This window comes from Salvelinus fontinalis, chromosome 42 (assembly GCF_029448725.1).
Source record: "Salvelinus fontinalis isolate EN_2023a chromosome 42, ASM2944872v1, whole genome shotgun sequence".
Taxonomy (NCBI): Eukaryota; Metazoa; Chordata; class Actinopteri; order Salmoniformes; family Salmonidae; genus Salvelinus; species Salvelinus fontinalis.
In genome coordinates this window covers 2,549,975-2,622,063 of record NC_074706.1, presented here as the reverse complement: position 1 = coordinate 2,622,063, position 72,089 = coordinate 2,549,975, and the positions used below count along the sequence as shown (strand labels likewise).

General features: G+C 42.7%; 2 protein-coding genes and 2 pseudogenes across 2 annotated transcripts; 2 read left to right on the top strand and 2 right to left on the bottom strand.

The window, feature by feature from the left end:
- LOC129841050 (uncharacterized) overlaps positions 1–3,298 on the top strand; it is a 6,398-nt pseudogene extending 3,100 nt beyond the window's left edge.
- Positions 3,299–5,054: 1,756 nt separating this feature from the next.
- LOC129841560 (GTPase IMAP family member 9-like) lies at positions 5,055–7,436 on the bottom strand. The gene is made up of 2 exons (XM_055909894.1): positions 7,311–7,436; positions 5,055–6,337 (listed from the first exon to the last, which is right to left on the bottom strand). Exons 1-2 carry the CDS (start codon positions 7,333–7,335, stop codon positions 5,250–5,252), a joined length of 1,113 nt encoding a protein of 370 aa, XP_055765869.1. The 5' UTR covers positions 7,336–7,436; the 3' UTR covers positions 5,055–5,249.
- Positions 7,437–23,143: 15,707 nt separating this feature from the next.
- Positions 23,144–51,816, top strand: LOC129841049 (uncharacterized; annotated as a pseudogene).
- Positions 51,817–53,761: 1,945 nt separating this feature from the next.
- LOC129841563 (GTPase IMAP family member 9-like) lies at positions 53,762–56,523 on the bottom strand. The gene is made up of 2 exons (XM_055909898.1): positions 56,421–56,523; positions 53,762–55,038 (listed from the first exon to the last, which is right to left on the bottom strand). Exons 1-2 carry the CDS (start codon positions 56,443–56,445, stop codon positions 53,957–53,959), a joined length of 1,107 nt encoding a protein of 368 aa, XP_055765873.1. The 5' UTR covers positions 56,446–56,523; the 3' UTR covers positions 53,762–53,956.
- Between the last annotated feature and the right edge of the window lie 15,566 nt (positions 56,524–72,089).

The window sequence follows — 72,089 nt, the reverse complement described above, 5'->3', positions numbered from 1 at the left end:
TGTGGAGGATGAAAGGAGGAAGGAGAAGGGAGGGATGGTGGAGGATGAAAGGAGGAAGGAGAAGGGAGGGATGGTGGAGGATGAAAGGAGGGAGGATAAAGGAGGGATGGTGGAGGATGAAATGAGGAAGGATAAAGGAGGGATGGTGGAGGATGAAAGGAGGAAGGATAAGGGAGGGATGGTGGAGGATGAAAGGAGGAAGGAAAAGGGAGGGATGGTGGAGGATGAAAGGAGGAAGGAGAAGGGAGGGATGGTGGAGGATGAAAGGAGGAAGGAGAAGTGAGGGATGGTGGAGGATGAAAGGAGGAAGGAGAAGGGAGGGATGGTGGAGGATGAAAGGAGGAAGGATAACGGAGGGATGGTGGAGGATGAAAGGAGGAAGGAGAAGGAGGGATAATGGAGGATGAAAGGAGGAAGGATAAAGGAGGGATGGTGGAGGATGAAAGGAGGAAGGAGAAGGGAGGGATGGTGAGGGATGAAAGGAGGAAGGTTAAAGGAGGGATGGTGGAGGATGAAAAGAAGAAGGATAAAGGAGGGATGGTGGAGGATGAAAGGAGGAAGGATAAGGGAGGGATGGTGGAGGATGAAAGGAGGAAGGAGAAGGAGAAGGGAGGGTGGAGGATGAAAGGAGGAAGGATAAAGGAGGGATGGTGGAGGATGAAAGGAGGAAGGATAAAGGAGGGATGGTGAGGATGAAAGGAGGAAGGTTAAAGGAGGGATGGTGGAGGATGAAAAGAAGAAGGATAAAGGAGGGATGGTGGAGGATGAAAGGAGGAAGGATAAGGGAGGGATGGTGGAGGATGAAAGGAGGAAGGAGAAGGAGAAGGGAGGGTGGAGGATGAAAGGAGGAAGGATAAAGGAGGGATGGTGGAGGATGAAATGAGGAAGGATAAAGGAGGGATGGTGGAGGATGAAAGGAGGAAGGAGAAGGGAGGGATGGTGGAAGATGAAATGAGTAAGGATAAAGGACGGATGGTGAAGGATCAAAGGAGGAAGGATAAAGGAGGGATGGTGGAGGATGAAAGGAGGAAGGATAAAGGAGGGAGGGATGGTGGAGGATGAAAGGAGGAAGGAGAAGGGAGGGATTGTGGAGGATGAAAGGAGGAAGGAGAAGGGAGGGATGGTGGAGGATGAAAGGAGGAAGGAGAAGGGAGGGATGGTGGAGGATGAAAGGAGGGAGGAGAAGGGAGGGATGGTGGAAGATGAAAGGAGTAAGGATAAAGGACGGATGGTGAAGGATCAAAGGAGGAAGGATAAAGGAGGGATGGTGGAGGATGAAAGGAGGAAGGATAAAGGAGGGATGGTGGAGGATGAAAGGAGGAAGGAGAAGGGAGGGATTGTGGAGGATGAAAGGAGGAAGGAGAAGGGAGGGATGGTGGAGGATGAAAGGAGGAAGGAGAAGGGAGGGATGGTGGAGGATGAAAGGAGGGAGGATAAAGGAGGGATGGTGGAGGATGAAATGAGGAAGGATAAAGGAGGGATGGTGGAGGATGAAAGGAGGAAGGATAAGGGAGGGATGGTGGAGGATGAAAGGAGGAAGGAAAAGGGAGGGATGGTGGAGGATGAAAGGAGGAAGGAGAAGGGAGGGATGGTGGAGGATGAAAGGAGGAAGGAGAAGTGAGGGATGGTGGAGGATGAAAGGAGGAAGGAGAAGGGAGGGATGGTGGAGGATGAAAGGAGGAAGGATAAAGGAGGGATGGTGGAGGATGAAAGGAGGAAGGAGAAGGAGGGATAATGGAGGATGAAAGGAGGAAGGATAAAGGAGGGATGGTGGAGGATGAAAGGAGGAAGGAGAAGGGAGGGATGGTGAGGGATGAAAGGAGGAAGGTTAAAGGAGGGATGGTGGAGGATGAAAAGAAGAAGGATAAAGGAGGGATGGTGGAGGATGAAAGGAGGAAGGATAAGGGAGGGATGGTGGAGGATGAAAGGAGGAAGGAGAAGGAGAAGGGAGGGTGGAGGATGAAAGGAGGAAGGATAAAGGAGGGATGGTGGAGGATGAAATGAGGAAGGATAAAGGAGGGATGGTGGAGGATGAAAGGAGGAAGGAGAAGGGAGGGATGGTGGAAGATGAAAGGAGTAAGGATAAAGGACGGATGGTGAAGGATCAAAGGAGGAAGGATAAAGGAGGGATGGTGGAGGATGAAAGGAGGAAGGATAAAGGAGGGATGGTGGAGGATGAAAGGAGGAAGGAGAAGGGAGGGATTGTGGAGGATGAAAGGAGGAAGGAGAAGGGAGGGATGGTGGAGGATGAAAGGAGGAAGGAGAAGGGAGGGATGGTGGAGGATGAAAGGAGGGAGGAGAAGGGAGGGATGGTGGAAGATGAAAGGAGTAAGGATAAAGGACGGATGGTGAAGGATCAAAGGAGGAAGGATAAAGGAGGGATGGTGGAGGATGAAAGGAGGAAGGATAAAGGAGGGATGGTGGAGGATGAAAGGAGGAAGGAGAAGGGAGGGATTGTGGAGGATGAAAGGAGGAAGGAGAAGGGAGGGATGGTGGAGGATGAAAGGAGGAAGGAGAAGGGAGGGATGGTGGAGGATGAAAGGAAGGAGGATAAAGGAGGGATGGTGGAGGATGAAATGAGGAAGGATAAAGGAGGGATGGTGGAGGATGAAAGGAGGAAGGATAAGGGAGGGATGGTGGAGGATGAAAGGAGGAAGGAAAAGGGAGGGATGGTGGAGGATGAAAGGAGGAAGGATAAAGGAGGGATGGTGGAGGATGAAAGGAGGAAGGAGAAGGGAGGGATGGTGAGGGATGAAAGGAGGAAGGATAAAGGAGGGATGGTGGAGGACATGTCAGATGATTCAGTGCTGCTTCTGGACCTGGACATGGTGTCTCTGGAAGAGGAAGAGGAAGAGGAGGAAGCTTTTTCTCTGGGGGAGCCTATGGACTGCAGCAGGTCTCCTGACACATTAGAGGGCGCTGTCCCAACACCAGGGAGACGTCTACTACACCCAGCCTCGTTCTCTTCCTCCTTGTTTCTGCAGCCTAACGGCTGGGGCTATCCAGTCTCCAACTCCCCTCCCCCTCCCTCCCTCATCTCCCCCATCTGGACAACAACAACGGCTCGGCGACGGCGGTCGTCGGACGTCCGATTGGCTGGAGGGATAGCAGCTTCCGCACTGCAATCCTGGACCCCCCTGCTGGCCCCGCCCCTGAGCAAGATGAGTTAATTTCCTGTCCGGGCTGCTGTCTTATTGGATTGAGCTTTCCTTCTTTGTGCCTGAAGGAGGCGAATGGTCTCGCTCCTCTGACCGCGCCTTGTGTGCCTTGGCTGCCTCTACCTGAGCGACAGACTTAAGTAGGGCTCCCCCTAGTGGGCTGACTGACAAAGTGTGTGTGTGTGTGCGCGTGTGCGCGTTTGTGCCTGTGTGTGTGTGTGTGTGTGCGTGTGTGTGTGTGTGTGTGTGTGTGTGTGTGTGTGTGTGTGTGTGCGTGTGTGTGTGTGTGAATTCATTATTTTCTTCTTTTTATTCTTTTGAGATCTTATATATTGGTTGTTGACCTGGAGCCATTTGATAACTGCAGTGTGTCGCTGGTTTGTTCACTCACTTTCTACACTCTGAATCTTTCTATTTGATTCCTACTAATGACTCTTCACTGGTCTGGGTGGTGCGTGAGATTTGAATTGAATTCAAACAGGTCCTTCTTCTTCCCTCAAAACTCAAAGTGTTCTTCCAATAACCCACTATGATCCAGGTATCCTCTCAGTGTTCTTCCCATAACCCTCTATGATCCAGGTATCATCAGCGTGTTTTAACAGCCTGTGTAACTTTGAAACATCATGAAAAGCAATTCTCCTCTTTGTACTGATTATTCCACCCAAGGTTCCGTGTTTGTGTGTTTGTGTGTGTGCGTGTGTGCGTGTGTGTGTGTGTGAGAGAGAGCTTGCGCCTGCTTGTGTGTCAGAGGGAGAGAGATAGTATGTGTGTGACTGAATGACTAAGGTTTGTCCCCTGATGTCTGTTTTGAAATGTTAAATGTTCGCTGGTCATTTCCCCCGTACCTGTGTGTGAGAGATTAGAGAACTGAGTGTAATAATTGTATATGAAGTGAGTGAGGTGTACATCATCTTTACTATAATTACTGATGAAAATCACTGCACTTTTGATTTCATAGGCCTGCTGGTTCCTTGTCTGTTTGGGATGAAATGGCACCCTATTCACTATATAGCGTACTACTTTGAACAAAGCCCCATGCATCCTGGTCAAAAGTAGTGCATTATATATGGAATAGGATGCCAATTTGTCAGTCGGTCCCAGAGTTTAGGATTTGTTTTTCTCCCTCTGCTGGCCTGGAGGACTCAGACAGACCAGGCCACCATGGCTCACATATGTGTCTCAATAACCGTCAATGGCTTCCATTCCTCATAACCTTTACCTCTAGGAGAAGCTATACAGGACCAGGAAAAGGTCCCGGCCATGTTTATATATCAACTAATATGAGGGAACTTAAAAAGATTCATGACTATTTGGCTATAGCTATTAACATTCATAACCAGTTCTAACCAGTTAATCTATCTAGTGATCTGTAGGAAAGGAGGAGGAGGAAAGATAAATAAGACTATTGGGACGTAGCCGCTCTCCCTTAACTGTGTTGGCCAGAGAGTCTCTTTATTACTTCACTGTTTAAACATCATGATTTACAGAGTCTAGACAACTGTGTGCATCCATCTAAAGAATTCCACTGTTCTGTCCCATATTGATGATGTCATAATGACAATGGTGTGAACACCGACCCATATGTCCATGGAACGACCGAGTCATGGAGTGTAATGCACTGAATGAAGACGTTTTTTATTTTTTGTTGTTGATTAAAACATATTTTATTTATAATGCCAATGCATGAAAACTACCCTGAAATCACGTATGTAGCTAATTACCAGCTTTAATAAACTGTCATGATGATTATTTGTGTTATTTTAAGAAAATGTCCTCATTGAATATAAATGAAAACATTGAATGTAATCTATTGTAGCTGGCATTTGTCTAAATTCTCATTACATAATGTTTACTATTGACATAAATGGAAACAATCACAGACACAGCAGAGGCAGGTTAAATGTCATAAAGCTTTATGTAAGCTATAGAATATACATCTATAGAAGTCAATGGGTCCACAGTTACAGACTATAACATTAGAATGGCAACAGAGTACACTGTCTGTAGATGCATTCAATGCAATGCAATACAATTGTATTTACATTCAATGTGACTAAGCTTGGGACTCTCGAACAGCATTGTTTCAGATTTTCATTGTATACCGCAAGCAGCTTGTACTGCTTTCACCACTGGTACAATAACACTTTTAATAAAACCATCTATAAAGCCATTTTCTCCTTCAGCTCTCTCTCTTGCCTCCCTTTCATGTTTTTCTCTCACCTCCTTTATTTCTTTATCTTTAGCCTCTTTTTCCAGTTTCAGTTTCTCCAGTTCCTCCTCCCTGAGTCTCTGCTCTTCCTTCTCTCTCTGGATTCTCTTCTTCTCCTCTTTAATCGCTTTCTCCTGAGCTTCTTGTTTCATTTTCTTCAGTTCCTCCTCATGTCTGCGTTTCTGCTCTTCGTTCTCTTTCAGGATCCTCTCATTCTCCTCTTTAAGCACTTTCTCCCGGGCCTCTTGTTTAATTTTGTCTTCCTTCAGTTTCTCCTCTTCTCTGCGTATCTTCTCTTCATTCTCTCTCAGGATCCTCTCTTTCTCTTCTTCAATCGCTCTCTCAGCCTTCTGGAACATCTCAGTGGTGTAGTAGCTTCCTCCATTCATCTTCACCATCTTGTTTATCTTCTCAAGCAGCTCAGTGACCTGGGAGGGATTCTTATCATTGTTGTTAAAGACATGATATCCCCCTTTGCATTGGGAAAGTAAACCTTTCAGATCTGGATTTTCATGCAGGGCCTTTTGAATTGTTGCACCAGCATTATCACCATCACCAAGAACTTCTCCGTGTGTGAAGAGAACCATGCTGTATTTTGATGCTTCGTCACCAAAGAACCTTTGAATTATCTCCACAGTTTCCTTTTCCTCTTTAGTGAATCTTGCCAGCTTGATCACAATCAGGAACACATTGGGACCAGGTGCAGAGAAAGAGATGCATTTAGCAATCCTTTTCAGTGACTCCTCATTGGACAATGTAGTATCAAACAAACCTGGGGTGTCAATAACAGCTACACTTTGCTCACCCACCTTCCCTCTTGTCTTTTTACAGTCTTTTGTCAGAGAAATCAAAGAAAACATTGATTTGAAAGTGTTTGTCCCCAGAATGGTGTTTCCCGTTGCACTTTTCCCACCTCCAGTCTTCCCGACCAGAACAATCCGGACCTCCTTTTGTATCTGCAGTTGGAATTCTGTTGGATTAAATGGACATGGCTGTTTACTTTTAAAGAGGTCTAGTCTTCACGTAACACATGTTGGCAAATTTTGAGGAACGGCTAATTTCTTAAGATTCACACTTCTTGACACAAAGCAGTACTTCATGGTCTGCACAAAATAATCTGTGAGCATCGCCTCTACAGATGTCGGATCTTAATTTGAGCCAGTTTGCTACAGCAGGAAAATAATCCTGCAGCAACAAGAAATGTGAATTATTTTATGGATTATAATTAATGGACATTTTCGTAGGGGTTGACATATTGTGCGTTAGGGAAAATCAAGTCTGAACTTGCAAAGTGGACATTAGAGTACTTAAAACGCAAATCCACTAAACTTTTGCATTTGCTGCTGTGCAGGAAAACCTTCAGCAACAAAACATTTATCAAATAAAGATCTTACATCTGTATGTGTTAAACTGTTTTATGCCATTATCATTTTTTTGCTAAATTGACTCCCATCAAATACCAAGCAATCTCTTGGTTTTAATATATAAATAATGGCCACAGCACAAAAATAAATGTAAAATCCATGTGTTCCTTTTTAGAATCATTACAGCAGGTGAGAAAGAGAATGAAAGATAGAGAAGGTAGTGCTCTAAAACAGTCATATACAATAAGCGCTTACAAGAATAAAAACAAAATGTTAGTTATGAATGTAAAAAAATAAAGACTTACCTAAAGTATTAATAAAACATGTTTCAATTATTATTATTTTTTAAAATATGAATTACTCCACTGACTTGTACATTATAATGTAACTAATAATGTTAACATTTTGTGTCAACTTGACCAGGAAATAAAAGCAGTGGAGTAATATAAAATAATGCTCCCCACTGCTATACATCAGTATATTTCTAGAGCACATGAAGTTCAAAGGAAAAAGCACATAAAAAAACAAATCAATACCATTGACTTGAGTTCCCATCTTTATAAACTAAAGGCTACTCACCAGACTGAGACTCTTTGCTGTTCATGTTTGCAGTGAAGATCTGTCAGTCTCAAGCACTATGTGAGAGTAGTAGTAGTAGAAGTAGTTTCTGTGCTCCTAAAAGGATACTAAAGAGATACAATGTGAGAGTGGGTCTTCTCACTTGTTTTATACAGGATCTCTCAGGTGCCCACGCCCTGACACACCCACAGGCTTTCTCTTAGCTTTCATACAATTTCTGAAATCCTTTCCCACTAGTTATGGCTGTAATACAATAGAAATGTTTTGACTGGTCTAATATTTAACTATTCAGTCAAGTCAAATCGTAATAAACTAGTATGTTTGGACTACTATGTTTGGACTACTAATTGAGGCCGAATATATTCAACATGTTTGAACATTTCCGGGATGCCGTAGAGTGCCCGGGAGCCTATGGGAGCCATCATCCGCAAATGGGTTATGTGCTTACACTTTACGAGACTGTGGCATTATGTTTTACTCTGGGTTTGATCTAAAGATTTGGTCAAATGCGCCGGGAGCTGATCAGGAACCTGTAGATCGTACTAAAAACGTGTAGTGTCTGCCCGGCTATAGTTTCACATATTGTTACTCAATAAGTCACACCTTAAGTGACCTCATTTGCTATAGTCTATAGGTTGGGTATTGAAAGCCCCACATTGTGAATAATAATAGTTCTAATGACAATACTAATAATATACTAATACTAATAATACCTTTATTTGTAAAGCAATTTTCATATACTTCAAAATGCAAAGCACAAAGCAAACAATAACAACGTGGAAGATCAGTAGGCTTAACTATATGCCACCGTTAGTGTAATGAATATACAGCAGAAAAGTCTGCTTCCTCTAAGTCAAGTGGTGTTACAGAACATGTGTCTTTGCATTACAACTTCCTGCCCCCTGACACATAACGTATGTATTGTCTCATACTAAATGATTGTTCATTTCTCTTTACTGATGATGTCTACCTATACACCCTCCACTATCTGTCTTTGGACAGTGATGCTAAATTGTTACATTTGGCTCTGTACTAGAGCATTTTGAATTTGAGATCAATGTTCATATGAGGTGACAGTATAGAATGTCACCTTTTACTTGAAGGTATTTTCTTACATATCTGAATTACCATTTAGAAAATGAAAGCACCTTAGAGATCTAGTCCCGCCATTTGTAAACGTCATAAGTATTTAGACAAATTTCACTTATAGTGTACCAAAGTAGTAAAAAACATAGTATTTGGTACCATATTCCTAGCACTCAATGACTACATCAAGCTTGTGACTCTACAAACTCAATGCCTTTACAGTTTGTTGTAGTTGTGAATGGCAGAAATGCAACATTGGGCTTCAGGAAAAATGTGCTGTAAGAAAACTGTAAAATTCTATAAAAAAAATCACATCAAAATGGATGAAAAGCATTTAAATATGATGGATAATATTGTCTAATGGTATATACATCTGAAATTAAGTCATATTTAGTCTGAAATAGACATATTTATCTACCCGTCCGATCCATGTTTTTTGAATTTCGCTATCAAAACATATATTTTTTAAAGGAAAAACTATGTTGTGTATTTTCTATGTATGGAGAACATCTAACTTACTTCTAGTAATATTTGGTTGTCCTTTCTGGCTTCATTTGAAGAGAGAACCTCCTATCTTACTTCTTTAACATAAAATGAATGGTCGTCAATGGCCGTATTCTGACCTCATAAACCACCATTTTAAAAAATATATTCATTTTTGCTATTTTGATGTGTAGAGGGAACATCAAAGTTAACCTTGAAGTATGTGGTTGTCCATAGTTGCTGAATGTGGAAGGGAATCAGTCTCTAACTTGTCTATCAATATATGTACTGTTGCTGAGTGGTGCACTGGTCTAAGGCACTGTAGGGTTCACTACAGACCCTGGTTCAATCCCAGGCTGCATCACAACTGGCCATGATGGCGAGTCCCATAGGGCGGCGTACAATTGGTCTAGTGTCATCCCGGTTAGGGGAGGGTTCAGCCGAGGAAGGCTGTCATTGAAAAGAGAAATTTGTTTTCATCTGACTTGCTTAGTTAAATAATATGTGAATGTGGCCTTATGTCTCAGTTTGGGAACCCTTTAAGCTGTGTTTTTGCAACACTTACAAAACTAGCCCTAGCTATGGCTCAGAGTTATTGTTTCCCAATTTCCTTTTTTTCTGCACAGCTCCTACATTTTAGAGAAGACAAGAACAAAAATGTAACGTCATGTACTTGCATGGAAGGACTACAACATACAGTATGATTGTGTAGTGGACCAGTGTGGTGTCAGACGATGCCACAATAATCATTAATGGCACACAACAAAATGACTACTGAGAGATACATCTGGGTCTAAGTAGATTCACTATTTAGTGTTTGACATGATACTTTCGCTTAGGACTTGTACAGGATCAGTGGAGGAAAAAGTACCCAATTGTAAAAGTAAAACAAAAAAAATCAGTCAAGACCTCAGAAAAGAAGTTGTAGACCACAAGTCTGGTTCATCGTTGGGAGCAATTTCCAAACACCTGATTGTACCACATTCATTTGTACAAACAATAGTACGCAAGTATAAACACCATGGGACCACGCAGAGATCATACCGCTCAGGTAGGAGAGGCATTCTGTCTCCTAGAGATGAACGTACTTTGGTGCGAAAAGTGCAAATCAATCCCAGAACAACAGCAAAGGACCTTGTGAAGATGCTAAAGGAAACAGGTGCAAAAGTATCTATATCCACAGTAAAACTAGTGCTATATCGACATAACCTGAAAGGACGCTCAGAAAGGAAGAAACCACTGCTCCAAAACTGCCATAAAAAAGCCAGACTACGGTTTGCAACTACACATTTGTGGCAAAGATCGTACTTTTTATTGAAATGTCCTCTGGTCTGATGAAACTAAGGAGGCCTACAAACCTGACTCAGTTACACCAGCTATGTCAGGAGGAATAGGCCAAAATTCACTCAACTTATTGTGGGAAGCTTGTGGAAGGCTACCCGAAACATTTGACCCAAGTTAATCAATTTAAAAGGCAATGTTACCAAATACTAATTGAGTGTATGCAAACTTATGACCCACTGGGAATGTGATGAAAGAAATAAAAGCTGAAATAAATGATTATCTCTGCTATTATTCTGACATTTCACATTCTTAAAATAAAGTGGGGATCCTAACTGACCTAACACAGGGATTTTTTACTCAGATTAAATGTCAGGAATTGTGAAAAACTGAGTTTAAATGTATTTGGCTAAGGTGCATTTAAACTTCTGACTTCAGCTGTGTAGTGTATTTATCTGAACTTCCAGTTGTGTTGCCTACCCTCAACATAACTGCAGTAATGGTTCAGTCCAAGCTGGGTAGAGCTCAGTGGATGTGTTGAGCTGGTCACTTGAGCTCAGATTGTTGGTTGGGTGAGGCTGTGAAGACATTTATATACGTTTTTTCTTTCTCTTTTCTAACTATACATGCAGCATTTTCAAATATTTTATTGAGTTACAGCTCATATAAGGAAATCAGTCAGAAATCAGAAATGAATTCATTAGGCCTAATCTATGGATTTCACATGACTGGGCAGGGTCGCTGCCATGGGTGGCCCTGGGAGGGCATAAGCCCACCCACTTGGGAGCCAGGCACAGCCAATCAGAAGGAGTTTTTCCCCACAAAGGTGCTTTATTACAGACAAAGAAACTTTGCCCCAGTCTGAGGTCCTGAGTGCTCTGGAGCTGGTTTTCATTATGGATCTCTGTACTTTGCACCGTTCATCTTTTCCTCAATCCTAACAAGTCTCGCAGTCCTTCCCACTGAAAAACACACTCACGGCATGATGCTGCCACCACCATGCTTCACCGTAGGGATGGTGCCAGGTTTCCTCTAGATGTGACGCTTGGCATTCAGGCCATAGAGTTGAATCAGGTTTTTTTGTTTCTCATGGTCTGAGAGTCTTTAGGTGCCTTTTGGCAAACTCCAAGCGCGCTGTCATGTGCCTTTCTCCGCCTGTCATTTGCATGGCTAAGTGAAGGTTATCTGAGGGTTTGCATGCCACCAGGAAGCCAGGCTATCTCATCCCGGATGATGAAGTCTCTGCCAAGCAGGTAGTATTTGATGGTGTCTAGGGCCCACTTCACGGCCAGGCATTCAAGATCAACAACAAAGTCTCCCTCAGATAGTTTTCTGCTCACATATGCCACTGGCTTCTGTTCTTCACTTTCACCTTGGAGTAAGATGGCTCCAATGCCCACCCCTGAGGCGTCAGTCTGCACTGTGAAATACTTTTCAAAGTCTGGCCTCTGCATGACAGGATTATTGAAAAGAGCCTCTTTCATGTCAAGAAAGGCTTTCTCGTGTTTCTCCTCCCACACAACTTTGTTGGACCCAGACTTCCGGGTCAGGTCAGTTTAAAGTTAATCCAGTACCAACTAGCGACAAACACATCCCTACTCAGTGGTGGTGCTACTGGCATTCACACAGTTAATTACTCTTTGTTAGTTCCCCCTTCTGTTTGAGCGACATTATTTGGTTTTCTTGCTGGGGAACGTAACACTGTCGTGCAACTTGTTTGCTGCTTGTAGCAGGTGGCATTTACAGGAATTATTTTCTCGAACTATAGAAAATTATTCTGCAGTGAGGGTGTGTAATCTAAGTCCAAGGTGTCCTTGGATGAACGTCAACAAAATTCAACAACTGAGACATAAACTGAACAAGTTCCACAGACATGTGACTAACAGAAATTGAATAATCTGTCCCTGAACAAAGGGGGGGTCAAAATCAAAAGTAACAGTCTGTATCTAGTGTGGCCACCAGCTGCATTAAATACTGCAGTGCATCTCATCCTCATGGACTGCACCAGATTTTCCAGTTCTTGCTGTGAGATGTTACCAAGGCACCTGCAAGTTCCCGTACATTTCTGGGGGGAATGGCCCTAGTCCTGACCCTCCGATCCAACAGGTCCCAGACATGCTCAATGGGATTGAGATCTGGGCTCTTTGCTGGTCATGGCAGAACACTGACATTCCTGTCTTGCAAGAAATCACGCACAGAACGAGCAGATAGGCTGGTGGCATTGTCTTGCTTTGGGGCGGCAGGGTAGCCTATTGGTAAGAGTGTTGGACTAGCAGCCGGAAGGTTGGAAGTTCAAATCCCAGAGTTGACAAGGTACAAATCTGTTGTTCTGCCCCTGAACAGGCAGTTAACCCACTGTTCCTAGGCTGTCATTGAAAATAAGAATTTGTTCTTAACTGACTTGTTAAGTAAAATAAAAATGCTGGAGGGTCATGTCAGGATTGAGCCTGCAGGAAGGTTACCACATGAGGGAGGAGGATGTCTTCCCTGTAACGCACAGCGTTGAGATTGCCTGCAATGACAACAAGCTCAGTCTGATGATGCTGTGACAGACCCTCCACCTCCAAATTGATCCTGCTCCAGAGTACAGACTTGTAATGCTCATTCCTTTGACAATAAACACAAACCTGACCATCACCCCTGGTGAGAGAAAACCGCGACTCGTGAAGAGCACTTTTTGCCAGTCCTGTCTGGTCCAGTGATGGTGGGTTTGTGCCCATAGGCGGCATTGTTGCCGGTGATGTCTGGTGAGGACCTGCTTTACAACAGGCCTACAAGCCCTCAGTCCAGCCTATTGCGGACAGTCTGAGTACTGATGGAGGGATTGTGCGTTCCTGGTGTATCTTGGGCAGTTGTTGTTGCCATCATGTACCTGTCCCGCAGGTGTGATGTTCAGATGTACCGATCCTGTGCAGGTGTTGTTACACGTGGTCTGCCACTGCGAGGAAGATCAGCTGTCTGTCCTGTCTTCCTGTAGCGCTGTCTTAGGCTTCTCACAGTACGGACATTGCAATTTATTGCCCTGGCCACATCTGCAGTCCTCATGCCTCCTTGCAGCATGCCTAAGGCACGTTCACGCAGATGAACAGGGACCCTGGGCATCTTTCTTTTGGTGTTTTTCCGAGTCAGTAGAGAGGCCTCTTTTGTGTCCTAAGTTTTCATAACGGTGACCTTAATTGCCTATCGTCTGTAAGCTGTTAGTGCCCTAACGGCCATTCCACAGGTGCATGTTCATTAATTGTTTATGGTTCATTGAATAAGAATGGGAAACAGTGTTTAAACACTTTACAATGAATATCTGTTTAGTTATTTGGATTTTTACGAATTATCTTTGAAAGACATGGTCCTGAAAAAGGGACGTTTCTTTTTTTGCAGATTTTAGGATTTATTAAATAATAAAGCATTTGACCTCTCAATAAGGGCTTCATTCATAAAAAAGTTATACTTAAATCGAAACTGGTTCTCCAGCAGATTAGTGAGAATGGCTAACCCTATGATAAAGAATGACCTTTTCCATTTATTCAGATTACAACCTCTCACTTTCGGTTATTTTGAAAATGAAATAAATAAGCCATAGAAAGCTGGTTTGTAATTTCACTTTAATCCACCTGAAAAGACAGAGCAAATAATACAACAAATATTATGGTTAAACTCAAATATACTAATTGATAAAAAACATGAAATATATATATTTAAGTATAATCTTTGTAAATGATATCCTAAATAGGTGGTGGAGTTATGTCACACATGCAGCTAACACAAATATATGAAATGTCTGCTCTACCCAGAATTACAACCAACTAATTGCAGCATTACCACAAACATGGAAAAGGGCATGTGGAAGGGGAAAAGTAAGGAACTTGTCTTTCCGCACTGCAATAAAGACCACAATTGGTTAAAGAAAATTGTGGTAAATGAAAAAGTATACAAGTTTAATTTAAGGACCAAAAAAATGGCAGCTGTGCCATATAGACTGCAAATTAGTTGGGATGAGATTTTCGATGTACCAATTCCATGGCCTATGGTTTATGAACTGATACACAAAACAACACTGGATTCAAAACTTTGAGTTTTTCTATTTCAATTCTGATACAAAATTATTTTAAACCAATAGAACGATATACATATGAGGGATACAACCATCCCAGATCTGCAGATTTTGCTGCGAAGAGACAGAATCATTAGATCATTTGTTTTGGTACTGCCCATATGTAGCTTGTTTTTGGTCACAGGTTCAGGAAAGGCTGAAGAATTGCAAAAAATATATGGCGGATTTGAAACAATGCAGACAATTACATTGATGGAAGCCACAAAATACCTGCAAATTAAATTCTACAATGTGTGACTTAATAAATAATTAGTGACAAACGGATCAACCAAATCAGGAAGGTGTAACCATGGCAGGGTCAGGTGGGACGATAAGACAGACAGGAGGGGTGATAGGAGGGGGGATAGGAGGGACAGGAAGAGAGATAGGAGGGCCAGGGTGGGAGATAAGAAAGACAAGAGGGGTGAGAGGAGAGACAAGAGGGGTAATAGGAGAGACAAGATGGAGGAAGGTGATACACTTCGTAAATTGTTTCTGGTTCTGTCACGGCTGTTGAAAGATGAGGACCAAGGTGCAGCGTGGTGAGCGTACATTTTCTTTATTTAATCAAAATGACGCCATACAAAACAATAAACACTACAAAACCAAACTGTGAAACTCAAAGGCAAAGTGCCCTAAACAAAGTCAACTTCCCACAAACACAGGTGGGAAAAGGGTACCTAAGTATGGTCCCAATTCAGAGACAACAATAGACAGCTGTTCCTGATTGAGAACCATACCCGGCCAAACACAAAGAAATAGAAATCATAGAAGACACAAAACATAGAATGCCCACCCCAACTCACGCCCTGACCAAACCAAAATAGAGACATAAAAAGGATCTCTAAGGTCAGGGTGTGACAGGTTCGTCCACAACTTGTTTCCTGCTTGTAGCAGGACGCGTGTTAACCTTTCTGGCGCAGGCATACCGCTAGCTGCCCACCTCTACAACATCCGGTGAAATTGCAGAGCGCCAAATTCAAAATACAATAAACGCAATATTAAACATTCATGATAATACAAGTGTCATACATGATTCTTTAGCTTAGAATATTGGCAAACTAATCTCATCGTCAAATTTCAAAAAGGCTTTACGGCGAAAGCACAGCATTCGAGGTCAGCGCCCCACAACAGCATATTATCCAAACAAGCACAGGCGTCACAATATTGAAAATAAAGACAAAATAAGTCACTTACCTTTGAAGATCTTCCTCTGATCGCAATCACAAGAGTCCCAGGAACACAATGAATTGTCATTTTGTTCGATAAAGTCCTTCTTTATATCCCTTATAGTCCATTTAGTAGGCGTCATTGAGTTCAGTAATCCACCCTTTCAGAATGCAGACATAGGAGTTCAAAAAGATACCAGTAAAGTTTGTCCAAACAAATCAAACGACGTGTCTAATTCATTATTAGGTACTCTAATATCTAAATAAACAATAATATTTCATACGGAGCGAACTATTTTCAATAGTAAAGGAAAAGAACGCAGTGCGCTCCCTCGGCCACGCGCGCAATGAGACTAGCTTTGCCATAGAGCTCCCTGAGGATAAACAACTATTCCTCGTTGGTTTTTCTAAAAACAAGCCCGAAACCATGTATAAAGACTTGACATCTAGTGGAAGCCATAGGAACTGCATTTTGGGAGGCAGAAGTCTTTGTTTTCAACAGCTTAACCTTTGAATTGGCTGGCAGGTCAACAGAAATAAAATGTGTCCTCGGGTTTTCGCCTGTCAATCAGTTCTGTTATACTCACAGACATCATTCTAACACTTTTAGAAACTGTAGAGTGTTTTCAATCCAAAACTACCATGCATATGCATATCCTAGCTCCTGCGCCTGAGTAGCAGGTAGCTTACTTTGGGCACATCAGTAATCCAAACTTCCGAATTCTGTCCCCTATCCCTAACAAGTTTTAAAGGAATGTTCTATCTACCTATAAGTCACATGATTTTTTTAGATAATGTTTATATAGTGAGGGTTTGTAATGCAAGTCGAGATATCCTTGGATGAATGTCAACAAGATGCATGACCGACATTGTTAAAAGAACCACATATACCTCAACAAACATTGGGTGTATGACTTTTGGCTCTTTGCCACCTGGAACACAACAATGGTTTCAGTACCACACCCTCCTCATAACCACCAGGAAACCAAGGCTTTAACTTAATCTAAACATGTATCTTTCATTTACAATCTGTAAAAACTATGGGAATAGAAATGTTCAGAATTTTTGTGAAAAATCACAGCACAGTTAAAAAATATACGCAAATAGAAATCAAAGCTGGATGATGTTCAGAGACAGATGGGAGGGGTTGAGAGGAGCTGTAGGGTGGGACTGACAGTAACAAGATTTTCAAATATACTGTGTATGTATATAGTATGTATAAGCTGGAAACCTAAGTGTTGTAAGTAGAAGCCTAAGTGTTGTTGTCCATTAGATTACTCCAATTAGGGGAGGGGTGGAAGGGTCAGGGGAAAATATCAAAGAAAAAATATAATATACATGGGGGATTTGTAATCTAGCAGACAATTACATTGATGGAAGCCACAATCTACCTGCAATATTAGAGGTCATCTACCAGAAACAAGAAAAGAAAACGCACCCTGTTACAAGCAGGAAACAAGTTATGGACGAACCAGAAATGTGGTCATGTCAACCCTGGATGATGCATGTGTGACTTTTTCACCTGTTTGGCACATTGGAACATTCCAATCTTTTAGGACATGAACAGGCAGAACAGGTTTAATAAGCAAAGCATAGTTCCAGTGTTTTCAGGAAGGTGTTCCCATGGTGATAGGTGTGACAGGAGGCAGACTACGGGCGAATATCCAATGTTCTCCATCTGAGTAAAATGCCCTTAAAATAGAGGAGTGGTAGACTGTCTATTACAAATTAAAAACTACAATGTCTGACTTAATAAATAATTACTGACATGGATCAACCAAATCAGGAAGGTGTAAGCATGGCAGGGACAGGTGGGATGATAAGAGAGACATGAACGGGGGGCAGGAGGAGTGATAGGAGGGACAAGAGGCGTGATGGGAGGGACAGGATGGGTGATAGGAGGGACAGGAGGGGAGATTGTAGGGACAGGAGGGAAGATAGGAGGTACAGGAAGGGTGATAGGAGGGACAAGAAGGGTGATAGGAGGGACAGGAGGGAAGATGGGTGGAACAGGAGGGGTGATAGAAGGGACAGGAATGGTGATAGGTGGAACAGGAGGGGTGATAGAAGGGGCAGGGGGGGGTGATAGGAGGGACTAGAGGGGTGATAGGAGGGACAAGAGGGGTGATAGGAGAGATAATAACAAGGACAGGAAAGTGAGGAAGGTGATACACTTCGTAAAATGTTTCTGGTTCGTCCACAACTTGTTTCCTGCTTGTAGCAGCACGCGTTTAAAGGAATGTTCTCTCTAACTATAAGTCACATTATATTTTTTAGATAATGTTTATATTACACACACAAAATAAACTATGTAAATAATACAAATTATTTGATTCATGTAAATTTCATGAATACTGTATATGTAATCCTTGGATGAATGTCAAAAAGATGTATAACCGACGTTGTGTCAGGTTGTTAGTCACTGGTGCATGGAATCAGGCGCAGGAGAGCAGAGATGAGTGCACAAGGTATTTATTCCACGAACAGCACCAGTATAAAACAAATACTAAAGGTGCGTGAAATTACCGATCACTCGTAAATAACGGGCTAATAACGAACCCGGCAAACAAAACCAGCCAACAAGTAACGACCTGAACATATATACAAACACGCACACAAACATGGGGGAAACAGAGGGTTAAATAAGGAACATGTAATTGGGGTATTGAAACCAGGTGTGTAGAAAACAAAGACAAACAAATGGAAAATAAAAAGTGGATCGGCGATGGCTAGAAGGCCGGTGACGTCGACCGCCGAACGCCGCTCAAACAAGGAGAGGGACCGACTTCGGCGGAAGTCGTGACTTAAAAGACCCACACATACCTAAACAAACATTGAGTGAATGACTATTGGTTCGGAACTTTTGTGAAACATCACAGCACAGTTGAAAAATGTATGTCAAATGGACAAGAGGGGTGATGGGAGAGACAACAGGGGTGATAGGAGGGACAGGAGGGGTGATAGGAAGGACAGGAAGGGTGATAGGAGGGACAGGTGGGGTGATAAGAGAGACAGGAGGGGTGATAGTAGGGGTGATAGAAGGGACAGGAAGGGTGATAGGAGGGACAGGAGGAGTGATAGGAGAGATAATAACAGAGGGGAAAGTGTTTCCTGCTTGTAGCAGGACGCGTTTAAAGGAATGTTCTCTCTAACTATAAGTCGCATGATCTTTTTTAGATAATGTTTATATAGTGAGGGTTTGTAATGCAAGTCGAGATGTCCTTGGATGAATGTCAACAAGATGCATGACCGACATTGTTAAAAGAACCACACATACCTAAACAAACATTGGGTGTATGACTTTTGTCTCTTTGCCACCTGGAACACAACAATGGTTTCAGTACCACACCCTCCTCATAACCACCAGGAAACTAAGGCTTTAACTTAATCTAAACATGTATCTTTCATTTGCAATCTGTAAAAACTATGGGAATAGAAATGTTCAGAACTTTTGTGAAACATCACAGCACAGTTGATAAATATATGGCAAATAGAAATCAAAGCTGGATGATGTTCAGAGACAGATGGGAGGGGTTGAGAGGAGCTGAAGGGTGGGACTAAAAATAACAAGATAGTCAAATATACTGTGTCAGTAAAGTGTATATAGTATGTGTAAGCTGGAAGCCTAAGTGTTGTTGTCCATTAGTTTACTCCAGTTTGGGGGGGCAGCGGAAAATAACAAAGGAAAACATGTAATACATATATTATACGTATTTACAATAAAATACATGGGGGATTTGTAATCTAGAGGACAATTACATTGATGGAAGCCACAATCTACCTGCAATATTAGAGCTCATCTACCAGAAACAAGAAAGAAAACGCACCCTGTTACAAGCAGGAAACAAGTTATGGACGAACCAGAAATGTGGTCATGTCCACCCTGGATGATGCATGTGTGACTTGTTCATCTGTTTGGCACGTTGGAACATTCCAATCTTTTAGGACATGAACAGGCAGAACAGGTTTAATAAGCAAAGCATAGTTCCATTGTTTTCAGGAAGGTGTTCCCATGGTGAAAGGAGGGACAGGAGGCAGACTAAGGGCAAATATGCAATGTTCTCCATCTGAGTTAAATGCCCTTAAAATAGTGGAGTGGTAGACTGTCTATTACAAATTAAATACTACAATGTATTACTTAATAAATAATTTCTGAAATGGATCAACCAAATCAGGAAGGTGTAAACATGGCAGGGACTATCATCCCACCTGGATGATAAGAGAGACATGAGGGGGGGGCAGGAGGAGTTAAAGGAGGGACAAGAGGGGTGATGGGAGGGACAGGAGGGGAGATTGTAGGGACAGGAGGGAAGATAGGAGGGACAGGAGGGGAGATTATAGGGACAGGATGGAAGATAGGAGGGACAGGAAGGGTGATAGGAGTGGAGGTGGAGGTGATAGTGTGACAAGGGTGATAGGAGGGACAGGAGGGAAGATAGGAGGGGCAGGAGGGGTGATAGGAGGGACAATAAGGGTGTTAGGAGGGAAGATAGGTGGAACAGGAGGGGTGATAGAAGGGACAGGAGGGGTGATAGGAGGGACTAGAGGGGTGATCGGAGAGACAAGAGGGGTGATAGGAGAGATAATAGCAAGGAGGGGAAGTGAGGAAGGTGATACACTTCGTAAAATGTTTCTGATTCGTCCACAACTTGTTTCCTGCTTGTAGCAGGACCGTTTAAAGGAATGTTCTCTCTAACTATAAGTCACATGATATTTTTTAGATAATGTTTCTATAGTGAGGGTGTGTAATGCAAGTCGAGATGTCCTTGGATGAATGTCAACAAGATGTATAACCGACGTTGTGTCAGGTTGTGGGTCACTGGTGCATGGAAACGAGCGCAGGAGAGCAGAGATGAGTGCACAAGGTATTTATTCCACGAACAGCACCAGTATAAAACAAATACTAAAGGTGCGTGAAATTACCGGTCACTCGTAAATAACGGGCGTAATAACGAACCCGGCAAACAAAACCAGCTAACAAGTAACGACCTGAACATATATACAAACACGCACACAAACATGGGGGAAACAGAGGGTTAAATAAGGAACATGTAATTGGGGTATTGAAACCAGGGGTGTAGAAAACAAAGACAAACAAATGGAAAATAAAAAGTGGATTGGCGATGGCTAGAAGGCCGGTGACGTCGACCGCCGAACGCCGCTCAAACAAGGAGAGGGACCGACTTCGGCGGAAGTCGTGACTTAAAAGACCCACACATACCTAAACAAACATTGAGTGGATGACTATTGGTTCGGAACTTTTGTGAAACATCACAGCACAGTTGAAAAATGTATGTCAAATGGACAAGAGGGGTGATGGGAGAGACAACAGGGGTGATAGGAGGGACAAGAATGGTGATAGGAGGGACAGGAGGGGTGATAGGAAGGACAAGAATGGTGATTTGAGGGACAGGAGGGGTGATAGTAGGGGTGATAGGAGGGACAGGAAGGGTGATTTGAGGGACAGGAGGAGTAATAGGAGAGATAATAACAAAGAGGGGAAAGTGTTTCCTGCTGGTAGCAGGACGCGTTTAAAGGAATGTTCTCTCTAACTATAAGTCACATGATCTTTTTTAGATAATGTTTATATAGTGAGGGTTTGTAATGCAAGTCGAGATGTCCTTGGATGAATGTCAACAAGATGCATGACTGACATTGTTAAAAGACCCACACATACCTAAACAAACATTGGGTGTATGACTTTTGGCTCTTTGCCACCTGGAACACAGCAATGATATCAGTACCACACCCTCCTCATAACCACCATGAAACTAAGACTTTAACTTAATCTAAACATGTATCTTTAATTTGCAATCTGTAAAAACTATGGGAATAGAAATGTTCAGAACTTTTGTGAAACATCACAGCACAGTTGATAAATATATGGCAAATAGAAATCAAAGCTGGATGATGTTCAGAGACAGATGGGAGGGGTTGAGTGGAGCTGAAGGGTGGGACTAAAAATAACAAGATAGTCAAATATACTGTGTCAGTAATGTGTATATAGTATGTGTAAGCTGGAAGCCTAAGTGTTGTTGTCCATTAGTTTACTCCAGTTTGGGGAGGTGTGGAAGGGTCAGCGGAAAATAACAAAGGAAAACATTTAATACATATATTATACATATTTACAAAAAATACATGGGGGATTTGTAATCTAGCAGACAATTACATTGATGGAAGCCACAATCTACCTGCAATATTAGAGCTCATCTACCAGAAACAAGAAAGAAGAAACGCACCCTGTTACAAGCAGGAAACAAGTTATGGACGAACCAGAAATGTGGTCATGTCAACCCTGGATGATGCATGTGTGACTTGTTCAACTGTTTGGCACATTGGAACATTCCAATCTTTTAGGACATGAACAGGCAGAACAAGTTTAAAAGCAAAGCATAGTTCCATTGTTTTCAGGAAGGTGTTCCCATGGTGAAAGGAGGGACAGGAGGCAGACTAAGGGCAAATATGCAATGTTCTCCATCTGAGTTAAATGCCCTTAAAATAGTGGAGTGGTAGACTGTCTATTACAAATTAAATACTACAATGTATTACTTAATAAATAATTTCTGAAATGGATCAACCAAATCAGGAAGGTGTAAACATGGCAGGGACAGGTGGGATGATAAGAGAGACATGAACGGGGGCAGGAGGAGTGATAGGAGGGACAAGAGGGGTGATGGGAGGGACAGGAGGGGAGATTGTAGGGACAGGAGGGAAGATATGAGGGACAGGAAGGGTGATAGGAGGGACAAGAAGGGTGATAGGAGGGACAGGAGGGAAGATAGGAGGGGCAGGAGGGATGATAGGAGGGACAGGAATGGTGATAGGAGGGACAAGAGGGGTGATAGGAGAGATAATAACAAGGAGGGGAAAGTGAGGAAGGTGATACACTTCGTAAAATGTTTCTGGTTCGTCCACAACTTGTTTCCTGCTTGTAGCAGCATGCGTTTAAAGGAATGTTCTCTCTAACTATAAGTCACATTATATTTTTTAGATAATGTTTCTATTGAGAGGGTGTGTAATGCAAGTCGAGATGTCCTTGGATGAATGTCAAAAGATGTATAACCGACGCTGTGTCAGGTTGTGGGTCACTGGTGCATGGAAACGAGCGCAGGAGAGCAGAGATGAGTGCACAAGGTATTTATTCCACGAACAGCACCAGTATAAAACAAATACTAAAGGTGCGTGAAATTACCGATCACTCGTAAATAACGGGCGTATAACGAACCCGGCAAACAAAACCAGATAACAAGTAACGACCTGAACATATATACAAACACGCACACAAACATGGGGATAAACAGAGGGTTAAATAAGGAACATGTAATTGGGGTATTGAAACCAGGTGTATAGAAAACAAAAACAAACAAATGGGGAAAAAAAGTGGATCGGCGATGGCTAGAAGGCCGGTGACGTCGACCGCCGAACGCCGCTCAAACAAGGAGAGGGACCGACTTCAGCGGAAGTCGTGACTTAAAAGACCCACACATACCTAAAAAAACATTGAGTGGATGACTATTGGTTCAGAACTTTTGTGAAACATCACAGCACAGTTGAAAAATGTATGTCAAATGGACAAGAGGGGTGATGGGAGAGACAACAGGGGTGATAGGAGGGTCAGGAGGGGTGATAGGAAGGACAGGAAGGGTGATAGGAGGGACAGGAGGGGTGATAAGAGAGACAGGAGGGGTGATAGTAGGGGTGATAGGAGGGACAGGCAGGGTGATTTGATGGACAGGAAGGGCGACAGGAGGGACAGGAGGAGTGATAAGAGGGACAAGAGGCGTGATGGGAGGGACAGGAGGAGTGATAAGAGGGACGAGAGGCGTGATGGGAGGGACAGGATGGGTCATAGGAGGGACAGGAGGGGAGATTGTAGGGACAGGAGGGAAGATAGGAGGGACAGGAAGGGTGATAGTAGGGACAAGAAGGGTGATAGGAGGGAAAAGAAGGGTGATAGGAGAGACTAGAGGGGTGATAGGAGGGACTAGAGGGGTGATAGGAGGGACAGGAGGGAAGATGGGTGGAACAGGAGGGGTGATAGAAGGGACAGGAATGGTGATAGGTGGAACAGGAGGGGTGATAGGAGAGACAAGAGGGGTGATAGGAGGGACTAGAGGGGTGATAGGAGAGACTAGAGGGGTGATAGGAGGGACTAGAGGGGTGATAGGAGGGACAAGAGGGGTGATAGGAGGGACAAGAGGGGTGATAGGAGAGACTAGAGGGGTGATAGGAGGGACAAGAGGGGTGATAGGAGAGACTAGAGGGGTGATAGGAGGGACAAGAGGGGTGATAGGAGGGACAAGAGGGGTGATAGGAGAGACTAGAGGGGTGATAGGAGGGACAAGAGGGGTGATAGGAGAGACTAGAGGGGTGATAGGAGGGACAAGAGGGGTGATAGGAGGGACAAGAGGGGTGATAGGAGAGACAAGAGGGGTGATAGGAGAGATAATAACAAGGAGGGGAAAGTGAGGAAGATGATACACTTCGTAAAATGTTTCTGGTTCGTCCACAACTTGTTTCCTGCTTGTAGCAGCACGCGTTTAAAGGAATGTTCTCTCTAACTATAAGTCACATTATATTTTTTAGATAATGTTTATATTACACACACAAAATAAACTATGTAAATAATACAAATTATTTGATTTATGTAAATTTCATGAATACTGTATATGTAATCCTTGGATGAATGTCAACAAGATGTATAACCGACGTTGTGTCAGGTTGTGGGTCACTGGTGCATGGAATCGGGCGCAGGAGAGCAGAGATGAGTGCACAAGGTATTTATTCCACGAACAGCACCAGTATAAAACAAATACTAAAGGTGCGTGAAATTACCGATCACTCGTAAATAATGGGCTAGTAACGAACCCGGCAAACAAAACCAGCCAACAAGTAACGACCTGAACATATATACAAACACGCACACAAACATGGGGGAAACAGAGGGTTAAATAAGGAACATGTAATTGGGGTATTGAAACCAGGGGTGTAGAAAACAAAGACAAACAAATGGAAAATAAAAAGTGGATCGGCGATGGCTAGAAGGCCGGTGACGTCGACCGCCGAACGCCGCTCAAACAAGGAGAGGGACCGACTTCGGCGGAAGTCGTGACTTAAAAGACCCACACATACCTAAAAAAACATTGAGTGAATGACTATTGGTTCAGAACTTTTGTGAAACATCACAGCACAGTTGAAAAATGTATGTCAAATGGACAAGAGGGGTGATGGGAGAGACAACAGGGGTGATAGGAGGGACAGGAGGGGTGATAGGAAGGAATGGTGATAGGAGGGACAGGAAGGGTGATAGGAGGGACAGGTGGGGTGATAAGAGAGACAGGAGGGGTGAAAGTAGGGGTGATAGAAGGGACAGGAAGGGTGATAGGAGGGACAGGAAGGGTGATAGGAGGGACAGGAGGGGTGATAGGAGGGACAGGAAGGGTGATAGGAGGGACAGGTGGGGTGATAAGAGAGACAGGAGGAGTGATAGTAGGGGTGATAGGACGGACAGGAAGGGTGATAGGAGGGACAGGAGGAGTGATAGGAGAGATAATAACAAAGAGGGGAAAGTGTTTCCTGCTTGTAGCAGCACGCGTTTAAAGGAGTGTTCTCTCTAACTATTTCACATGATTTGTTTTAGAAAATGTTTATATAGTGAGGGTTTGTAATGCAAGTCGAGATGTCTTTGGATGAATGTCAACAAGATGCATGACCAACTTTGTTAAAAAACCAACACATACCTAAACAAACATTGGGTGTATGACTTTTGGTTCAGAACTTTTGTGAAACATCACAGCACAGTTGAAAAATGTATGTCAAATGGACAAGAGGTGTAATGGGAGAGACATGAGGGGTGATAGGAGGGACAAGAATGGTGATAGGAGGGACAGGAGGGGTGATCAGAGTGACAGTAAGGGTGATAGGAGGGACAGGTGGGGTGATAAGAGAGACAGGAGGGGTGATAGGAGGGACAGGAGGGGTGATAGGAGGGACAGTAAGGGTGATAGGAGGGACAGGAGGGGTGATCAGAGTGACAGTAAGGGTGATAGGAGGGACAGGTGGGGTGATAAGAGAGACAGGAGGGGTGATAGTAGGGGTGATCGGAGGGACAGGAAGGGTGATAGGAGGGACAAGAGGGGTGATTTGAAGGACAGGTGGAGTGATAATCGAGACAGGAGGTGTGATAGTAGGGGTGATCGGAGGGACAGGAAGGGTGATAGGAGGGACAGGAAGGGTGATAAGAGAGATAATAACAAGGAGGGGAAAGTGAGGAAGGTGATACACTTCGTAATGTTTCTTGTTCGTCCACAACTTGTTTCCTGCTTGTAACAGGACGCGTTTAAAGGAATGTTCTCTCTAACTTTAAGTCACATAATTTTTTTGAGATAATGTTTATATAGTGAGGGTTTGTAATGCAAGTCGAGTTGTCCTTGGATGAATGCCAACAAGATGCATGACTGACATTGTTAAAAGACCCACACATACCTAAACAAACATTGGGTGTATGACTTTTGGCTCTTTGCCACCTGGAACACAACAACGGTTACAGTACCACACCCTCCTCATAACCACCAGGAAACTAAGACTTTAACTTAATCTAAACATGTATCTTTCATTTGCAATCTATAAAAAATATGGGAATAGAAATGTTCAGAACTTGTGTGAAAAATCACAGCACAGTTGAAAAATATATGGCAAATAGAAATCAAAGCTGGATGATGTTCAGAGACAGATGGGAGGGGTTGAGAGGAGCTGAAGGGTGGGACTAACAGTAACAAGATTATCAAATATACTGTGTATGTATATAGTATGTATAAGCTGGAAACCTAAGTGTTGTTGTCCACTAGTTTACTCCAACTAGGGGAGGGGTGTAAACCCAGTACAAAGTAAATTCACACTCACATAACTACGGTTTAATGATCTTAAAAATGCATTCAGCTGACTGAGAAAACAACTTACGCAACACATTCATTTTTTCAAGCCGCCAATAACTGTGTTGTTTTTTCTCATTCTGCTTTGAGTTACCAAGGACACAGATTTTACAACGTGACTAACTGCCAAGAGAATACATAAGGGTGTCTCTGGTGTGGCGTTCCTGACAGACACCATGGCCTTACAGTATAAAAAACCACTGAGGAATGTAGTGACCTACTGTCTAACACCTGACATATCTACTCATCTACACTCCAAATCCTGGTAAATAACCTGTATAGTCTACTTTATGTAGCCTTCAAGAGGGATATGTTGGTCACATTCATATTCTTCACTTTATTGAGTGCTTGCATGTCTTCTGTTTGACATCAAATTATATCTGGTACATTGTCCTGTCTTTATACAGTATACTGTATATTCTGGTAATGGGAAAAATGTGTAGTTTTCACTTTTGGTTCCTTGACAATAGCATATTTAAAAATAGAATATGATGATGGAGGGGTGAGGTTTGAATATAAAGGGCAACATTTTCTGCGAGCACTGATGGTCTGTGAGAAGGTGATGATTATTTAGCCAGATTTAAAGTGTAAATAGTGGGATTGCCCCCAATGCAATCAGCAAGTTGTTATAATCCAAACATATTCATTTAAAATGCTCTGTTTCTTTAAAAAAAGGGGGTTGTGATATTTCTCTGTGGATAAGTGTCTTCTTACGGAGACAAGTAAGAGTTGTTTTGAAGCCATGCATTTATACACGTGTCTTGTTTAACTTTGTATAAAATAATAAAATGCAGTAGGACAGGATCTTTCTACATGTGTCTCCGTCCATGATTATATATCACAGTCTCAAGGTTAATGAATTAACAGGTTATAGAGCAAACATCGCAATTATCACAACACATTGGTTTAAATCTGGCTTTTTGGGGGGGGGGGGTCTTTCCTAGTGATTTTACCCACACACCACTACACATACAGTACAATCTCCAGTCAACCACACTGGAATTGAATAAAACCGACACCCTCTCAGCTTCTGTGTGTATTTTTTGTAAAGCTGATATTTACTATGGGTTGGGTTTGGACAGACAGAAATTATACAAGTCTAACAGAGTGTAAATGTTTAATAAAGTGTTTAATACATTTTTAAATGAAGAAGACGCAAACCATTAAAGCAATATTTTTCCAGCATCAATACAATGTCCATGAAAATAAGCAGCCATTGTTTACTTTACATTTTACAATACCTGATGGATGCAACAAAAACAAGTGGTCAAGTTGAGTTTTCAGTGACCCTTTACTTTACAGTGCCATGAAATAGTTCTGAATTGAATATGAACTATTTGCTCTTAGATAGTCATTCATCATGCTCCCAAGGAGGGAATGGGAGATGTATTATATCTACTGTAAAGGAGAGTCATGCTGTAGTTCATGTCTTATGTAGGCTGACAGGCAGAAACAAATGCCCTCATTCAGGGAAATATAACATTCTTGACTCTCAAAATGTGCAATACCCAAGTCAATATTCATCACTAAGAGTCACAAGCAAAACGTATGTTAATTATGAAAGTAGTAAAGCTAAAGGACATTTCTGAACATCCTGTCCTGTAAATTGTGAGAGGAGATAAGAGTTAATGTCTGGTGTTCTCTGTCTTGGCTGAAGAGCTTGGCAGCCCTCCAGTGTTACCAGGTAGAATGTCTTCTTTTTCCCCCTTTTTCCAGCCAGGCCAACCTTCACCCTTTGCCAGTTCTTCAAGAATTCTTTCTACTTTTTTCATGGTTTAATTTTGAGTGCCCTCTAGTGGCTGTAATAATATGGTTAATCCCCTTAATTTGCCACGGTAATTTGCCACAGTTTTAAAAACACTTTGCATTGTACAGTCTACAATCAGCTTCATGGTTCTATGTCTCTCATTGTAAACACAGTTGTTATTTCAGAAAGTTGGCTATTGCAGACATAAGCCTATGCCATATTATTGACTGTTTAAGAGTATTATCAAGGCAGGATTGCATTTGTAGCTGTAGAAATTATGTATTGATAACTCATACATCATGTTTTGTTCAAGTCAAGTCAAATACTTGATATACCATTTAGAAGTATTCATATTACTGTAGGTCTATTATATACAACACATTCAGTATTATGTCAAGAAAGAGAATAACAGTAAACAGTTACTTATTCTGTGACTGAAAATGCTGTAAATATCAAATGTAGTGTTACATGTCGTTTTATTTTGGTATTCAGTTCCTTATATCCACACTGAATTTCACAGCCATTTTGTCTGTGGTTAAAGAAGAAAGACAACAATCTATTTTACATACCAAGTTATTTCAATGTATTAAATGAATGATGAACTGCCTATTCTTTGTGGCAGTTATACTGTCACAACATTTTTTTACCCCAATAGGTTATTTGAGGAACCATTAAAGGGGGTTATTTGAAGAACTTCGAGGTTCCCCCATAGCTTAAATTTGAAGAACCCCTAATAGATCTTCCAGCAATCTTTTTTTTTGTGTAGTGCCATCTGGATGATGTGTCACGCAACCATTGGTTGATGCAATGCAACGCCTGAGCATTTAGTCAGACAGGAACTCAACCATGCTCTCTGCTGCATGATAAAACGTAGCTTTCTAGTCAGTCAGGGCATTTCTTGTAAATGATGTTCTCTGCTACAGCCAAGGAGAGATTTTCTCCTGTATTTGCTTTGCATGGATAAAAGACAATGGGCGCGTTCCAGTGGATCACTTTTGTCAAGTCGGCCTTTAAGTGTGTTGAATAATGGGGATAGAAATTGCCCAACTTGCGACTACATGACAACTGCATGAACTTTACAAAAACCATGAGATCAAAGGTCATAAAGTTTTGACTGTAGTCACAGATTAACCATTACACATATATTATATTTAACTAGACAAGTCAGTTAAGAACAAATTCTTATTTACAATGACAGCTTACCCCGGCCAAACACGGACGATGCTGGGCCAATTGTGTGCCGCCCTATGAGACTTCCAATCACGGACGGTTGTGATACAGCCTGGAATCGAAACAAGGTCTGTTGTGACGCCTCTAGCACTGAGATGCAGTGCCTTAGACCACTGCGTCACTCAGGATTCCCTTGACCAGATACTCCAGCTGCTCTAACAATGGAAAGAAATGTATTCAAAAATAGAAGGCAGTCGGGAGGAGGCAAGATCAGGTGGGACCATTCCAGCCAATGACAGGACAGACACACGTGTGAACACCAGACACAACTCCTATATAAAGTGTTTTTTCTCAAAGTTCCTGGGATGTCGTGTCCTACTTATATCAGTACACTCCTAACAACCTTATCATTACAAAACTTCTAGTCGATCAAATACGCCAAAGTAGCAAATAAGCCATTCCATTTTTTGTTGACTAAACTCAACACTCTCATTGACCTCCATACAAACATTCCTCGCATGGTGAGCAAAATTTTTTTAAAGCCACTGTCACGAGAATTTCTAGTTCCAATGATATTAACTCAAAACTCACTATATACTTTGACCAATTCCCCAGTTAATAGAAGAATTTGACAAAGTCCCAGAAGTCTGCAAAGGTAATTTCTTTATTCAGAGAGCTCTAAAAATCATACCATGGACATTTGGTTATATACCTCACATTTGGTCATAAATGCCCCTCATCTTCTCCTAACACTGTTTATCATATCCTGCCACATGTTATACAATCTACTGCAAATCTAACGGTTTCTCCCCCCCCTGGGTGGGGAGACCTCTTTCCCTGTTATCAGTTTCACAGTGGTCACAAGTTGTCTGCCACAGTTCCTTGTCTGTTAACAGTTCCTCTTTTCCTATGCACATACATTCAAGCCAATATACAGTGACAGGGTGGAATACTGTTAGTTATTGTCTTAACATTACTTTAAACGTATAAATCATTTAGTCATTATCTTACTGTTACCATAAACATATAAATCATATTAATTACTATAACAGCCACCTGCTGGAGAAGACAGATTTTGGGCCAGTTATCCGTCTCTTCACCTCTTCCTCTCTGCTGCAGTCGATTGCAAGTTTGTGCAGTTGCTCTTCATCAACTTCATCTTGCAACCAGCGCCTGCATTGTGGGAGTCTTCAATCATGTTGTGTTTTTTTTCGACCCACGCAAACGTGACCAAAGAAGTGACTGAAACAGGAACCAACTTTGCCATGATTCATGTATACCGTGGATATTATGTACAAATGATTGAGATATTTGAGGCTCTCTCACCAATTGATAGTACTGCCATGTTGATCTGAGCCGTGAAAAACCACAACAGTGTCCAACTTTCAGCTGTTGCAGATGCACCTCCCCAGACTTTACTCCTCGACTTTCATCTGCAGGCGGTTGCTTCAGCCTTACCCTCAAACAAGCCCAACAAAGAGAGGGTCATGTAGAATAGCCTAGTAAACCATTCTATCTACAGAAAGCTGCAGAGCTGTAGAATACAGTGGGCTGGTCCATATTGGTGTGAGACATACTTAATTGGCACAGCATAGGCTGATATACATCATAAAACTGTTATTTTTAAAAAAATATATTTTTATATTGAGTATCAAATAAAAAGGTATAAAAATTCTATACGCGAATGAAATTCTCTTTCACCATTTGAATCCTTTCCAAATACTGTTTCAACAGAGAGTACATGATATTACATGCAGTTTTACATTATACTGTTCTAATCAGAGGAGGCTGGTGGGAGAAGCTATAGGAGGGAGGGCTCTTTGTAATGGTTGGAATCATTGGAATGGAACCAAACACAAGGAGACAATGTTTAACTGTTCCATTGATTCCATTCCAGCCATTACAATGAGCCCTTCCTCCTAAAGCTCCTATCAGCCTCCTCTGGTTCAGATGTATTATGAATGGTTAAAGCCCCCATGCAGGCTTTTTAATTGTATTTTTAAATCATCACTGTATGTCTAATAAATCACTGTGTGTATTTATTTAATGAAAACAAAAATGTTTTTAATAATTTATTTTCCTGAGCCTCTTTTTGCCATTTCCGTACACAGTCCTGACTGGAGGATAGAATCTAAACTCTAGTAATCTCGGTTACCCAGAAGTAAAATTCTCGCGAAAGTTGTCACTTCCCGTTTCACTTCTGGGGGGAATGAGGGTAACAATTGATTTCCGTTGTGTGAAGGAAGGAAGCAAAGTTCCCTCCAAATCCCGTTTGCTAATTGCACCCGTGTTTATGATCCGTGTGGACACACACTCAAAGTGGTTTTGATAGTACAAACTGGGATATGTTCCGGGATTCATCCGAAAACATTGAGGGGTTTACCACAACAGTCACTGGCTTCATCAAAAAGTGCATAGACAATATCATCCCAACAGTGACTATAAGAACATCCCAACCAGAAACCATGGATTACAGGCAACGTCCGTGCTGGGCTAAAGGCTAGAGCTGCCGCTTACAATGAACAGGACAGAGACGGATAGAAGGAATCCCGCTACGACCTCCAATGAGACATCAAGCATGCAAAGGGACAATATAGGAGGAAGGTGGAATGATATTACTCTGTCTACGACGCTCGTTGTATGTGGCGGGGCTTGCAGACAATAACGTATTACAAAGGGAAACCCAGCCATGAGCTGCCCAGTGACGCATAACTCCCAAATGAACTAAATGCCTTTTATGCTTGCTTCGAAGAATGCAGTGCCTTCGGAAAGTATTCAGACCCCTTGACTTTCATCCACATCTTGTTACGTTAGTCTTATTTTAAAATGGATTAAATAAATAAAACTCCTCAGCAATCTACACACAATACCCCATAATGATGAAGTGAAAACCCATTTTTTAGAAATGTTTGCAAATGTATAAAAAAAGTGGTCTGAGTACTTTCCGAAGGCACTGTATAACACTGTGCCTGCATGAAAGCCTTTCCGGATGACTGTGATCTCACTCTCCGTGACCAATGTGAGCAAAACATTTAAACAGGTTAACAATCACAAGGAACACCAGGGCGTGTTCTCAAAGCATGCTCAGACAAGCTGGCAGGTGTCTTCAGATTAATTTTCAATCCCTCCTTGTCCCAGTCTGTAATCCCAGCATATTTCAAACTAACCACCATTGTACCTGTTCCAAGGAGCTCCAAGCTAACATGTCTAAAGTGTATTAATGACTATCGCCCTGTAGGACTCACATCTGTAATTATGAAGTGCTTTGAAAGTGTGGTCATGACATACAGTTGAAGTCGGAAGTTTACATACACCTTAGCCAAATACATTTCAACTCAGTTTTTCACAATTCCTGATATTTAATCGAAGTAAAACTTCCCTGTTTTAGGTCAGTTAGGATCCCCACTTTATTTTAATAATGTGAAAAGTCAGAATAATAGTGGAGAGAATGATTTATTTCAGCTTTGATTTCTTTCATCACATTTCCAGTAGGTCAGAAGTTTACATACACTCAATTAGTATTTGGTAGCATTGCCTTTAAATTGTTTAACTTGGTTCAAATGTTTTGGGTAGCCTTCCACAAGCTTCCCACAATAAGTTGGGTGAATTTTGGCCCATTCTTCATGACAGAGCTGGTGTAACTGAGTCAGGTTTGTAGGCCTCCATGCTCGCAAACACTTTTTCAGTTCTGCCCACAGATTTTCTATAGGATTGAGGTCAGGGCTTTGTGATGGCCACTCCAATACCTTGACTTTGTTGTCCTTAAGCCATTTTGCCACAACTTTGGAAGTATGCTTGGGGTCATTGTCCATTTGGAAGACCCATTTGCAACCAAGCTATAACTTCCTGACTGACGTCTTGAGATGTTGCTTCAATATATCCACATACTTTGTCAGGATGCTGTCAGGTTATGTCGATATAGGACTCAATTTACTGTGGATACCGATACTTTTGTACCTGTTTCCTCCAGCATCTTCACAAGGTCCTTTGCTTGTTGTTCTGGGATTGATTTGCACTTTTCGCACCAAAGTACGTTAATCTCTTGGAGACAGAACGCGTCTCCTTCCTGAGCGGTATGACGGCTGCGTGGTCCCATGGTGTTTATACTTGCTTACTATTGTTTGTACAGGTGGACGTGGTACCTTCAGGTGTTTGGAAACTTCTCCCAAGGATGAACCAGACTTGTGGAGGTCTACAATTTATTTTCTGAGGTCTTGGCTGATTTCTTTTGATTTTCCCATGATGTCAAGCAAAGAGGCACTGAGTTTGAAGGTAGGCCTTGAAATACATCCACAGCTACACCTCCAATTGACTCAAATTATATCATTTAGACTATCAGAATCTTCTAAACCAATGACATCATTTTCTGGAATTTTCCAAGCTGTTTAAAAGCACAGTCAACTTAGTGTATGTAAACTTCTGACCCACTGGAATTGTAATACAATAAATTATAAGTGAAATATTCTGTCTGTAAACAATTGTTGAAAAATGACTTGTGTAATGCACAAAGTAGATGTCCTAACTGACTTGCGAAAACTATAGTTTGTTAACAAGAAATCTGTGGTGGTTGAAAAACTAGTTTTAATGACTCCAACCTAAGTCTATGTATACTTCCGACTTCAACTGTATACCAGAAGCTGGAATCACAGTGTGATTTCATCCAGCAGATGCGACCCGCTTGCTTACAGCTGCACTAGGGAGTGCACTAGGGTCGGACAGACTTGCTGTGTAGATTAAGATATGGTTTGAAAACATTACCTAAATCCAGGGATGAGAAATACATTGTACTTCAAATTGTTCCATTTTCCCATCTTCTTCGTGTGAGCAGTTTACTATCACTGTTAGTCTTTGTTTTGTGCTTTGCATTTTGTATGGAAATTGGTTAATAAACAAAGTTGTTATTATCAGGAGAAAAGATTTGGCATGGGACCCCAGATCCTCAAAAGTTTCTACAGCTTCACCATCGAGAGCGTCCTGACCAGTTGCATCACTGCCTGGTATAGCAACTGCTCTGCATCTGACCATAAGGTGCTACAGAGGGTAGTGCGAACGGCCCAGTACATCACTGAGGCCAAGCTTCCTGCCATCCAGGACCTATATAATAGGTGGTGTCAGAGGAACGGCCATACAATTGTCAGAGACTCCAGTCACCCAAGTTATAGACTGTTTTCTCTGCTACCGCACGGCAAGCGGTGCCGTAGCGCCAAGTCTAGTACCAAAAGGCTCCTCAACAGCTTCTACCCCCAAGCCCCTTCGCCCCCACCTAAATTTACAGAATACCTCAACTAACCTGTACCCATGCACACTGACTCGGTACTGGTGCCCCCTGTATATAGCCTCGTTATTGTTATTCTTATTGTGTTACTTTTTATTATTACTTTTTATTTTAGCATACTTGGTAAATATTTTCTTCTTCTTGAACAGCACTGTTGGTTAAGGACTTGTAAGTAAGCATTTCACGGTAAAGTCTACACTTGTTGTATTCGGCACATGTGGCAAGTAAAGTTTGATTTGATTTGATTTATTATCAGTATTGTCATTTGAACTATTATTATTCACATTGCAGGGCTTTCAATACCCAACCAATATAGCAAATGAGGCCACTTGAGTTGTGATGTGTTGCAGAACAATGTGTGAAACTAACAAGTGGAAAAGGATTTCAGTAAATGTATTAAGGCTAAGAGAAAGCCTATGGGTATGTCATGGGGTGGGCACTTAAGAGATCCTATATTAAACAAGTGGGAAGACCCACTCTCACACTGTGTCTCCTTAGTATCCTTACAGGAGTATAGAAACGACTACTACTACTACTACTATTACTATTATTAATACTACTACTACTGCTACTCCTACTACTAGTCCTCTCACACAGGGCTTGAGACTGACAGATCTTCACTCCAAACATGAACAGCAAAGTTTATCTGTCTGGTGAGTAGCCTTTGGTGTACAAAGATGGAAACTGAACTAAATTATTTGACATAGAAAGGTATAGGTTATGTTTTTTCTAATGTGCTTTTTCCTTTAAATGATATGTATAATGATGTACAGCAGTGGGGAGCATTTATTTAATGTTACCCCACACTTCAGTTAGATGGAACCTTGTGTGGGTCTTTTAACAATGTTGGTCAGGCATCTTGTTGACATTCATCCAAGGACACCTCGACTTGCATTACACACCCTCACTGTAGAAATATTTTCTCATGAAATCATGCGATTTCACATCTCCTGTCCCTGCTATTATCTATCCTGTCCCTGCCACCGGCCCTCCGTCTTACCTATCACCCCTCTTGTCTCTCCTATCACCCCTCCTGTCTCTCCTATCACCCCTCCTGTCCCTCCTGTCCCTCATCCTGTCTCTCCTGTCACCTCTCCCGTGTTTGCCATTGGTAGACCTTCCTGAAAACAATGGAACAATACTTAGCTTAAACCTGTTCTGCCAGTTCATGTCTTTAAAGATTAGAATGTTCCAATGTGGTTAGCCAAAAAGGTGACAAGATAATTGACAGAGTAATTTTCTAGGCTTAATATCAAACAGACATGCCACATTTCTGGTTTGTCCACAACTTGTTTCCTGCTTGTAGAAGGGCACGGTTGCAGGAATCCTTTTCTCTAACTATAAGTCACATGATTTCATGAGAAAATGTTTCTGCAGTGAGGGTATGCTGGGGACCCATGGCACCAGCCCTACGCATGGTGTCCCCGGTTCGCCAGCACAGCCCAGTGTGGGCTATTCCACCTCGCCGCACTGGCCTGGCTACGGGGAGTATTCAGCCAGGTAGGGTTGGGCAGGCTCGGTGCTCGAGACCTGTAGTGCGCCTCCATGGTTCTGTCTACCCGGTGCCTCCTCCACGCACCAGGCCTCCGGTGGCAGCCCCCTGCACCAGGCTGTCTCTCCGTCTCCTCACTACAGGTGCTCCCGCCTGCTCAGCGCCGCCAGAGTCTTCCTCCTGCTCAGCGCCGCCAGAGTCTTCCTCCTGTCCAGCGCCGCCTGAGTCTCCCGCCTGTCCAGCGCCGCCTGAGTCTCCCTCCTGTCCGGCGCCGCCTGAGTCTCCCTCCTGTCCAGCGCCGCCTGAGTCTCCCTCCTGTTCAGCGCCGCCTGAGTCTCCCTCCTGTCCAGCGCTCCCTGAGTCTCCCTCCTGTCCAGCGCCGCCTGAGCCTCCCTCCTGTCAGGAGCCATCAGTCAGGAGCCGCCAGAGCTGCCCTTCAGTCTGGAGCTGCCCCTCAGTCCGGAGCTGCCCCTCAGTCCAGAGGCGGCCTTCAGTCCAGAGGCGCTCCTCAGTCCAGTGGGGCCCTTTATTAGGGTCCCCAGTCCAAGGTCGGCGGCGAGGGTCTAGGGTTTTTGTATCTTTATGGGGTTGTAACTAGTCTAGGTGTTTTGTATGTCTATGGTTTCCTAGATTGGTTCTCAATTAGATGCAGCTGTTTATCGTTGTCTCTGATTGGGAACCATATTTAGGCAGCCATATTCCTTGAGTATTTCGTGGGTGATTGTCTATGTTAGTTGCTTGTGTCAGCACTATTCTTCTTTTTTTACACCAATCCCTCCTCTGGATCAATGATCACTCTTATTTTCCAAGGCACCTAAAAACAGATTGACTTGAACAGGGAAGAGAGAAAATACATGTTTAATAATTTCACACCACCCTTTGTGCGACTAAGGCTTGGAAGAACCGTCCATCCGCTCCGTTCTATGGCCATGGGATGCTAGTCTCCATGCCCGTCTCCTTCATTTTCATCCTTGGGTTTTAACGCGACACAAAGACTATGAGCCTTGTATGCAATTAATTGTACTGTATCATCCAGCAATCCATATGCATTAGGATTATGATAACATTGTATAACAAAAACCTCTTCATGGTTCACTCAAGATATTTTCCAGTGAGTTCTCTAATAACCTCCCTCTTGGAGGACACTTAAATATATGGTTTCTAGAGAGAAAAACCCTCTCAAGACCCAATAAGTTCGACCAGTGCACCCACCCCACACATTTTGAGAGTAGCGCTCTCTCTCACTTTATCCTCATCATAATTAAAACATTTGATAAATTATCCAACCCAAACTTAGAATAACAGTCCTTAGTGCTTTACTTTGAGTCTATCACTTGAATTCAATCTTCTCAACCTGGCACACACCATCACGATTAGAATGTACATTTACAAACAGCCTTTTATTGCCTGTAATAACTCTTCTCATTACAACCCACATTTGTCCCTGTTTTCCTGTCTCGATTGGCATGGTACTGAAATAACGGTATCTCAATGCATTCTTAGTCTAAATTGCGCAGTGTGTTGTCGTGTCGTGACTGTCATTAATGTGATGACTGCTATTCATTGAATAATTACATACCACGTTCAATTATTACGCAATTAAATTAATTATATAACAATTAGTTAAGTAGTAATCTGGGGCACCACAGGAAAAGTTTATTTAAGAAATATCTCGATATCATAGCCGTCATAGATCAATCATCATTATTACCTCAACAGTCTCATTCTGAACAGCGTAATATCCTATAAATCTGTACGAACTCTAGTCTCCATGATGAAACACAATTGGCTTAATTATTTATTTACTAACTAAATAATCACACAGAATTACATAAACACACACACAGGATACATAATATATTGGTTACTAACATGATGCAATGAAAAGTCCCAAGTGGAATAACCCGATATGACAGCTTGTTACACAATGAAAGGGGGGAAGAAAGAGCAGGAGAAGAAGAGACAAAGGAATTCAACTATTGTACATACAGTTGAATAATACGCTCATTGTAAATATGGATATTTAGCACCCTAACAACCGCTCATTAGAAATGCAACACATATTTACGCTCGTATGTCTTTGTCGTCTCGCTCTGTTGAAAGCGCCTGATCAGTCTGTGGAGTCAGTCGACAGAAAGTCTATGGTTTTCCACCAGAGATCACCATGTCCTTTGTAGTTGTAGTAGGTTGGTCTCAGAGTGTATGTTAGAATGGATCTTCCAGACGTACCAATGGTCGTTCGATAGAGCATTTTTTTTCTTTTCTCATCTTGGGTTGAGTTTCCTAGACTATTTTACATATTGAGCTGCGGACTGTGAATGTTTAGTCTATATTCTTCACTCGTCGAGAGTTCCTGACCATTTGTGATGTATTCAGCTCACGCTGCATGTATACTGGTCTGGTAGAGTCTAACCATTTGTGACGTTCGGTTCAACATTGTCCGCCTGCTTGGTCTAATAGATATTTTCTTCTTCTCTGTTGAAAGTTTCAGAGTTTCTAACCATTTCGTACCTTCCAGCTCACGCTGTCGGTCACGCTGGTCTAATGTGAAGTCTAACCATTTTACACATCCAGCTTACCGTCCGTGTACTGGTCTGGTAGAGTCTAACCATTTGTGACGTCTGGTTCAACACCGTCCATATGCTTGGTCTAATGTGAATTTCGTCGCGAGGGGTTTTATGCACTCTGGCAAAAGGTGGCGCTCCACGACGCTGGCATAATGTCTGTGCTCAGGTGGGTGTGGTCACTGACTGGGTAGAACTTTTATATGAAAAGCAATTCTGTGTGTCACTGTATTAGACTAAGCAGAGGTGATTTGATTATGTTGAAATGTTGAAGTTGAAATAGTGCTGGAATAGTGGAGGCAGCTCCGGTTTTCTTTGTGACTTGCGGTAACTCTCTGTGGTTCTAAATCAATAGTAGTTTAGTTGTTTAGTGGTCCTAAAACATGAACTTGCTTGACCATGCTGTAGGTCATGTAACTGTCTGTTACTGTACATGGAATATGCTTTATGGACTCACTGGACAGAGGTTGTTATCCGGTTTTGTGATGAATCAAAGGTGGGGTTGAATTTATTCTGCCACTGTGTCTTATTGCCTCGGCCTTATGCCTATATATCACAGTCTCAAGGTTGATGAATTAACAGGTTATAGAGCAAACAACGGAATTATCAAAACACATAGATTTTAATATGGATTTTTTTTGGGGGGGTCTTCCCTAGTCATTTTACCCACACACCACTACACATACAAACGCCAGCAGGCCACACTGGAAATGAATAAAACCGACACCATCTCAGCTTCCATCCTCCCAGGGCACACCAACCTTCACACATCATGGAGATTTGTAGACTGACCCAAACGCAAGGTGTGTATCAGCCAAGCCCCGCCCCTAACTGCAGTGTGTGGCACCTGGAGACAGATACATATACCTGGGTGAATGAAGACATGCACATCACACATGTAAATGTAAACTAACACTGTATAGCCTCAAGACATGGTTAAACTGTACTTGTTTATATCATGGATGGTCAGTCCTTGTAGTAGCCATAGGTCTGTCCATGAATTTCTCCAGGCCTGTACCTCATTTCTCTACCAAAACAGTAGCGGCGAGTGCTTTGCTATTGTTTCTTTAAGACATCAACCGGTATGTTCAGATTGAATAAAAACCGTTTTTTTTTAGGTTAATGGTGGTTATGAGGAGGGTACAGAACTGAAACCATTGTTGTGTTCCAGGTGGCAAAGAGCACATAGTCACACATTGTTTGTTTAGTGCATTACTGTCTCTCAGCATACAGACAATTCAGTTAGATGGAACTTTTGTGTAGGTCTTTTTAACAATGCTGGTCACGCATCTTGTTGACGTTCATCGTAGGACACCTCACATTACACACCCTCACTGCCAAAACATTTTATCATGAAATCATGTGATTTCACATCACACATCCCTGCCACCGTCTCTCCTATCTATCTTCCTGTCTCTCCCATCACCCTTCCTATCGCTCTTATCACCCCTTCCGTCTGTCTTATCACCCCTCTCGTCTCTCCAATCACCACTCACAACTCTCCGATCAACCCTCCGGTCTCTCCTTTCACCCCTCCTGTCTCCTATCACCCCTCCTGTCGCAACTATCACCCCTCCTGTCTCTCCTATCACCCCTCCCGTCTCTCCTATCACCCTTCCTGTCTCTCCTTTCACCCCTTTCGTCTCTCCTATCACCCATCCCTCCTATCACCCCTCCTGTCCATTCCTATCACTCCTCTCATCCCTCCAATCACCCTTCCTGTCTCTCCTTTCAGCCCTCTCTTCTCTCCTATCACACCTCCCGTTCATCCAATCACCCGCTCGTCTCTCCTATCACCCCTCCTGTCTCTCCTGTGTCTCCTATCACCCCTCTCATCTCTCCTCTCACCCCCTCTGTCACTTCTATCACCCCTCTCGTCTCTCCTATCACCCCTTTTGTATCTCCTATCACCCCTCTTGTCTCTCCTCTCGTCCCTCCAATCACCTTTCCTGTCTCTCCTTTCAGCCCTCTCGTCTCTCCTATCACACCTCCCGTTCCTCCTATCACCCCCTCGTCTCTCCTATCACCCCTCCTGTCTCTCTCGTCTCCTATCACCCCTCCTGTCTCTCCTGTTTTGCCTATCACCCCTCTCGTCTCTCCTATCACCTCTCCATACTCTCCCATCACCCCTTCTGTCACTTCTATCACCCCTCTCATCTCTCCTATCACCCCTCTTGTCTCTCCTATCACCCCTCTTGTCTCTCCTATAACCACTCGTCTCTCCAATCACCCCTCCTGTCCCTCCTTTCAGCCATCTCGTCTCTCCTATCACACCTCCCGTTCCTCCAATCACCCCCTCGTCTCTCATATCACCCCTCTCATCTCTACTATCACCCTTCTCATCTCTCCTATCACCCCCCCCTCTCTCCTGGATCTCCTATCACCCCTCTCGTCTCTCCTATCACCCCTCTCATCTCTACTATCACCCTTCTCATCTCTCCTATCACCCCCCCTCTCTCCTGGATCTCCTATCACCCATTCCTCCTATCAACCCTCCTGTCCATTCATAACCCCCCCCTGTCTCTCCAATCACCACTCACAACTCTCCTATCACCCCTCTCGTCTCTCCTATCACCCCTCGTCTCTCCTATCACACCTCCCGTCCCTCCTATCACCCCTCCCGTCCCTCCTATCACCCTTCCTGTCTTTCCGATCATCCTTCCTGTCTCTCCTATCACCCCTCCCATCCCTCCTATCACCCCTCCCGTCCATTCCTATCACCCTTCCTGTCTTTCCGATCATCCTTCCTGTCTCTCCTATCACCCCTCCCATCCCTCCTATCACCCCTCCTGTCTCTCCTATCACCCCTCCTGTCTCTCCTATCACCCCTCCCGTCTCTCCTATCACCCTTCCTGTCTCTCCTATCACCGTTCCTGTCTCTCCTATCAACACTTCTGTCCCTCCTGTCTCTCATTTGTCTCTCCTATCACCCCTTCTACCCCTTTCGTCTCTCCTATCACCCCTCTCCATCTCTCTTTTCACCCCTACCGCCTGTCCGTCTCTCTTATCACCCCTACCGTCTCTCCTATCACCCATACCGTCCCTCCTATCACACCTCCTGTCCCTCCTATCATCCCTCCTATCTTTCTCATCATCCCACCCATTTCTCCTTCCACCCCTCCTGTCCCTGCCGTAGGTTAACATTCCTGAAAACAATAGCAGTATACTTTGCTCAAACCACTGCCAGTTCTTGTCCTTAAAGATTAGTGTTCCAATGTGGTTAGCCCAAAAGATTACAAGATAATTGACAGTGTCAAACAGATCCTAGATCAGCACTTCTCCTCTGAGACGTGATAAATACGGGCCCTGACTTGAGTCTGCTAATGCAGCACATTCTTTAGATTTGACATACAGTTTGCATATTCCACAACAACAACAGGGAAAGTGAAAGATGAAAAGAGGAACGTATGGTGAAAGAAAAGGAGAAGTCGAAGAGTGGTCAGGATTATAAGGTTTCCTCCTGACACTCCACTGTGGTACCATGTGACTTATTTGAAGTCATATACCATTTCTTGTAAACAGATGATCTTTCTTGACCTACCGACCTACAAGGCCTTACAAGGCCTTACAATAAGCTAGCTATTGACCCTACAACAGGCTAGATAGCTACCCTTACAACAGGCTAGCTAGCAACCCCACAACAGACTAGCTAGTGAGCCTACAATAGGCTAGATATTTACCCTTACAACAGACTAGCTAGCAACCCCACAACAGACTAGCTAGTGAGCCTACAATAGGCTAGATATTTACCCTTACAACAGACTAGCTAGCAACCCCACAACAGACTAGCTAGTGAGCCTACAATAGGCTAGATATTTACCCTTACAACAGACTAGCTAGCAACCCCACAACAGACTAGCTAGTGAGCCTACAATAGGCTAGATATTTACCCTTACAACAGACTAGCTAGCAACCCCACAACAGACTAGCTAGTGACCATACAATAGGCTAGATATTTACACTTACAACAGGCTAGCTAGCAACCCCACAACAGACTAGCTAGTGAGCCTACAATAGGCTAGATATTTACCCTTACAATAGGCTAGCTAGCAACCCCACAACAGACTAGCTAGTGAGCCTACAATAGGCTAGATAGCTACCCTTACAACAGGCTAGTTAGCAACCCCACAACAGACTAGCTAGTGAGCCTACAGTAGGCTAGATATTTACCCTTACAATAGGCTAGCTAGCAACCCCACAACAGACTAGCTAGTGAGCCTACAATAGGCTAGATAGCTACCCTTACAACAGGCTAGCTAGCAACCCCACAACAGACTAGCTAGTGAGCCTACAATAGGCTAGATATTTACCCTTACAATAGGCTAGCTAGCAACCCCACAACAGACTAGCTAGTGAGCCTACAATAGGCTAGATAGCTACCCTTACAACAGGCTAGCTAGCAACCCCACAACAGACTAGCTAGTGAGCCTACAATAGGCTAGATATTTACCCTTACAACAGGCTAGCTAGCAACCCCACAACAGACTAGCCAGTGAGCCTACAATAGGCTAGATATTTACCCTTACAACAGGCTAGCTAGCAACCCCACAACAGACTAGCTAGCAACCCCACAACAGACTAGCTAGTGACCCTACAATAGGCTAGATAGCTACCCTTACAACAGGCTAGCTAGCAACCCCACAACAGACTAGCTAGTGAGCCTACAATAGGCTAGATATTTACCCTTACAACAGGCTAGCTAGCAACCCCACAACAGACTAGCTAGTGACCCTACAATAGGCTAGATATTTACCCTTACAACAGGCTAGCTAGCAACCCCACAACAGACTAGCTAGTGACCCTACAATAGGCTAGATATTTACCCTTACAACAGACTAGCTAGCAACCCCACAACAGACTAGCTAGCAACCCCACAACAGACTAGCTAGCAACCCCACAACAGACTAGCTAGCAACCCCACAACAGACTAGCCACATAGGGGCATTTTTTCTATCAGTGTGGATAGTTATTCAGGGTCTTGTGGGAAATGTAGGTCTCAATCTTTCTCAATAGGTATTTCTGCCAGTCAGCTTTATTTTAGGGGGAAACTTCACACGTGTGCTTTTGCTTGTTCTTTGAGGTCTAGGCCAAGTTACTGTGAAAGCACTCTGTTAGGCCAATCCTCTGAAAAGGGCTAAGTCTCAATCAGTTATTTCTGGGATTCCTCGCATCCTATCTCCTCTCCTCTTTGTCAACCCTATTAGAAGAGAAGGTCCAAGGTCCCTCCACTTGGAACATATTTTCCAATGAGTTTTGTGAAGGGGGCGAGGAGAGAGGATGCGAGGACTGAAGGAAAGATTAATTGAGACAGAGCTAAGATCTCCACAGTTTCAGAGATTTAAAAGGGAAATTCAATTAAAACATAATATGATCGAATATGAAGGGGGAAGAAAAACTTCCACGTAGTGTATTATGACAGCAACAAAAAACGGTATATTTAAAGTGTCTTAGTACAACAGAATATACACATACATACCAGTATCTATAGTCATTAACTCTCATTATCTTAACACAACCGATTGCACATGACATCTACCTACATTAACTATTACACAACTCTATAGCTCTACTCTATTCCACAGGAGGAGAGACAGCTCAGATCCTTAGATCAGCCTTTTTTAAAGTATGGGTCGTGACGTGTCAGAGTAACTGTATCATTATTTCATTTATTTCTGGAATTGATTTGTCCAAGTACAACTGCTCTCTGCTTGGCAGCGGTCTCTGCTTAGCAGCGGTCTCTGCTTAGCAAGGGTCTCTGCTTAGCAACGGTATCTGCTTAGCAACGGTCTCTGCTTAGCAACGCGCTCTGCTTAGCAACGCTCTCTGCTCAGTTTAGCAGCTGTGCGTGTGGGAGATGCTCGAGCATTTCTTTTTTTTCTGCAGTTTTCTTGAAGATCCCTCCGCACCCACAAACTGCAGCACTTCGTCCAGCAGCAGATGATGCGCTGTCAGCCACTGACTTGTCGTTCCTGCTCGCCATCACTCCAGTCCTGACTGAGCTCAATCGTCATGAAACGCAAATACAGCCATGAGTTTCTCTCTCTTGGTTTCAAACAAACTTGAGGAATAACAAGGCGCTCCCACAATGTGTTTTGTGTGGGAAAGTGCTGAGTAATGAGTATTTCAACAGCAGCAGTTCCAACTTAGACTTTTTTTCAAAAATACTTTCCACAGTAAGATGTACAGTAGGCCTGATCATTTTTCATCTGTACTGTTACTTAGGGTTGCACGATCAAAAACGGAGTGTGTCTGTGTGTGTGTGTGTGTGTGAGTGTGTGTGTCTGTGTGTGTACTGTAATTCATCTGTGTGATGTGATTAATCAGTTTATTCGGGTTCAGAATGAAAATTATTTATTGTATTTTAACAGCAACAGTTCAAACTTAGACAGATATGAGTGTTTTTAATGGGGAAAAATAAACATGAATAGCTATTTATATGGTTATTGAAATAAATTGTATTTGTTTTTGTTTATATTGCATTTGTTTTAGGCATAAGGGCAATGAAATGTACCAATATTTACACATAGTTGTATATTTTCAGAACCTTGAGTCCCAAATAACATAGAATTTCTAATTTGTGTCTCAGGCTGAAAACGTTTATGAACCCCTGCTTATATACAGGGACAGGGTCAAAGGTGGCCCTCTGGTGGTTGTAGTACTAACTACAGGTACATCTGTAGTGTTGGTGACAGAGACCTGGGTGCATTTAGTACTAACTACAGGTACAGCTGTAGTGTTGGTGACAGAGACCTGGGTGGATGTAGTACGAACTACAGATACAGCTGTAGTGTTGGTGACAGAGACCTGGGTGGATGTAGTACTAACTACAGGTACAGCTGTAGTGTTGGTGACAGAGACCTGGGTGGGATATAGTACTAACTACAGGTACAGCTGTAGTGTTGGTGACAGAGACCTGGGTGGATGTAGTACTAACTACAGGTACAGCTGTAGTGTTGGTGACAGAGACCTGGGTGGATGTAGAACTAACTACAGGTACAGCTGTAGTGTTGGTGACAGAGACCTGGGTGGATGTAGTACTAACTACAGGTACAGCTGTAGTGTTGGTGACAGAGACCTGGGTGGATGTAGTACTAACTACAGGTACAGCTGTAGTGTTGGTGACAGAGACCTGGGTGGATGTAGTACTAACTACAGGTACAGTTGTAGTGTTGGTGACAGAGACCTGGGTGGATGTAGTACTAACTACAGGTACAGCTGTAGTGTTGGTGACAGAGACCTGGGTGGATGTAGTACTAACTACAGGTACAGCTGTAGTGTTGGTGACAGAGACCTGGGTGGATGTATTACTAACTACAGGTACAGCTGTAGTGTTGGTGACAGAGACCTGGGTGGATGTATTACTAACTACAGGTACAGCTGTAGTGTTGGTGACAGAGACCTGGGTGGATGTAGTACTAACTACAGGTACAGCTTGATGAATTAACATCACTAATTAGTTAGGAACTCCCCACACCTGGTTGTCTAGGGCTTTATTGAAAGGAAAAACCAAAAACCTGCAGACACTAGGCCCTCCGTGGAATGAGTTTGACACCCCTGAAATACAGTCAGCAAATAAATCGCAGAACCCCAATCCTCCAAACTACTTCCTGTGGAACCGGTGGATTGAGACTCAGCAGAAAAACAGATATCTCTAGTTTAAATTGACAGGTTTAGATGTTTGTATTATGTTCATTAGATTCTGCGGGGCTGTATTACTAGTATTATGTCTATTGTAAAGGGGAGTCATGCTGTAGTTCAAGTCTTATGTAAAATACAGAAATACATGCCCTCATTCAGGAAAATATTACATTCTTGACTCTCAAAATATGCAATACCCAAGTGCATCTATGTGGTCGTCACTAAGAGTCACAAGCAAAACCTATGTTCATCCTGTAAGAAGTAAAGCTAAAGGACATTTCTGAACATCCTGTCCTGTAAATTGTGAGAGGAGATAAGAGTTAATGTCTGGTGTTCTCTGTCTTGGCTGAAGAGCTTGGCTTCCCTCCAGTGTTACCAGGTAGAATGTCTTCTTTTTCTCCCTTTTTCCAGCCAGGCCAACTTTCACCCTTTGTCAGTTCTTCAAGAATACTTTCTACTTTTGTCATGGTTTAATTTTGAGTGCCCTCTAGTGGCTGTAATAATATGGTTAATCCCATTAATTGGCCACGGTAAATGGCCATGGTTAGTTTTAAAAACACTTTGCATTGTACAGTCTACAATATTGAAAACGTAACGTACTTCTGTCAAGTCGGCCTTTTAATGTGGTGCATAATGCGGGAAAAATGTGTGCCTACATGACAACTGCATAAACTTTACAAAAAACATGTGATCAAAGGTCATGGAGTTTTGACTGCAGTCACAGATGATCCATTATATTGACCAGATAACCCAGTGACTTTAACAATGGAAAGAAATGTCTTCAAAAATAGAAGGCAGTCAGGAGGCAAGATCAGGTGGGACTATTCTAACCAATCAGAAGACAGACACACGTCTGAACAACAGGCACAACTCTGATATAAAATGTTTTTCTCAAAGTTACCAGGATGTCACGTGTCCTACTTATATCAGTGCACTCCTAACAACCTAAGCATTACGAAACTCAAATAAGCCACACGTAGCAAATACGCCTTCATTTTTTGTGAACCAAATTCAACACTCTTTCATTGACCTCCAAACAAACATTCCTCGCTTGTTGAGTGAAAAAAATAACTAAAAGCCACCTGCTGGAGAAGACAGATTTTGGGCCCAGTTATCCCTCTCTTTACCTCTTCCTCTCTGCTGCAGTCGACTGGAAGTTTGTGCAGTTGCTCTTCATCAACATCGTCTTGAAGCCAGCGCCTGCATTGTGGGAGTCTTCAGTCATGTTGTGTTTTTATTCCACCCACCAAACATGACCAAAGTGACTGAAACAGGAACCAACTTTGACATGATTCATGTATGCAGTGGATATGTACAAATGAACGTGATATTTGAGTCTCTCTCATTGTTTCAAACAGAGGGCGCATGACTTTACATAAACTATTACATTATACTGTTCAAATCAGAGGAGGCTGGTGGGAGGAGCTATAGGAGGGAGGGCTCATTGTAATGGTTGAAATAGAATCAATGGAATGTTACCAAACACGTAAAACACATGAAAACAACGTGTTTAACCTTTTTCCATTGATTCCATTCCAGCCACTACAATGAGCCCGCACTCCTATAGCTCCTCCCATCAGCCTCCAGACAGACACACAGGAACACCTCCCTTCACTTCATCTTGCACTAATCGTTCATTTCATCTCTCACACACACTCATATGCCCTCTCTCTCCTTTCTCTCTCATAGAACTGTCTGGTGCGCTGTGAGAATGGTGTGTTCACTGCAGTAGTGGGAGACTTTAGTCTGGCAGAGAAGTTTCCAGACTACAGGTTAGTGCTGTGAGAAGATTCCAGACTACAGGTTAGTGCTGTGAGAAGATTCCAGACTACAGGTTAGTACTGTGAGAAGATTTCAGACAACAGGTTAGTACTGTGAGAAGATTCCAGACTACATGTTAGTGCTGTGAGAAGATTCCAGACTACAGGTTAATGCTGTGAGAAGATTCCAGACTACAGGTTAGTGCTGTGAGAATATTCCAGACTACAGGTTAGTGCTGTGAGAAGATTCCAGACTACAGGTTAGTTCTGTGAGAAGATTCCAGACTACAGGTTAGTGATGTGAGAAAATTCCAGACTACATGTTAGTGCTGTGAGAAGATTCCAGACTACAGGTTAGTTCTGTGAGAAGATTCCAGACTACAGGTTAGTGCTGTGAGAAGATTCCAGACTACAGGTTAATGCTGTGAGAAGATTCCAGACTACAGGTTAGTGCTGTGAGAAGATTCCAGACTACAGGTTAGTGCTGTGAGAAGATTCCAGACTACAGGTTAGTGCTGTGAGAAGATTCCAGACTACAGGTTAGTGCTGTGAGAAGATTCCAGACTACAGGTTAGTGCTGTGAGAAGATTCCAGACTACAGGTTAATGCTGTGAGAAGATTCCAGACTACAGGTTAGTACTGTGAGAAGATTCCAGACTACAGGTTAGTGCTGTGAGAAGATTCCAGACTACAGGTTAGTGCTGTGAGAAGTTTCCAGACTACAGGTTAGTGCTGTGAGAAGATTTCAGACTACAGGTTAGTACTGTGAGAAGATTCCAGACTACAGGTTAGTGCTGTGAGAAGATTCCAGACTACAGGTTCGTGCTGTGAGAAGATTCCAGACTACAGGTTAGTGCTGTGAGAAGATTCCAGACTACAGGTTAGTGCTGTGAGAAGATTCCAGACTACAGGTTAGTGCTGTGAGAAAGTTCTCCAGATTACAGGAAGACTATATGACTCGCTCCCCATATTCCCATCATGACTGCACATATAGCCTTAAATACATTGTACATTTTATTCAGTTTTTCTCTCCTGAAAAATTAATGTGTTCTATAAGAATTAGTTTTTTTCCTCTTCTCCAGTGACGGGGCTGACAGCAGCCTCTGGCTGTGGTGGGCTCCCCCTACTGGATGGCTCCGGAGGTGCTGAGAGGAGAGGTCTATGATGAAAAGATACTAACAGTACTCTACTGTTTCCTGGCTGCTATCTCACTGGTCCGAGTGTATAATAAGAGGAAGCAAACACAGTAATGCAATACAGTAGTACTATGCTATAATGCAATCTGGAAGGACAACTGTTCCATGTTCCTGCTGTGTTTTTCTGGTTGTGTCTAGTGGGTCTAGCTAATATGTATGTTTCTAGCAAATGACCAGGCTCTTTCAAGGTGTATTATTGTGAATATGCCAAGTGAGATGTTATTGATCAGATGTGATTGGCTGACTCTGACCCCTAGGTGGATGTGTTTGCTTTTGGAATCATCCTGTGTGAGATCATCGCACGGATAGAGGCTGATCCGGACTTCCTACCTTCCTGAGGTACACACACACACACACACACACACACACACACACACACACACACACACACACACACACACACACACACACACACACACACACACACACACACACACACACACACACACACACACACAACCCCAGTTAATGACAGGCACACAGTTAACCAATTTTTTTTCCGTTTTACACGATCACACAACCCTAAATCAAGGCTTTACTACTATCACACAACAAACGGACAGTGTATGAACAAACCCTTAACCCAACCCTTTCACCACCACTGCACAACCCCAGTAGGTCTACTGTCAAATAGCACCATAGAATATTTTCTTCCACTTTGACCCAGAAAAGAAGTACCCTCCTTTCCCTTATTGAACATAATCACATGTAACTGCTGTGGAGGACTTGAGTATTGAATCAATGCAGTACATTGTAGTGGTTCCATTCTTGTTTTAATGTTTAATGAGTAGAACTCTATCACAGTGTGTGTCTCCATTGAGTAAATACTGTGTAGAAATACAACATGTATATATTTTTAACCTAGGCAGACAAACTAATTTACAGCTAGTCGGCTACATTAAAAGATGATGATGATGGTTTTCTGTGCGTGCATGACTTTGGGCTAGACGTTGGCTGCCTTTGAGAACCTGGTCGGTGACTATTGGACACCATTCCTCAACCTTGCAGTCCTCTGCTCTAATTTAAAATACAATAACAGACAGACTGACAGACAGACATAATTGCATGCATCCATGACTCTGTGTACATACTTACTGTAAATGCATAGATTGACAACCTCAAAGCCTTGACCTTCACCTCTCCCTCCGCTGCCAGTCCCTCCCCTGCACCCCCGAGCTGGGGCGAACCCTCGCCCCCCTCCTCCGGGACCCCGACCTGCAGAGCTTGGGGAAAGACGAGGAAGAGGAGGTGGAGGATGAAAGGAGAAGGGAGGGATGGTGGAGGATGAAAGGTGGAAGGATAAAGGAGGGATGGTGGAGGATGAAAGGAGGAAGGATAAAGGAGGGATGGTGAGGATGAAAGGAGGAAGGTTAAAGGAGGGATGGTGGAGGATGAAAGGAGGAAGAATAAAGGAGGGATGGTGGAGGATGAAAGGAGGAAGGAGAAGGGAGGGATGGTGGAGGATGAAAGGAGGAAGGAGAAGGAGAAGGGAGGGTGGAGGATGAAAGGAGGAAGGATAAAGGAAGGATGGTGGAGGATGAAAGGAGGAAGGATAAAGGAGGGATGGTGGAGGATGAAAGGAGGAAGGATAAAGGAGGGATGGTGGAGGATGAAAGGAGGAAGGAGAAGGGAGGGATGGTGGAGGATGAAAGGAGTAAGGATAAAGGAGGGATGGTGGAGGATGAAAGGAGGAAGGAGAAGGGAGGGATGGTGGAGGATGAAAGGAGGAAGGAGAAGGGAGGGATGGTGGAGGATGAAAGGAGGAAGGAGAAGGGAGGGAGGGTGGAGGATGAAAGGAGGAAGGAGAAGGGAGGGATGGTGGAGGATGAAAGGAGGAAAGAGAAGGGAGGGATGGTGGAGGTTGAAAGGAGGAAGGAGAAGGGAGGGAGGGTGGAGGAGGAAAGGAGGAAGGATAAAGGAGGGATGGTGGAGGATGAAAGGAGGAAGGATAAAGGAGGGATGGTGGAGGATGAAAGGAGGAAGGATAAAGGAGGGATGGTGGAGGATGAAAGGAGGAAGGAGAAGGGATGGATTGTGGAGGATGAAAGGAGGAAGGAGAAGGGAGGGATGGTGAGGGATGAAAGGAGGAAGGATAAAGGAGGGATGGTGGAGGATGTGTCATATGATTCAGGGCTGCTTCTGGACCTGGACATGGTGTCTCTGGAAGAGGAAGAGGAGGAAGCTTTTTCTCTGGGGGAGCCTATGGACTGCAGCAGGTCTCCTGACACGCTAGAGGGCGCTGTCCCTACACCAGGGAGACGTCTCCTACATCCAGCCTCGTTCTCTTCCTCCCTGTTTCTGCAGCCTAACGGCTGGGGCTATCCAGTCTCCAACTCCCCTCGCCCTCCCTCCCTCATCTCCCCCATCTCCCCCATCTGGACAACAACAACGGCTCGGCGACGGTGGTCGTCGGATGTCCGATTGGCTGGAGGAATAGCAGCTTCCGCACTGTAATCCTGGGCCCCCCTGCTGGCCCCGCCCCTGAGCAAGATGAGTTAATTTCCTGTCCGGGCTGCTGTCTTATTGGATTGAGCTTTCCTTCTTTGTGCCTGAAGGAGGCGAATGGTCTCGCTCCTCTGACCGCGCCTTGTGTGCCTTGGCTGCCTCTACCGGAGGGACAGACTTAAGTAGGGCTCCCCCTAGTGGGCTGACTGACAAAGTGTGTGTGTGTGTGTGTGTGTGTGTGTGTGTGTGTGTGTGTGTGTGTGTGTGTGTGTGTGTGTGTGTGTGTGTGTGTGTGTGTGTGTGTGTGTGTGTGTGTGTGTGTGTGTGTGTGTGTGTGTGTGTGCGTGAGCGCGTGAGTGCGTGTGTGTGTGTGAATTCATTATTTTCTTCTTTTTATTCATTTGAGATCTTATATACTGGTTGTTGACCTGGAGCCATTTGATAACTGCAGTGTGTCACTGGTTTGTTCACTCACTTTCTACACTCTGAATCTTTCTATTTGATTCCTACTAATGACTCTTCACTGGTCTGGGTGGTGCGTGAGATTTGAATTGAATTCAAACAGGTCCTTCTTCTTCCCTCAAAACTCAAAGTGTTCTTCCCATAACCCACTATGATCCAGGTATCCTCTCAGTGTTCTTCCCATAACCCTCTATGATCCAGGTATCCTCTCAGTGTTCTTCCCATAACCCTCTATGATCCAGGTATCCTCTCAGTGTTCTTCCCATAACCCTCTATGATCCAGGTATCCTCTCAGTGTTCTTCCAATAACCCACTATGATCCAGGTATCCTCTCAGTGTTCTTCCCATAACCCACTATGATCCAGGTATCATCAGCGTGTTTTAACAGCCTGTGTAACTTTGAAACATCATGAAAAGCAATTTTCCTCTTTGTACTGATTATTCCACCCTAGGTTCCGTGTTTGTGTGTTTGTGTGTGTGTGTGTGTGTGTGAGAGAGCTTGCGCCTGCTTGTGTGTCAGAGGGAGAAAAATAGTATGTGTGTGACTGAATGACTAAGGTTTGTCCCCTGATGTCTGTATTGAAATGTTAAATGTTCGCTGGTCATTTCCCCGTACCTGTGTGAGAGAGATTAGAGAACTGAGTGTAATAATTGTTTATGAAGTGAGTGAGGTGTACATCATCTTTACTATAATTACTGATGAAAATCACTGCACTTTTGATTTCATAGGCCTGCTGGTTCCTTGTCTGTTTGGGATGAAATGGCACCCTATTCCCTATATAGCGTACTACTTTGAACAAAGCCCCATGCATCCTGGTCAAAAGTAGTGCATTATATATGGAATAGGATGCCAATTTTTGTTGGTCCCAGAGTTTAGGATTTGTTTTTCTCCCTCTGCTGGCCTGGAGGACTCAGACAGACCAGGCCACCATGGCTCACATATGTGTCTCAATAACCGTCAATGGCTTCCATTCCTCATAAACTTTACCTCTAGGAGAAGCTATACAGGACCAGGAAAAGGTCCCGGCCACGTTTATATATCAACTAATATGAGGGAACTTAAAAAGATTCATGACTATTTGGCTATAGCTATTAACCTTCATAACCAGTTCTAACCAGTTAATCTATCTAGTGATCTGTAGGAAAGGAGGAGGAGGAAAGATAAATAAGACTATTGGGACGTAGCCGCTCTCCCTTAACTGTGTTGGCCAGAGAGTCTCTTTATTACTTCACTGTTTAAACAGCATGATTTACAGAGTCTGGACAACTGTGTGCATCCATCTAAAAAATTCCACTGTTCTGTCCCATATTGATGATGTCATAATGACAATGGTGTGCTCACCGACCCATATGTCCATGGAACGACCGAGTCATGGAGTGTAATGCACTGAATGAAGACGTTTTGTATTTTTTGTTGTTGATTAAAACATATTTTATTTATAATGCCAATGCATGAAAACTACCCTGAAATCACGTATGTAGCTAATTACCAGCTTTAATAAACTGTCATGATGATTATTTGTGTTATTTTAAGAAAATATCCTCATTGAATATAAATGAAAACATTGAATGTAATCTATTGTAGCTGGCATTTGTCTAAATTCTCATTACATAATGTTTACTATTGACATAAATGGAAACAATCACAGACACAGCAGAGCCAGGTTAAATGTCATAGAGATTTATGTAAGCTATAGAATATACATCTATAGAAGTCAATGGGTCTACAGTTACAGACTATAACATTAGAATGGCAACAGAGTACACTGTATGTAGATGCATTCAATGCAATGCAATACAATTGTAATTACATTCAATGTGACTAAGCTTGGGACTCTCGAACAGCATTGTTTCAGATGTTCATTGTATACCGCAAGCACCTTTTACTGCTTTCACCATTGGTTCAATAACTCTTTTAATAAAACCATCTATAAAGCCATTTTCTCCTTCAGCCCTCTCTCTTGCCTCCCTTTCATGTTTTTCCCTCACCTCCTTTATTTCTTTCTCTTTAGCCTCTTTTTCCAGTTTCATTTTCTCCAGTTCCTCCTCCCTGAGTCTCTGCTCTTCCTTCTCTCTCTGGATTCTCTTCTTCTCCTCTGTAATCGCTTTCTCCTGAGCTTCTTGTTTCATTTTCTTCAGTTCCTCCTCATGTCTGTGTTTCTGCTCTTTGTTCTCTCTCAGGATCCTCTCATTCTCCTCTTTAAGCTCTTTCTCCCGAGCCTCTTGTTTCATTTTTTCTTTCTTCAGTTTCTCCTCCTCTCTGCGTATCTTCTCTTCTTCCTCTCTCATGATCCTGTTCTTCTCTTCTTCAATCGCTCTCTCAGCCTTCTGGAACATCTCAGTGGTGTAGTGGCTTCCTCCATTCACCTTCACCATCTTGTTTATCTTCTCAAGCAGCTCAGTGACCTGGGAGGGATTCTTATCTTTCTTGTTGAAGACATGATATCCCCCACTGCATTGGGAATGTACACTATCCAGATCTGAATTTTTAAGCAGGAACTGTTCAATTGTAACATCATTATCAACAAGAAGGTCTCCATGTGTGAAGAGAACCATGGTGTATTTCGATGCTTCATCACCAAAGAATCTCTTAATTATCTCCAGAGTTTTCTGCTCCTCTTCAGTGAATCTTCCCAGTTGGATCACAACCAGGAACACATGGGGACCAGGTGCAGAGAAAGAGATGCATTTAGCAATCTTTTTCAGTGACTCCTCATTGGAAAATGAAGTATCAAACAAACCTGGGGTGTCAATAACAGCTACACTTTGCTCACCCACCTTCCCTCTTGTCTTTTTACAGTCTTTTGTCTGAGAAATAGAGGAAAATGTTGATGTGAAAACTGTTTTCCCTAGAATGGTGTTTCCTGCAGCACTTTTCCCAGCTCCTGTCTTCCCGACCAGAACAATGCGGAACTCCTCATTTTGTATAAGCAGTTGGATTCCTGTGGATAACAAAAACACTTGTTAAATTTTTAAGAGGTCTAGACTTCATGTACTGCTTGTTAGCACATTTTGAGTAATTTGCAAAAACAATTTGTTTCACACTTCTTAATTTTAACACAAAGCAGTACTTCATGGTCTGCACAAAATAATCTGTGAGCATCGCCTCTACAGATGCAGGATCTTAATTTTACCCAGTTTGCTACAGCAGGAATATAATCCTGCAGCAACAGGAAATGTGAATTATTATATGGATTATAATAAATGGGCATTTTTGTCGGGGTTGACATATTGTTCGCTAGGGAAAATCAAGTCTGAACTTTCGAAGTGGACATTAGAAAGTTCAGAGTACTAAAAACGCAAATCCACTACAATTTTGTATTTGCTGCTGTGCAGCAAAACCTTCAGCAACAAAATATGTATCAAATTAAGATCCTACATCTGTATGTGCTAAACTGTTTTTATGTGATTATAATTTTTTTGCTAAGTTGACTTCCATCAAATACCAAGCAATCTCTTGGTTTTAATATATAAATAAAGGCCACATGTAACGGCAGCCTTCCTCCTCTTCACGAGAAGAGGTGTAGCAGGGATCGGACCAAGACGCAGCGTAGTTTGGGATCAACATATTTAATAATGACGATAAACGTGAACACTTAACAATTACAAAATAACAAAATGTGGCAAACAGATACAGTCCTAGCTGGTGCAGAGAAAACACAAAGACAGGAAACAACCCCCCACAAATCCCAACACAAAACAAGCCACCTATATATGATTCCCAATCAGAGACAACACAAAACACCTGCCTCTGATTGGGAACCATATTAGGCCAAACACAGAAACAGACAAACTAGACACACAACATAGAATGCCCACCCAGCTCACGTCCTGACCAACACTAAAACAAGCAAAACACACAAGAACTATGGTCAGAACGTGACACCACAGCTCAAAAATATATGTAAAATCCATGTGTTCCTTTTTAGAATCATTACAGCAGGTGAGAAAGAGAAGGAAAGATAGAGAAGGTAGTGCTCTAAAACAGTCATATACAATAAGCGCTTACAAGAATAAAACACATTGTTAGTTATGATTGTAAAAAAATAAAGACTTACCTAAAGTATTAATAAAACATGTTTCAACTTGAAAAAAACATGAATTACTCCACTGACTTGTACATTATAATGTAACTAATAATGTTAACATTTTGTGTCAACTTGACAAAGAAATAAAAGCAGTGGAGTAATATAAAATACTGCTCCCCACTGCTGTACATCAGTATATTTCTAGAGCACATGAAGTTCAAAGGAAAAAGCACATAAAAAAATGAATCAATACCATTGACTTGAGTTCCCATCTTTATAAACTAAAGGCTACTCACCAGACTGAGACTCTTTGCTGTTCATGGTTGCAGTGAAGATCTGTCAGTCTCAAGCACTGTGTGAGAGTAGTAGTAGTAGAAGTAGTTTCTGTGCTCCTAAAAGGATACTAAAGAGATACAGTGTGAGAGTGGGTCTTCCCACTTGTTTTATACAGGATCTCTCAGGTGCCCACGCCCTGACACACCCACAGGCTTTCTCTTAGCTTTCATACAATTTCTGAAATCCTTTCCCACTAGTTATGGCTGTAATACAATAGAAATGTTTTGACTGGTCTAATATTTAACTATTCAGTCAAGTCAAATCGTAATAAACTAGTAATCGGCAGTATGTTTGGACTACTATGTTTGGACTACTAATTGAGGCCGAATATATTCAACATGTTTGAACATTTTCGCGATGCCGTAGAGTGCCCGGGAGCCTATGGGAGCCATCATCCGCAAATGGGTTATGTGCTTACACTTTACGAGACTGTGGCATTATGTTTTACTCTGGGTTTGATCTAAAGATTTGGTCAAATGCGCCGGGAGCTGATCAGGAACCTGTAGATCGTACTAAAAACGTTTAGTGTCTGCCCGGCTTTAGTTTCACATATTGTTACTCAACAAGTCACACCTTAAGTGACCTCATTTGCTATAGTCTATAGGTTGGGTATTGAAAGCCCCACATTGTGAATAATAATAGTTCTAATGACAATACTAATAATATACTAATACTAATAATACCTTTATTTGTAAAGCAATTTTCATATACTTCAAAATGCAAAGCACAAAGCAAACAATAACAACATGGAAGATTAGTAGGCTTAACTATATGCTACCATTAGTGTAATGAATATACAGCAAAAAAGTTTGCTTCCTCTAAGTCAAGTGATGTTACAGAACATGTGTATTTGCATTACAACTTCCTGCCCCCTGACACATAACGTTTGTATTGTCTCATACTAAATGATTGTTCATTTCTCTTTACTGATGATGTCTACCTATACACCCTCCACTATCTGTCTTTGGACAGTGATGCTAAATTGTTACATTTGGCTCTGTACTAGAGCATTTTGGATTTGAGATCAATGTTCATATGAGGTGACAGTATAGAATGTCACCTTTAACTTGAAGGTATTTTCTTACATATCTGAATGACCATTTAGAAAATGAAAGCACCTTAGAGATCTAGTCCCGCCATTTGTAAACGTCATAAGTATTTAGACAAATTTCACTTATAGTGTGCCAAAGTAGTAAAAAACATAGTATTTGGTACCATATTCCTAGCACACAATGACTACATCAAGCTTGTGACTCTACAAACTCAATGCCTTTACAGTTTGTTGTAGTTGTGAATGGCAGAAATGCAACATTGGGCTTCAGGAAAAATGTGCTGTAAGAAAACTGTAAAATTCTATAAAAAAAATCACATCAAAATGGATGAAAAGCATTTAAATATGATGGATAATATTGTCTAATGGTATATACATCTGAAATTAAGTCATATTTAGTCTGAAATAGACATATTTATCAACCCGACTGATCCATGTTTTTTGAATTTCGCTATCAAAACATATATTTTTGATAGGACAAACTATGTTGTGTATTTTCTATGTATGGAGAACATCTAACTTACTTCTAGTAATATTTGGTTGTCATCATTTGGCTTCATTTGAAGAGAGAACCTCCTATCTTACTTCTTTACCAAAAAATGAATGGTCGTCAATGGCCGTATTCTGACCTCATAAACCACAATTTTTTAAAATATATACATTTTTGCTATTTTGATGTGTAGAGGGAACATCAAAGTTACCCTTGAAGTATGTGGTTGTCCGGAGTTGCTGAATGTGGAAAGGAACCAGTCTCTAATTTGTCTATCAATATATGTACTGCTGCTGAGTGGTGCACTGGTCAAAGGCACTGTAGGGTTCACTACAGACCCTGGTTCAATCCCAGGCTGCATCACAACTGGCCATGATGGCGAGTCCATTAGGGCGGCGTACAATTGGTCTAGTGTCATCCCGGTTAGGGGAGGGTTCAGCCGAGGTAGGCTGTCATTGAAAAGAGAAATTTGTTTTCATCTGACTTGCTTAGTTAAATAATATGTGAATGTGGCCTTATGTCTCAGTTTGGGAACCCTTTAAGCTGTGTTTTTGCAACACTTACAAAACTAGCTCTAGCTATGGCTCAGAGTTATTGTTTCCCAATTTCCTTTTTTTCTGCACAGCTCCTACATTTTAGAGAAGACAAGAACAAAAATGTCACGTCATGTACTTGCATGGATGGACTACAACATACAGTATGATTGTGTAGTGGACCAGTGTGGTGTCAGACGATGCCACAATAATCATTAATGGCACACAACAAAATGAATACTGAGAGATACATCTGGGTCTAAGTAGATTCACTATTTAGTGTTTGACATGATACTTTCGCTTAGGACTTGTACAGGATCAGTGGAGGAAAAAGTACCCAATTGTAAAAGTAAAACAAAAAAAATCAGTCAAGACCTCAGAAAAGAAATTGTAGACCACAAGTCTGGTTCATCCTTGGGAGCATATTCCAAACGCCTGAATGTACCACATTCATTTATACAAACAATAGTACGCAAGTATAAACACCATGGGACCACACAGCCATCATACCGCTCAGGTAGGAGAGGCATTCTGTCTCCTAGAGATGAACGTACTTTGGTGCGAAAAGTGCAAATCAATCCCAGAACAACAGCAAAGGACCTTGTGAAGATGCTAAAGGAAACAGGTGCAAAGTATCTATATCCACAGTAAAACTAGTCCTATATCGACATAACCTGAAAGGCCGCTCAGAAAGGAAGAAACCACTGCTCCAAAACTGCCATAAAAAAGCCAGACTACGGTTTGCAACTACACATTTGTGGCAAAGATCGTACTTTTTATTGAAATGTCCTCTGGTCTGATGAAACTAAGGAGGCCTACAAACCTGACTCAGTTACACCAGCTCTGTCAGGAGGAATAGGCCAAAATTCACTCAACTTATTGTGGGAAGCTTGTGGAAGGCTACCCGAAACATTTGACCCAAGTTAATCAATTTAAAAGGCAATGTTACCAAATACTAATTGAGTGTATGCAAACTTATGACCCACTGGGAATGTGATGAAAGAAATAAAAGCTGAAATAAATGATTATCTCTGCTATTATTCTGACATTTCACATTCTTAAAATAAAGTGGGGATCCTAACTGACCTAACACAGGGATTTTTTACTCAGATTAAATGTCAGGAATTGTGAAAAACTGAGTTTAAATGTATTTGGCTAAGGTGCATTTAAACTTCTGACTTCAGCTGTGTAGTGTATTTATCTGAACTTCCAGTTGTGTTGCCTACCCTCAACATAACTGCAGTAATGGTTCAGTCCAAGCTGGGTAGGGCTCAGTGGATGTGTTGAGCTGGTCACTTGAGCTCAGATTGTTGGTTGGGTGAGGCTGTGAAGACATTTATATACGTTTTTTCATTCTCTTTTCTAACTATACATGCAGCATTTTCAAATATTTTATTGAGTTACAGCTCATATAAGGAAATCAGTCAGAAATCAGAAATGAATTCATTAGGCCTAATCTATGGATTTCACATGACTGGGCATGGTCGCTGCCATGGGTGGCCCTGGGAGGGCATAAGCCCACCCACTTGGGAGCCAGGCCCAGCCAATCATAAGGAGTTTTTCCCCACAAAGGTGCTTTATTACAGACAAAGGAACTTCGCCCCAGTCTGAGGTCCTGAGTGCTCTGGAGCTGGTTTTCATTATGGATCTCTGTACTTTGCACCGTTCATCTTTTCCTCAATCCTAACTAGTCTCGCAGTCCTTCCCACTGAAAAACACACTCACGGCATGATGCTGCCACCACCATGCTTCACCGTAGGGATGGTGCCAGGTTTCCTCTAGATGTGACGCTTGGCATTCAGGCCATAGAGTTGAATCAGGTTTTTTTGTTTCTCATGGTCTGAGAGTCTTTAGGTGCCTTTTGGCAAACTCCAAGCACGCTGTCATGGGCCTTTTACTCAGGAGTGGCTTCCGTCTGGTAAGTCTACCATAGGTCTGATTGGTGGAATGCTGCAGAGATTGTGTCAGGACCCGGTGCGAGAAACAGTCACTAATAATCGTCAGAACCCAGAAGATGAGGCAGACACAGCAGTACTAGAGATGGTGGTTTAATTAAAGAACAAAATCTTCAGGCAAAGAAACTAAATCCACAGTGTCCAAAAATAAAGCCAAGAGGCACAAAATGGAAATCCTCCAAAATACAAAAGAAACTCCACAAAGTGGTAAAAAACAGCAGGGAAAAACAAACCTCAAAAGACTACTCAAATAATACACAAGAACTAAATCAGAGAACCTCTGGAAAATCCAACAAGAGAAATATCTATATAAAACAAGGCTTGGGCTGGGGCTGGGTGCTAACTTACAAACACTGAGCAAGGAACTAAGGAACACACAGGGTTTAAATACTAACAAGGGAATGACCTACAGGTGCAAACAATAATAAGAGCAAGAAAAACAAAAGGTACAAAAAAAAGTGCAATGGGGACATCTAGTGACCAAAACCCGAACAGTCTTGGCCAAAACCTGACAGATTGTTGTCCTTCAAGAAAGTTCTTCCATCTCCACAGAGGAATTTTAGAGCTGTCATAGTGACCATTCTAGGAAGAGTCTTGGTAGTTCCAAACTTCTTCCATTTAAGAATGATGGAGGCCACTCTGTTCTTACAGTATACGGACCTACATGTACTTCTTCCTTTTAGCTCCTGGTGGAGCAGTGGGCCTCCCACGTCTAAATTATGGTTCTGGGTTTTTAGACACGGCTGGCTGAGGGCACCTGTGGGCTGTGGGCCCCAAAGAGGTCCTGAGCTCTGGTGGCCTGACAGGGGCAGCCTGGGAAAAATGTGTTCCGTTGTCGGAGAGTGTAAGTGCAGGCTGGGTGGTCCATGATAAGTTGACTATGTGTGTTGTTAAAGTAGTGAAATATGTATTTCAAACAAGATTAAGCAGATTTTTCCTAAGTAGCCGACTGTGATGTTTTGCAGTCCCGATTCAAATACATTATATATTTAACATGTGTTTTTTGGTTTAGCACATTTAGAGTACCACATCTCAAGTCATTGCTTTCATCAAAATGTTGTTTGGTCATTTAGTCCATCAGTGGATATTTACTGTAGTTTTCTCTTGAAGTACTTGTCCTGTTGACCAGCCCATAGACCTTGTCCTGTTGACCAGCCCATAGACCCTGTGCTGTTGACCAGCCCATAGACCTTGTCCTGTTGACCAGCCCATAGACCCTGTCCTGTTGACCAGCCCATAGACCTTGTCCTGTTGACCAGCCCATAGACCTTGTCCTGTTGACCCGTCCATAGACCTTGTCCTGTTGACCAGCCCATAGACCTTGTCCTGTTGACCAGCCCATAGACCTTGTCCTGTTGACCAGTCCATAGACCTTGTCCTGTTGACCAGCCCATACACCTTGTCCTGTTGACCAGTCCATAGACCTTGTCCTGTTGACCAGCCCATAGACCTTGTCCTGTTGACCAGTCCATAGACCTTGTCCTGTTGACCAGCCCATAGACCTTGTCCTGTTGACCAGCCCATAGACCTTGTCCTGTTGACCAGCCCATAGACCTTGTCCTGTTGACCAGCCCATAGACTTTGTCCTGTTGACCAGCCCATAGACCTTGTTCTGTTGACCAGCCCATATACCTTGTCCTGTTGACCAGCCCATAGACCTTGTCCTGTTGACCAGCCCATAGACCTTGTCCTGTTGACCAGCCCATAGACCTTGTCCTGGTGACCAGCCCATAGACCTTGTCCTGGTGACCAGCCCATAGACCTTGTCCTGGTGACCAGCCCATAGACCTTGTCCTGTTGACCAGCCCATAGACCCTGTCCTGTTGACCAGCCCATAGACCTTGTCCTGTTGACCAGCCCATAAACCTTGTCCTGTTGACCAGCCCATAGACCCTGTCCTGTTGACCAGCCCATAGACCTTGTCATGTTGACCAGCCCATAGACTCCATCCTGTTGACCAGCCCATAGATCCTGTCCTGTTGACCAGCCCATAGACCCTGTCCTGTTGACCAGCCCATAGACCCTGTCCTGTTGACCAGCCCATAGACCTTATCCCATTGACCAACTATTTTAGTTGAAGAGAAATGTTGTCAAAAAAAGATACAAAGAGGAGAGTTCTCAAAGAGCTGTGTGAAGTTATTGTTGACAAGGCAGTTCATGTCATGTTCTCTAGGTTACAAGAGGACACACACACACATCCTGGCTCTCTCCGCCTGTCATTTGCATGGCTAAGTGAAAGGTTATCTGAGGATTTGCATGCCACCAGGAAGCCAGGCTATCTCATCCCGGATGATGAAGTCTCTGCCAAGCAGGTACTATTTGATGGTGTCTAGGGCCCACTTCACGGCCAGGCATTCAAGATCAACAACAAAGTCTCCCTCAGATAGTTTTCTGCTCACATATGCCACTGGCTTCTGTTCTTCACTTTCACCTTGGAGTAAGATGGCTCCAATGCCCACCCCTGAGGTGTCAGTCTGCACTGTGAAAGAGCTCTGCATGACAGGATTATTGAAAAGAGTCTCTTTCATGTCAAGAAAGGCTTTCTCGTGTTTCTCCTCCCACACAACTTTGTTGGACCCAGACTTCCGGGTCAGGTCAGTTTAAAGTTAATCCAGTACCAACTAGCAAAAAAGTCTGCTTCCTCTAAGTCAAGTGATGTTACAGAACATGTGTCTTTGCATTACAACTTCCTGCCCCCTGACACATAACGTTTGTATTGTCTCATACTAAATGATTGTTCATTTCTCTTTACTGATGATGTCTACCTATACACCCTCCACTATATGTCTTTGGACAGTGATGCTAAATTGTTACATTTGGCTCTGTACTAGAGCATTTTGGATTTGAGATCAATGTTCATATGAGGTGACCGTATAGAATGTCACCTTTTACTTGAAGGTATTTTCTTACATATCTGAATTACCATTTAGAAAATGAAAGCACCTTAGAGATCTAGTCCCGCCATTTGTAAACGTCATAAGTATTTAGACAAATTTCACTTATAGTGTACCAAAGTAGTAAAAAACATAGTATTTGGTACCATATTCCTTGCACTCAATGACTACATCAAGCTTGTGACTCTACAAACTCAATGCCTTTACAGTTTGTTGTAGTTGTGAATGGCAGAAATGCAACATTGGGCTTCAGGAAAAATGTGCTGTAAGAAAACTGTAAAATTCTATAAAAATCACATCAAAATGGATGAAAAGCATTTAAATATGATGGATAATATTGTCTAATGGTATATACATCTGAAATTAAGTCATATTTTGTCTGAAATAGACATATTTATCAACCCGACCGATCCATGTTTTTTGAATTTCGCTATCAAAACATATATTTTTGAAAGGACAAACTATGTTGTGTATTTTCTATGTATGGAGAACATCTAACTTACTTCTAGTAATAGTTGGTTGTCATTTCTGGCTTCATTTGAAGAGAGAACCTCCTATCTTACTTCTTTACCATAAAATGAATGGTCGTCAATGGCCGTATTCTGACCTCATAAACCACCATTTTTTTAAATATATACATTTTTGCTATTTTGATGTGTAGAGGGAACATCAAAGTTACCCTTGAAGTATGTGGTTGTCCGGAGTTGCTGAATGTGGAAAGGAACCAGTCTCTAATTTGTCTATCAATATATGTACTGCTGCTGAGTGGTGCACTGGTCAAAGGCACTGTAGGGTTCACTACAGACCCTGGTTCAATCCCAGGCTGCATCACAACTGGCCATGATAGCGAGTCCCATAGGGCGGCGTACAATTGGTCTAGTGTCATCCCGGTTAGGGCAGGGTTCAGCCGGCGTAGGCTGTCATTGAAAAGAGTTATTTGTTTTCATCTGACTTGCTTAGTTAAATAATATGTGAATGTGGCCTTATGTCTCAGTTTGGGAACCCTTTAAGCTGTGTTTTTGCAACACTTACGAAACTAGCTCTAGCTATTGCTCAGAGTTATTGTTTCCCAATTTCCTTTTTTTCTGCACAGCTCCTACATTTTAGAGAAGACAAGAACAAAAATGTCACGTCATGTACTTGCATGGAAGGACTACAACATACAGTATGATTGTGTAGTGGACCAGTGTGGTGTCAGACGATGCCACAATAATCATTAATGGCACACAACAAAATGACTACTCAGAGATACATCTGGGTCTAAGTAGATTCACTATTTATTGTTTGACATGATACTTTCGCTTAGGACATGTACAGGATCAGTGGAGGAAAAAGTACCCAATTGTAAAAGTAAAACAAAAGAAATGAGTCAAGACCCCCAAAAAAAAATTGTAGACCACAAGTCTGGTTCATCCTTGGGAGCAATTTCCAAACGCCTGAATGTACCACATTCATTTGTACAAACAATAGTACGCAAGTATAAACACCATGGGACCACGCAGCCATCATACTGCTCAGGTAGGAGAGGCATTCTGTCTCCTAGAGATGAACGTACTTTGGTGCGAAAAGTGCAAATCAATCCCAGAACAACAGCAAAGGACCTTGTGAAGATGCTAAAGGAAACAGGTGTAAAAGTATCTATATCCACAGTAAAACTAGTCCTATATCGACATAACCTGAAAGGCCGCTCAGAAAGGAAGAAACCACTGCTCCAAAACTGCCATAAAAAAGCCAGACTACGGTTTGCAACTACACATTTGTGGCAAAGATCGTACTTTTTATTGAAATGTCCTCTGGTCTGATGAAACTAAGGAGGCCTACAAACCTGACTCAGTTACACCAGCTCTGTCAGGAGGAATAGGCCAAAATTCACTCAACTTATTGTGGGAAGCTTGTGGAAGGCTACCCGAAACATTTGACCCAAGTTAATCAATTTAAAAGGCAATGTTACCAAATACTAATTGAGTGTATGCAAACTTATGACCCACTGGGAATGTGATGAAAGAAATAAAAGCTGAAATAAATGATTATCTCTGCTATTATTCTGACATTTCACATTCTTAAAATAAAGTGGGGATCCTAACTGACCTAACACAGGGATTTTTTACTCAGATTAAATGTCAGGAATTGTGAAAAACTGAGTTTAAATGTATTTGGCTAAGGTGCATTTAAACTTCTGACTTCAGCTGTGTAGTGTATTTATCTGAACTTCCAGTTGTGTTGCCTACCCTCAACATAACTGCAGTAATGGTTCAGTCCAAGCTGGGTAGGGCTCAGTGGATGTGTTGAGCTGGTCACTTGAGCTCAGATTGTTGGTTGGGTGAGGCTGTGAAGACATTTATATACGTTTTTTCATTCTCTTTTCTAACTATACATGCAGCATTTTCAAATATTTTATTGAGTTACAGCTCATATAAGGAAATCAGTCAGAAATCAGAAATGAATTCATTAGGCCTAATCTATGGATTTCACATGACTGGGCATGGTCGCTGCCATGGGTGGCCCTGGGAGGGCATAAGCCCACCCACTTGGGAGCCAGGCCCAGCCAATCATAAGGAGTTTTTCCCCACAAAGGTGCTTTATTACAGACAAAGGAACTTCGCCCCAGTCTGAGGTCCTGAGTGCTCTGGAGCTGGTTTTCATTATGGATCTCTGTACTTTGCACCGTTCATCTTTTCCTCAATCCTAACTAGTCTCGCAGTCCTTCCCACTGAAAAACACACTCACGGCATGATGCTGCCACCACCATGCTTCACCGTAGGGATGGTGCCAGGTTTCCTCTAGATGTGACGCTTGGCATTCAGGCCATAGAGTTGAATCAGGTTTTTTTGTTTCTCATGGTCTGAGAGTCTTTAGGTGCATTTTGGCAAACTCCAAGCGCGCTGTCATGTGCCTTTTACTCAGGAGTGGCTTCCGTCTGGTAAGTCTACCATAAAGGTCTGATTGGTGGAATGCTGCAGAGATTGTTGTCCTTCTAGAAATTTCTTCCATCTCCACAGAGGAATTTTAGAGCTCTGTCATAGTGACCATTCTAGGAAGAGTCTTGGTAGTTCCAAACTTCTTCCATTTAAGAATGATGGAGGCCACTGTGTTCTTACAGTATACGGACCTACATGTACTTCTTCCTTTTAGCTCCTGGTGGAGCAGTGGGCCTCCCAGGTCTAAATCATGGTTCTGGGTTTTTAGACACGGCTGGCTGAGGGCACCTGTGGGCTGTGGGCCCCAAAGAGGTCCTGAGCTCTGGTGGCCTGACAGGGGCAGCCTGGGAAAAATGTGTTCCGTTGTCGGAGAGTGTAAGTGCAGGCTGGGTGGTCCATGATAAGTTGACTATGTGTGTTGTTAAAGTAGTGAAATATGTATTTCAAACAGATTTTTTTTTAAGTAGCCGACTGTGATGTTTTGCAGTCCCGATTCAAATACATTATATATTTAATTTGTGTTTTTTGGTTTTGCACATTTAGTTTACCACATGTCAAGTCATTGCTTTCATCAAAATGTTGTTTGGTCATTTAGTCCATCAGTGGATATTTACTGTAGTTTTCTCTTGAAGTACTTGTCCTGTTGACCAGCCCATAGACCTTGTCCTGTTGACTATCCCATAGACCCTGCCCTGTTGACCAGCTCATATACCGTCCTGTTGACTATCTCATAGACCTTGTCCTGTTGACCAGCCCATAGACCATGTCCTGTTGACCAGCCCATAGACCTTATCCTGTTGACCAACTATTTTAGTTGCAGAGAAATGTTGTCAAACAAAGATTCAAAGAGGAGAGTTCTCAAAGAGCTGTGTGAAGTTATTGATGACAAGGCAGTTCATGTCATGTTCGCTAGGTTACAAGAGGACACACACACACATCCTGGTTCTCTCCGCCTGTCATTTGCATGGCTAAGTGAAAGGTTATCTGAGGGTTTGCATGCCACCAGGAAGCCAGGCTATCTCATCCCGGATGATGAAGTCTCTGCCAAGCAGGTAGTATTTGATGGTGTCTAGGGCCCACTTCACGGCCAGGCATTCAAGTTCAACAACAAAGTCTCCCTCAGATAGTTTTCTGCTCACATATGCCACTGGCTTCTGTTCTTCACTTTCACCTTGGAGTAAGATGGCTCCAATGCCCACCCCTGAGGTGTCAGTCTGCACTGTGAAAGACTTTTCAAAGTCTGGGCTCTGCATGACAGGGTTATTGAAAAGAGTCTCTTTCATGTCAAGAAAGGCTTTCTCGTGTTTCTCCTCCCACACAACTTTGTTGGACCCAGACTTCCGGTTCAGGTCAGTTTAAAGTTAATCCAGTACCAACTAGCGACAAACACATCCCTACTCAGTGGTGGTGCTACTGGCATTCACACAGTTAATTACTCTTTGTTAGTTCCCCCTTCTGTTTGAGCGACATTATTTGGTTTTCTTGCTGGGGAACGTAACACTGTCGTGCAACTTGTTTTGCTGCTTGTAGCAGGTGGCATTTACAGGAATTATTTCCTCGAACTATAGAAAATTATTCTGCAGTGAGGGTGTGTAATCTAAGTCCAAGGTGTCCTTGGATGAATGTCAACAATATTCAACAACTGAGACATAAACTGAACAAGTTCCACAGACATGTGACTAACAGAAATGGAATAATCTGTCTCTGAACAAAGGGGGGGGGGGGTCAAAATCAAAAGTAACAGTCAGTATCTAGTGTGGCCACCAGCTGCATTAAATACTGCAGTGCATCTCATCCTCATGGACTGCACCAGATTTGCCAGTTCTTGCTGTGAGATGTTACCCCACTCTTCCACCAAGGCACCTGCAAGTTCCCGTACATTTCTGGGGGGAATCGCCCTAGTCCTGACCCTCCGATCCAACAGGTCCCAGATGTGCTCAATGGGATTGAGATCTGGGCTCTTCGCTGGCCATGGCAGAACACTGACATTCCTGTCTTGCAAGAAATCACGCACAGAACGAGCCGATTGGCTGGTGGCATTGTCATACTTTGGGGCATTGTCATACTTTTGGGCATTGTCATACTTTGGAACTTGTCATACTTTGGAGCTTGTTGTCATTGCCTGCAATGACAACAAGCTCAGTCTGATGATGCTGTGACACACTGCCCCAGACCATGACAGACCCTCCACCTCCAAATTGATCCTGCTCCAGAGTACAGCCTTCAGTGTAACGCTCATTCCTTTGACAATAAACACGAATCCAACCATCACCCCAGGTGAGAGAAAACCGCGACTCGTGAAGAGCACTTTTTGCCAGTCCTGTCTGGTCCAGTGATGGTGGGTTTGTGCTCATAGGTGATGTTGTTGCCGGTGATGTCTGGCGTGGACCATGCCTTACAACAGCCCTACAAGCCCTCAGTCCAGCCTTTCTCAGCCTATTGCAGACAGTCTGAGCACTGATGGAGGGATTGTGCGTTCCTGGTGTAACTTGGGCAGTTGTTGTTGCCATCATGTACCTGTCCCACAGGTGTGATGTTCAGATGTACCGATCCTGTGCAGGTGTTGTTACACGTGGTCTGCCACTGCGAGGACGATCAGCTGTCTGTCCTGTCTTCCTGTAGCGCTGTCTTAGGCGTCTCACAGTACAGACATTGCAATTTATTGCCCTGGCCACATCTGCAGTCCTCATGCCTCCGTGCAGCATGCCTAAGGCACGTTCACGCAGATGAACAGGGACCCTGGGCATCTTTCTTTTGGTGTTTTTCAGAGTCAGTAGAGAGGCCTCTTTTGTGTCCTAAGTTTTCATAACTGTGACCTTAATTGCCAATCGTCTGGAAGCTGTTAGTGCCTTAACGACTGTTCCACAGGTGCATGTTCATTAATTGTTTATGGTTCATTGAACAAGCATGGGAAACAGTGTTTAAACCCTTTACAATGAATATCTGTTTAGTTATTTGGATTTTTACGAATTATCTTTGAAAGACATGGTCCTGAAAAAGGGACTTTTCTTTTTTTGCAGATTTGAGAATTTATTAAATAATAAAGCATTTGACCTCTCAATAAGGGCTTCATTCATAAAAAAAGGTTATACTTAAATTCAAACTGGTTCTCCAGCAGATTAGTGAGAATGGCTAACCCTATGATAAAGAATTACCTTTTCCATTTATTCAGATTACAACCTCTCACTTTCAGTTATTTTGAAAATGAAATAAACAAGCCATAGAATGTTGGTTTGCAATTTCACTTTAATCCACCTGAAAAGACAGAGCAAATAATACAACAAATATTATGGTTCAACTCAAATATACTAATTGATAAAAAACATGAAATATATATACTTAAGTATAATCTTTGTAAATGATATCCTAAATAGGTGGTGGAGTTATGTCACACATGCAGCTAACACAAATATATGAAATGTCTGCTCTACCCAGAATTACAACCAACTAATTGCAGCATTACCACAAAAATGGAAAAAGGCATGTGGAAGGGGAAAAGTAAGGAACTTGTCTGTCCGCACTGCAATAAAGACCACAATTGGTTAAAGAAAATTGTGGTAAATGAAAAAGTATACAAGTTTAATTTAAGGACCAAAAAAATGGCAGCTGTGCCATATAGACTGCAAAATAGTTGGGATGAGATTTTCGATGTACCAATTCCATGGCCTATGGTTTATGAACTGATACACAAAACAACGCTGGATTCAAAACTTTGAGTTTTTCTATTTCAATTCTGATACAAAATTCTTTCAACCAATAGAACGATATACATATGAGGGATACAACCATCCCAGATCTGCAGATTTTGCTGCGAAGAGACAGAATTATGAGATCATTTGTTTTGGTACTGCCCATATGTAGCTTGTTTTTGGTCACAGGTTCGGGAAAGGCTGAAGAATTGCAAAAAATATATGGTGGATTTGAAAGAATGCAGACGGAAGCCACAAAATACCTGAAAATTAAATTCTACAATGTGTGACTTAATAAATAATTACTGACAAATGGATCAACCAAATCAGGAAGGTGTAACCATGGCAGGGTCAGGTGGGACGATAAGAGAGACAGGAGGGGTGATAGGAGGGGGGATAGGAGGGACAGGAAGAGCGATAGGAGGGCCAGGAAGGGAGATAGGAAAGACAAGAGGCCCCAATTAGAGACAACGATAGACAGCTGTCCCTGATTGAGAACCATACCCGGCCAAACACAAAGAAATAGAAATCATAGAAAACACAAAACATAGAATGCCCACCCCAACTCACGCCCTGACCAAACCAAAATAGAGACATAAAAAGGATCACTAAGGTCAGGGCGTGAAAGGTTCGTCCACAACTTGTTTCCTGATTGTAGCAGGACGCGTTTAACCTTTCTGGCGCAGGCGTTCCGCTAGCTACCCACCTCGACAACATCCGGTGAAATTGCAGAGCGCCAAATTCAAAATACAATAAACGAATATTAAACATTCATGAAAATACAAGTGTCATACATGATTCTTTAGCTTAGAATCTTGGCAAACTAATCTCATCGTCGGATTTCAAAAAGGCTTTACGGCGAAAGCACAGCATTCGATTATCTGAGGTCAGCGCCCCACAACAGCATATTATCCAAACAAGCACAGGCGTCACAAAATCAAAAATAAAGACAAAATAAGTCACTTACCTTTGAAGATCTTCCTCTGATCGCAATCACAAGAGTCCCAGGAACACAATGAATTGTCATTTTGTTCGATAAAGTCCTTCTTTATATCCCTTATAGTCCATTTAGTAGGTGTCATTGAGTTCAGTAATCCACCCTTTCAGAATGCAGACATAGGAGTTCAAAAAGTTACCAGTAAAGTTTGTCTAAACAAATCAAACGACGTGTCTAATTCATTATTAGGTACTCTAATATCTAAATAAACAATAATATTTCATACGGAGCGAACTATTTTCAATAGTATAGGAAAAGAACGCAGTGCGCTCCCTCGGCCACGCGCGCAATGAGACTAGCTTTGCCATAGAGCTCCCTGAGGATAAACAACTATTCCTCGTTGTTTTTTCTAAAAACAAGCCTGTAACCAATTATAAAGACTTGACATCTAGTGGAAGCCATAGGAACTGCATTTTGGGAGGCAGAAGTCTTTGTTTTCACCAGCTTAACCTTTGAATTGGCTGGCAGGTCAACAGAAATAAAATGTGTCCTCGGGTTTTCGCCTGTCAATCAGTTCTGTTATACACACAGACATCATTTTAACAGTTTTAGAAACTGTAGAGTGTTTTCTATCCAATACTACCATACATATGCATATCCTAGCTCCTGCGCCTGAGTAACAAGTAGCTTACTTTGGGCACCTCTGTCATCCAAACTGTCATGTTCCTGACCTTAATTCCTTTATTTTGTCTTTGTTTAGTATGGTCAGGACGTGAGCTGGGTGGGCATTCTATGTTATGTGTTTCTATGTTGGGTTCAATGTGTTAGCCTGATATGGTTCTCAATTAGGGGCAGGTGTTTTACGTTTCCTCTGATTGAGAACCATATTAAGGTAGGCTGTTCACACTGTTTGTTTGTGGGTGATTGTTCCTGTGTCAGTGTTTGTGCCACACGGGACTGTTTTGTTTGTTCGTTTGTTCCTGTTTGTGCGTTCTTCGTTGTCTGTAAGTTCTCATGTTCAGGTCTGTTTACGTTGTTTATTGTTTTGCAGTTTGTTAAGAGTTTTTCCGTCTTCGTCTTTCTTTAATAAAACAAACATGTATTCTACCCAAGCTGCGTTTTGGTCCAATCCATGCTCCTCCTCAGACGAGGAGGAGAACGA

Coding starts and splice junctions, on each gene's coding strand:
- LOC129841560 (XM_055909894.1), bottom strand. CDS start 7,335: ATGAACAGCAAAGAGTCTCAGTCTG. Junction 6,338..7,310: donor CAGCAAAGAGTCTCAGTCTG/GTGAGTAGCCTT, acceptor TTAATCCAACAG/AATTCCAACTGCAGATACAA.
- LOC129841563 (XM_055909898.1), bottom strand. CDS start 56,445: ATGAACAGCAAAGAGTCTCAGTCTG. Junction 55,039..56,420: donor CAGCAAAGAGTCTCAGTCTG/GTGAGTAGCCTT, acceptor TGTTATCCACAG/GAATCCAACTGCTTATACAA.